At 49.4% G+C, this 71,076-nt stretch overlaps 1 protein-coding gene across 4 annotated transcripts; it reads right to left on the minus strand.

The window, feature by feature from the left end:
- Nucleotides 1–21,738: 21,738 nt before the first annotated feature.
- On the minus strand, nt 21,739–41,452 carry BMF (Bcl2 modifying factor). 4 transcript variants are annotated; one of them, XM_027083859.1, is made up of 5 exons: nt 41,327–41,452; nt 40,817–40,944; nt 38,360–38,656; nt 36,665–36,825; nt 21,739–24,350 (listed from the first exon to the last, which is right to left on the minus strand). In XM_027083859.1, the coding sequence occupies exons 3-5, from the start codon at nt 38,649–38,651 to the stop codon at nt 24,249–24,251; spliced, it is 555 nt and encodes a 184-aa protein (XP_026939660.1). In that variant the 5' UTR covers nt 38,652–38,656; nt 40,817–40,944; nt 41,327–41,452; the 3' UTR covers nt 21,739–24,248. The 4 variants fall into 4 exon arrangements, 3 of the variants coding, with proteins under 3 accessions (XP_026939660.1, XP_026939661.1, XP_026939662.1); XM_027083860.1 differs by having other exon boundaries at nt 39,124–40,944; XR_003428176.1 differs by adding an exon at nt 34,046–34,268 and having other exon boundaries at nt 24,260–24,350; nt 38,360–40,944.
- Between the last annotated feature and the right edge of the window lie 29,624 nt (nt 41,453–71,076).

The following is a 71,076-nucleotide window of genomic DNA, read 5'->3' on the forward strand; positions in this document are numbered from 1 at the left end:
CAGAACACAGACTCAAGCTGGAGAAAGAGGTAAGTGGGTGAATAACGGACAGATGGACAGTGAAAGAGGGTGAGTTCAGCGGAATGGAAGTCCCAGAGGGGACAAAGAATACAATGGAGGTGACAGAGTAAATGAGCTAAAAACACAGGAAGTGGTGATCAGAGACTGGGGGGATCAAAATTCTTGAGTTCAGGCTATGGCCATGGGAGTGTATGGCAGAGGTGGGAAGAAGACTGGTGCGGGGAGGAGGTCAAAGACCACCAGTGGTAGGTGTTGGGTAGATGTAGACAACATCATCTGTGTAGATGTCTTTCCCCGCCCACTGTGTCTGAGATAGCTCCTCATCCCCTGCCACTAATCCTTCACCTGCCTTTTTCCCTTTCATAGCATCTCTGCCTAATATTTTATGCAGTACTTATTTATATGTTAATTACCCTTGCTCCCTTGAGAATGTAAGAACCTTGAGGACTGGGACATTTTCTCTCTAGTTTACTTCTATATCCTTGATTCTAAGAATAGTACCTGGCGCATAATAAACGTTCAAAAATATTTGTTGGGGCTTCCCTGGTGGCGCAGTGGTTGAGAGTCTGCCTGACGATGCAGGGGACACGGGTTCGTGCCCCGGTCCAGGAAGATCCCACATGCCGCGGAGTGGCTGGGCCCGTGAGCCATGGCCACTGAGCCTGCGCGTCCGGAGCCTGTGCTCCGCAATGGGAGAGGCCACAACAGTGAGAGGCCCGCGTACTGCAAAAAAAAAAAAAAAATGTGTTGAATGAAAGAATGATTGTTAAGGTCTCAAAAATAATCAAGGAGTGGTGGTGGAGAGGGATATAGTGAGCCAGGCACTAGCATATTCTGGGATTGAGTGGAATGGCCTAGAGTGTGGTAAATTTCTACAGCTCGGAAGGGCGGTGGCTGATTTGGTCTGATGGCAATATCTAGCCCTCCTGAAACTCACCTAGATGAGATAGATTCTTCTGATGCCTTCAAAGGAGATGAAGTTTAAGGGTGAGGAGAAAGGAGAGAAACCATAGCAATCGCCATCAGGAGCAAGGAGGACAACTCCCCACCTCCAGACTCACTGGTATGAGGGATGTGGAAGAAATAGTGACCACGGGAGGTGGCTACAAGGGAGTTAGGTTTTGGGGATTGAGGGGCTTTCCATCAAGAGCAGGAAGGTGAAGGAATGGTCAAAGAGAAGGTTGAGTATAGGGGGAGATTTTGCTGATGATAAACCATGAGTTCCAGAGAGCAAAGTGAAAGGATTTGGGGAATGGATCAGATTAGAGGAATTACAGAGCTTTACAGGAGTAAAAATCTAAGGGATGAGGATGACCATGATTCTCAGACTTCAGGTGGTGACTGAGGACACCAGGGTGCAAGGCATGATGGGATTATCCTGATGGTCTTTCAAGGGAAGATGGGTGCCTCCCCCTCCAGCCTGGGCCCTCGGGTGGTATGCGGCGCTGGGGCAGTGATGTTGGGGTTGGGGGAGGGGAAGTCTTGCCCGACACCAACTGTTCAGAGTGGAAAATGTGGGCAGCATTGGGTACGGGAAGGAAAACTGGGTGTGCAGTCAAGAGGCTAGAAGTTTGTCCCAACCTTTCCTATAAGCAGTTATGTAACTTTGGGCAAAATGGGCATCATTTTCCTTACCTATAAAAGTGGAGCGGAGAGGAGGTGCCTCCCGGCTCTGTAACTCTTGGTCTCTCTCCTTCTCCTTTCCCTGACCTCCTGTCTCCTCAGCCTCCCCACCACCTAGCCCAGGCTTTATATTCTCCTTGGGGCCCTGCTTTGTGTTAACCACACTCCTGCTGTCAGGAGAGCTGGGAGGCAGAAGCTCCCCAGGCCCTCTGGAAGGGAGCGAAGCCGGCAGCCCTGGCTCAGGGCTGGGCTCTTTACTATCCGGCAACTCTGGGAGCCTGGCGTTTGGCCCAGGGAAATGACCAGAACGAGGTTTTGGCTGGGGGCTTGATCTGAAGCCCTGGACTAGGATGTGGGGGAGGCATATTCTCATCCAGGGTCCCCCAACAGCAAGCGGGATCCTGCCTGACCCCCTGGGCAGGGACAGTAATAACCACCTTGCTGACCTCACTTGTGGGAAAGGTCAAGCAATAAATGCCCACATTCACGAAGCGCTCACCATGCGCCAGGCATTAAGTACTCGTCACGAGTATCCTCGAAGCTGGCCTCCACTACGATTCCCCCCTTTAGGGATGAGGGGACAGAGACTCAGAACATCTAGGTAACTCACCTGAAGACCCGCAGCCAGTAAGCGACAGAGTGAAGATCTTGACCTCTAAACCACAGGGTTTAGTTTCCTCGGCAACCTGTGAAGCAGATATCATGGTCCATTTTACAAAGATGGAAATGAGCTCAGAGGGGCTGAGTGATTTGCCCAGGGCCACTGGGCTCTCCGGTAGCAGAACCAGCATTTGAACCCAGGCCCGACTCCAGAGCCCATCCTCTTCTCACAGGGCCACACAGCACCCCCCCAGCATCAGCACAGGGTGGGGGTCTTCAGGCTGCCCTGCCCAAGGCCTCAGCTGTGAAAACAAAGAAGCTGCGGTCTCCCCCAGGCAGCTTCTGCAGGGTTGAGGAGGCCGCTAGCCAGACGCTGGCAGGACGTGTTTCGCTGAGATACACCTCCATCACTCCAGAACTCAGACACTCACCTGGAAGAGGAAGATTTTCTGATGCATGGGAAAAGCCAGACCAGCCCACGTCTCGATCTGCTCTGAGAACTCTGGCTGGTAAGTGGCTATTTACATTCCCAGCTTCTTTAGAGACTCTCTGGAGCCTTTGAAATCATTGTCAGCTGGTAAGGGTTAACCTCACCATTTTTCAGATTGGATAATTGAGGCATGGAAGGGCAGACTCCTTCAGCGAGTGCTTTTCTGGTGTCTTTTATGTGTAACCTGAGGCAGGAGGTGGACACAAGATGTGTCAGGCCGCTACTGCTCTCCAGAAGTTGCAAGTTAGGAGCGGAGTGGGGGATTATTGGGCTGCACCCCACAGGGCTGTAAGCCTTGTAGTTGCTAGCTGCCCAGCTTTGAGACCGAAGAAAGATTCCGGAGACAGTGACAGAGACATCAGTGGATTATTGGAGAGGGGGGATCTTACACAAAGCTTCCTGGAGTGAGACACCCCCCATCGTGTACAGCAGATAGCGGGCAGGACATGGCAGCAGGCTTCGCTACTAGAGGAGAAGAGGTTACCATTTAAGGGGGGGAATTCACATCAGGTGGGCCCATCAGTTACCAGGGACTAATGAAACCCTACAATTAAGAGGATTGTGTAGTCACGTGGGTGAAACAGGGACTGGTCAGCCAGGGGGATGTACAGAGAGCATGGGAACAGCCATCTTGAGCGGCCTGACCATACGGGGTGATGTGCAGGGTCCTACAGCATCCGTTGCCTGATGAATGTGCACTGATGACGGTGAAGCCACCACGGCTGGCCACGTGGTTCTGGGACCTTAAACCACTCACACTGAAAGTCTGTGGCTTCATCTTGTGGCCACAGTACCAGACTCTACCGTCCATGCCCACCTATAACACATACAATATGTGCTCAGTAAATGCTAATTAGCCTCATACAAGGCTCAGGAAAGGCTGTGGGGAGAAAGGAGGTGGTGTTTCACCTGGGCCTTGAAGGGAATTGAGTTGGTGCAGAGATGAGGGGAGAGGACCTAGGCTGACAAAACAGCATGAGCAAGGCCACGTGGTCCGTTGACGGGAGAGTATAATGTGCGATGAGATTAGTCCATAACTCAGAGTTCCCGAGTGGGAACCTGGTTACCACACGGTGGTTTACATTTCTTGTTCTTGAGACTTGGACTTCTCTTAGGCCCAGAACCACATTCTGCTCCACAGGCCTTATCCGTGGCAGGGAGCTACACCTGCCTAGACAGAAAATCCTTTACAAATTGCCCCCGAGGCACTGGCTAGGCTGACGAGGACACTACTTGATGATCTGGCTTCTCCCATTCACTGCGGTGACCACACTCGGTGCTTTCAAGCTGTCTGCAGTGATGGGAACGTTCTCTCTCTGTGCTTCCAATACGGTGGCCCCAGCCACCTGTTGGCTATCAAGCACTTGAAATGTGGCTAGTGATACTGGAGTCTGCATTTTACATTTTATTGAATTTTAATTAATTTAAACAGCCATGCGTGGCTAGTAGTTACTGTATCGGGCAGTGCAGGTATACATTCCTTCCTGGCCATGGACCGTCAGCTCCATAAGAGACTAACTGTGCCTGGTTTTACTTACAGGCTTCTCCCCAGCACCTACCCAGGGCCTGGAACATGATTGGCACCTCCTTAATGAAAAGTTGCCAGATAAACAAATGAGCAAATTCTCTGTTTCCCTCACTACTCTATAATCTCTTTAGATACTGTCTTTTTTGTGTATGGAAAAAAACCACATAACATAAAATTTTCCATGTTAACCATTTTTAAGTGTACAGTGCAGTAGTGTTAATTATACTCACACTGTTGTACAACAAAAGAGCCTGTCACTTTGCGTTCTCAGACCCCAGCACAGCACCTGGCACGTACTCTTAGTAAACATTGGTTGAAGCACTGAAGAGCCTCATGCCTTTGAGAAGCCAGAGCAAAGATTCCAGTGCCACCTCCTACCCCAGCCCCACACATTCCCTGGGGCTTTGAGGATAGCCTGGAGCAAAAGCTCTAGAGCGCTGGGTTACAAAGAAGTCGACAATCCACTGGGGGTAGGGAATAAATAAACTTTGTTTTTAATTTTAAAATAAAATTTAACCCACATAATGTAGGGATTGACAGCAGTACATGTATATAATTTATAAATATATGAAAATCTGGGGATACTGCCCCTCAATTTTTTGCCGATTGGCTGGAAACCGCTTCTCTAGGTCCCTGATATAGACTGATGTTTCTCATTGATGAACAGGGTCTCTCTCAGCCTCCAGCTACTTTCTTCCCTCAGTTCAGGGGACCCTCAATAAGTAGTATTAATAAATAGCAGATTGCAGGCGGCATCCTGAGGAAGGCTGGACTAAAGGGAGATTAGCTCTGCTAAGGGCAGTCTGAGGGCTGTGAATGTAATAGGGAAGAACCTTTGTATTCTACTACTAGTTAATCACTACAGGGATGTTGCCTATAAGCTTAAATTATACCTACTGGCACATCTCTGGGAACCCTGCCTCCCGGGTAATGAGTGTTAAGCTAAAATACCTTTGTTTAGCTCACAGGAAACATCCCAACCAGACCCACCTGTGAATGGCTGCAGGAAGGAAGAAATTAACACATCCCCTACAGAATCTGGGGAATCCTCACTTTACCTCCTCCCCTTTTAGTATAAAAGAAGCCTGAATTCTAACTCAGGGAAGATGGTTCTTTAGGACATTAGTCTACCATCTTCTCAGTCTACTGGCTTTCCAAATAAAGTTCCTATTCCTTACCCCAACACCTCGTCTCTCCATTGATTGGCCTGTTGTGAGGCAAGCAGTAGGAGCTTGGACTCGGTAACATGAACTGGAGCATTGGCCACAAGCATCTGTGTGTTTAAATTATATCTATTTTTGAGCTCACTCCTAGCAGAAGAGTCAAAATTTACATTCTGACCCCCAAGTAAATTTTCAGTCTTAGTCATGACATTGGGGCATCGTACCCCAGGAGTGCTCAAAAGGAGTTGTGAATCAAGTGTAAGAGAATCCATTTTCTGATCCTCAGTTTTCTATGCTCTCTTTCCTAAAAGCAATCTTCCTAAAAATGCACCTAAGACAAGCCATCCCCTTTCTCACAAAGAGGGCTTTAGTGCTTCCCTGGTGGCACAGTGGTTGAGAGTCCACCTGCCGATGCAGGGGACACGGGTTCGTGCCCCGGTCCGGGAAGATCCCACATGCCACAGAGCGGCTGGGCCCGTGAGCCACGGCCACTGAGCCTGCGCATCCGGAGCCTGTGCTCCGCAACGGGAGAGGCCACAACAGTGAGAGGCCCGCGTACCGCAAAAAAAAAAAAAAAAGAGAGAGAGACAGCTACACCGCTCACCCATTTTGACCCACACCGTGGGCACTGCATTGTGGAGTAGGTATGAGAACTCTCAGGATGGGGTAACAAGTCTTTTTGTAAGTCAGGTGGTTTACAATTCTTTGCTGCCAACAAAATTGAAGGAGATGCTAATCAAACTGTCAGCAGATCATTAAAAACAATATGATAATAATGATATTAGGCATATAACTTGGAAGAAGTTCAAAGAATTGAATGACATTCCTATGTCAAAACTCATTGGTTTCCATATATTTACTTATGTGAACAATGTTTCTCAATGTTTAAATCTATAAAAATAAAACGTGGGAATGAAATAGATGCTGAACCTTCAGTCTAGCAGTAAGTCAAAGTCGTTCGTATATAGATGCACTAATTGGGAAGAAAATGCCCCTGCCACCTGATGAAAAGATATATTTCCGATAAAATTTACTGTTTACGTTTAACAGTTGTTTATCAAACTTTATAATTATTTACATGGCTCTGATCAATCAAGTATTAATCATTGTGACAACAACTAAAACCATAACAAAAATTGTTAGCTAAGGAAGTTTTAACTTAAAATTTTTTATTGATGTATTACTCAATAGAAGATTTTCAATCATAAAAAATACATTATATTAGGATAAAATCTATAACAGGAGTAGAATGGAAATACAAGCTCATGGAGGCAAAGAAACAATGTAAACTTCCAGCTGTTGAAAAATTAGAATCTGTTTCCCTATTTTTTAAATGGATAATGGAGGATATCAAATTGCTATGATATTTAGATTCCACTGGACATTTAAAAGAGATTTTAAATTTTTTGTTTTGAAGTGTCAATATCCATTTTTCTTTGAATTTTCATGGCTCTAATATAAAATCAAATGAAGCCACATGGAAAGTGAAAAAACATCAATGCTCATAAAATGCTAGAAAGGATATCCTTTGGAACTATTTAAACTCGCAATGAAAAAATTTAAATGCCAACTTAAAAAATACTGGAGGGGGCTTCCCTGGTGGCGCAGTGGTTGAGGGTCCGCCTGCCGATGCAGGGGACACGGGTTCGTGCCCCGGTCCGGGAAGATCCCACATGCTGCGGAGCGGCTGGGCCTGTCAGCCATGGCCGCTGAGCCTGCGCTCCGCAACGGGAGAGGCCACAACAGTGAGAGGCCCGCGTACAGCAGAAAAAAAAAAAAAAATACAAGAGGGTATGTAATGTAAACAATTTCTTTAGAGGACTTGAAAGCCACTGTCTGGGAGTTAAGGGTCCAGTGTCTACAGCGCCTGCTCCCACCCCTAAGGTCCCGGTCGGCCTCTGGAAGTGCATCTGTCCTGCTCTGCCTTTACAGGGAATCTTTGGTGTGCCCCCCCCCCAAACCAAAAAAAACTTAGAAAACAAACAAAAACCCCTCCCCAGCAGGCCCTGCCCTGGGGCTCTAGATGCCGCCATCCTGTCCACCCGGCCCACTGGGCTCAGCCAGCCCTCCGCCCCTCCCTCCCCCTCCGCCCTGCCTGCCGTCCAGGTCACCTCCTCCCAGCCCCCGCTGTCCAGCCCCGGAGTAAATAAACCACCGGGCAGGGACCCAGACAATGGGCCTTGGCGAGGAGTTAATGGGCTGGGCCTCTGGCGTTAGCCGAGTGTGACCGGAGCTGGCAGGGGGCCTGGCCCGGCGCCAGCATCGATTACGACTAGACGGAGCCAAGGCAGACTTGGCACGGGCGGGCCCCACAGCTGGCAGATTCAGTCACCCTGGCCACGAGGGCATGAGGCGGGCCCCGGGGGGCCGCTGCCACCAGCTGGCCGGGCTCCAGCAAGCTGCGTCACTGCCAGCGGGGAAGGGCCGCCCGTTGAGCCTCCAGACCCTCGGCCCTGACCTTTGGTCCTGCCCACGGGACTGTCCCTGATAGAGCCTCTTCTTCCAGCCCCAGGCTGCCTCGGAGGCTGCTCTGTGGCCCCAGAGACCGTGGGTGGGGGGTGGAGGTGGAGTGAGGGCTAGGGGGTGGGACAGCAGCGAGGATGAGGACTAAAGGAGGCTGCTCAGCTTGGCTGGTGTCTGTCAGCGGGAAGAGCAGGTGAAGCAGCCCCTGCTTCTGCTCTCCAGATGGAGGCTTTCTTTTCCTGTCCCTCGAAAACCCTGCGGGGCCACTTGGCTCTGCTCCACGTCAGAAACCCCACCCTGAAGTGGGTTGGGAGGGGTGGCAGGGGAGCCAACCTGAGGGCTCTGTCTCAAGCTTTGTTGCTACGAAGCTGTTCACGCTGCAGTTTACAATCCCCGCTTAGCTGGGGGAAGGGAAATTCTTTGCTTTTTTAAGTTGACTTCTAGCTCCCAGACTCCCTTTGGATGCTCTCCCCCGGGGCAGTGAAGTATATAGTATAACCCTTCATCCCTGTACGTGTCTCCATCTCAGGTTGGCTCCTGAGCCTATTCCGAGGCGATCTGTTGGTCTCACTTGCTGATTTGGCCTGATATCAGGGAGGAGATCATTCCACTGGACAGAATCCCCAAATTTTAGGGGATGGTTAGTCCATCTCTCCCCTGAGGGTTCCAGAAAAAAAGCCCAGAGAGAGAAAACACCTGGCTATGTGCCCAGAGTGACAGTCCCTGCTTCCTGAGGCCCCAGGTGGAGAGCAAGGAGGTCAGGTCCTGCAACGGCCTCATGGTCCCACATCCTCAGAGCTGCAGGTGCACAGGTGCATCCCAGCCCAGGAGGCAATGATAATCCTGCCCCACCCGTTACCCAGAGAGGGAGGTTGAAATGGGGAGTGAGAGAGGCATTTGAAACAGACCTCCAAGAGCAGAGGAAGAGCAGCGAGCTCTCATGCCACCTCTAGTTCTCCCTCTAACCCTCAGTTTCCCTCGTTTCCCTCCTCAAGCTCTGGGACCAGATCCGCTACTTTTCCGTGAGCTGTTCTCAGACGGAGTCTGACAGTGTAATGACTGACTAGCTGAGAGTGGGTGGGTTGGGATGGGGTGGGGGGATGGGGGGATGGGAGGAGGATGTGTGATCCACCTAATGACGCCAGCTCTCATAACACTGGGGACGTGCAGCCTCTGAACTGTGAAAGACAGATGCACTGACAAGTAAGAAACAAACTGGTCTGGGACTTCCCTCGTGGCACAGTGGTTAAGAATCCGCCTGCCAGTGCAGGGGACACGCGTTCGAGCCCTGGTCCGGGAAGATCCCACATGCCGCGGAGCAACTTAAGCCCACGCACCGCCAACTACTGAAGGCTTCGTGCCCTAGAGCCCATGCTCTGCAACAAGAGAAGCCACCGCAATGAGAAGCCCGTGCACCTCAATGAAGAGTAGCCCCCGCTCACGGCAACTAGAGAAAGCCCTCGCGCAGCAACGAAGACCCAGCGCAGCCAAAAACTAAAATAAAATAAAAATTCAAAAGAAAAAAAGGAAACACACTAGTCTGGACTCGGGATGAGAAACGTCCAGACATTTTGGACCAAGGGAGGAAGAGAGGAATGGTGGGAGAGATGACTTTTCTATAAAAGAAATATGGACATTTGATGGAGAAATAGAAACACATACAATTCTTTTTTTCCCTCACTACACTTACTTTTTTAGTGTCCTTTGAGGACCTACAAAAATCACTTAGGTCATTTAGGAACATAAAATGTGCTATACATAACTTGGCTCATAAAATTGTCACCTTGTTATATGGTTTTAGAAATGAGAAGGCCTGTTAAAAAGTTAAAACTGTGTTGTTAACGGAGAGCACTTACTTTTCCCTAACATTTTTTAAAACCAAAAGACTCCTCAGGAAGTTTGATTTTTTTCACCCTGCCCTTCACCTCTACAGCCTGGACTCATCCTTTTGGCGTCTGTTTACACAGGAGATGGCAGACCTTTCCCTCTGGACAACCTCACACCCAGGGCTGGCTTGGCTTCATGGGTGTGTGACCCAGACAGTCACACAGGGCCCGAGACATGTTTAGAAGGGCCCTGCACTTGGTTTAATAGTCTGTTGTCACCATCTTAAATTTTTTCATCATGTTTTAACAAGGGGCCCGCATTTTCATTTTGCACTGGGTCCCACAAATTACGTAGCCGGTTCTTCTCACAACCCACCAGTCCCCCTGCCTGAGGCCGACGCTGACCTTCCGCATCCAGGTCCCTCACTGCTGGGCCTCATCAGCACAGCATCTCCCCAGGACCCCGGATGGCCTTACCCTCGCTTAACTCTCCTTCTATGCCGGCCCCTGCATTCCTCCCTGGATCCTCCGCTGTCCCCAGACAGCTTATCGGCATCTATGTCTTACATCCCCCCTTTCCTCTGGCTCTGGTGATGCCAGGAACCCGACGGCACTGAGAGCCTGTTTCCAGCCTGGGGTCAGTTTGAGCAGCCAGGCTTGCTCACCACACCAGCTGGGGTTCCCCTCCAGAAGCATGCCTCACGCAGAGCGGGCAGCCTTCAAAGGAGCCATGCCTTCCTGGTTGCTGCCTTCGCATCCTGATGCAGTCTGATGGTGTTTTTGCAGTTTTCCTGTCAGCTTGGGGGGAGAAGTTCAAAGAGACTCTGTCTTCCTTTCTGGCTTCCTTTCCAGACGGAGCAGCTTTCTCTCGGCGTCTCCCCTGCCCCACCTCTCTCGAGGAAATTGGTGTCTTTCCCGCTCCCTTCCTCCCCCAAAAAGGTTCAGGTATGGGGGGGGAGGGGAGAATCCGAAGCACAGGGCAGGTCAGAGGTCAGCCAACACCCTGGCTTGGGGGTCTCTTTGCCAACGCTCTCCTGTGGAGTTAGACACTCGGAGGGTTGGAGAGGAAGAAGGAGGGAAAGTGAGCTCCTGGGGCTAGAAGAACATTAGCACCTCTCTTAAGAGCACCTGCATCACCAGTTCTGAAAGAAGGTGATGAATTGTTCATAACTTGCTTCTGGACATACTTCCTAGGGGCCAGTGACCAACGGGGGTTTGCCCGACCTGCTGCCTTCCTGCTGGTGAAGCTTTCCAGGGAAGCTATTCACTAGGAAGAACCTTGGATCCCAGGGGTCTTGGAAGGGGCCTCTGAGCCCAGAATGTGTGGCAGGCACACTGGGAGTTTGCTGGTTCTCCGGAGGCATACGTGTCGCTCAGCACTGAACCAATCTAACTCCTCCAGAAGACCTAGTATAGTGCTCAGGGAAGTGTGCATGCACAATTAATGTCACGCCTCCATCACTTCTCTCCCTCTTTCCTCCTCTAACTATTAAGATGGGTCAACAGGACCTGGGGGTAGAAACGCCTGCTTGCCGTTCCCATGCCAGCCATCACCACTCACTGCAGGAGAGCCTGCCAGGCCCAAGAACAAGCCCAGGGCTCCGAGTCTACCCTTCCAGATCAGCACTGAAGCCAGCTAGATGCAACCTGTGCACTGTCCCCGAAGCTGGGGACAGGAATATGTAAGTAGGCCTGTGAGCAGGCCGGGAGACAAGGTGCACAGTAGGCCCAGCATCAGCGGAAGCATTCTGAAAATCTAAATCCCGAAAGGGTCAAGGGAACTGGTTTCCAGAGAGGCTCCAAAGAATAAGCCTTGTGGAGAAGATTCCAATGGCGGAGGAATAGCTACTGGGGCTCTGGAGAAAGAAGGGAGGCACCGTGGGGCAGGAGAAGGACAGAGGAGCACATGAGGGCACTCAGCAAAAGTTACTTCTCGCCCCCCAAAAGGGAAGAGGAGTGAGGGTGGAAATTTCCTCTAAGCAAGACTGTCAGGCTGCTGAGTAAAAGCGGAAGGGGAAAGAGGTACACAGGGAAGGAAAATCACACCATCAGAATCAAAGTGATTCACTTTGAGCCTGGTGAGGAGGGGAATGGAGTACGGGGTGAAATTTTAGCCACCTTAGTCAATCGTGTGACCCAGTAGTGCTGGGGACTTTCCTCACAGAGTTAATGCAAATGGACATGGAATACCCTTTGTGGCCAGAAATGGTTAGCTGTGCACAAATTATGTGCCCTTCCATAGCATGCAGGTGATGCTGGGAAGTGCCCACCCAGCCGGGGACTCTATCTCCGAGTTCCCCTTGCATAAGCGAGGTACTGGGTGACTCGGGCTCACTAATGGAAATGAATGGAGCCGGTGTGTGTCATTTCCAAGTTGATGTTAAGAAGCAGATGTGCCTTCTTCACCCTCTCTTTCCCCATCTGTAGTGGCTTTTGAAGGTACATGCTGAAGTTGGCTGAGTGACAAGCTAGAAGGAGCCTGGATCCCTGGATCACCCATCAAACACCCACATTAGGCAGCTGTGTGAGCAAGAAATAAACTTTTTTGTGTTAAGCCTTTGAGATTTGGCCAGGGCCGGGGGGCGGGGGGGGGGGTTGTGTGCTATATAATAGAGCAGTTAGCATTCCTGATATGTCTGACCCAGATGTTGCACTTATAGAAATCATCAGAGATGCAAAGATTTAGAGAGCCTAAGAAGAATGAGCAAAACCTCAAATGGTTATAATCTCAGTGAACACTGCACCGAGCTCTGAAATTATGGGAATGGGAAGTGGGCAGCAGAGGAGAAAAAGATAGATTGGGCAATTGCAATGTAGTACGAGTACTAATAGTTGTGATAGGAATAAGGAAGAACAGCAGTTGAGAAGAAAATGAGAAAACGGATCAACAAGGCTGGTGGTTAACAAGTGCGTAAACTGAACCCTCTGTGCAAGCATTTTGAGAGAGGTTGGTGAACAGATCCTGCTACGGAAATACTTTGTTAATTGCAGTCAGGGGTACTCAGCATTTTTTCCTAAGAAATCCTTTGACATATGATTAAATTACCAAGGTCTCTTTTACCTTTTATATCTAGATTTCTCCAGCCCAAGTATCCCAACATTCGTGTTTTCGTGAATCTGAAGACTTTTGTTCTCTTGCTCATAAGTGATACTTCTCACCATCCTCTCTGGCCCCAGGCAGTGATGGTAGTATTTCTAGAGTAAGTACTGGAAGTTATGTCTGAAATATACTATATTTGTATATTGTTTTCAAATTACTTTCACATACAGTTTCAATATTTTGCAGAATTGCAATCCCTACTTCCAACAGAATCTTCCAGACTGGCAACACTCATATACACCAGAGTTGATTTTCAAAGCTCTATCATTTCATTTTTTTGAAATAGGGATCTCAAATATGGGCAGAAAGTGAAAAAAAGAAAAGAAAAATTTTTCCCCCTTGGTAACTATGTTAGTCAGGATAGGCTAGGGTATGCTGCAGTAATAAAGTAACTCTGAACACAGTGGACACAAAAAGGCTTCTTTCTTTCTTATGCTATGCGTTCATTCCAGGTTGGCCAGGGGCTCTGCTCCACATAGCCCTCAGGGATCCAGGGTGACCAAGGTTACACCATGCTGTAGCTGCACTATCTGAGGTTACACCATGCTGCAGCTGCACTACCTGGAACAAGAGTCCTCCTCAATCACTGGAACAAGGGAAGAGAATAAAAAATGGCTCACGCATATTTTCTACCCCCGCCTGGAGGTGACACAGCATTTCTGCTCTATTTCACTGCTCAGAAATTGTCACATGGCCCCCCTAATACGCAGGACTAAATACAGTTTTTAGTGAGCACCACTGTCTTTGCCATAATTACTATGTCTTCTCCCATGCTGTCTGCCATTTCCTCTCTGGGACTGCCTGTTTTCTATTCATCTTTACGTACATACAATAATCTAACTTTCTGAGACTGCACTAAGACAGGGACAGCAAACATGTACTGTCGTTTCCTCAGCCCATGCCCAGTAGACAGTGCTGATTGCTCGTAGCACTCTTTTCTGCTACGTCCAGATGTAGCATCAGAATCCTTCCCAACACAGGTGGCTGCCACTTTCTCAGTATCATCACTAGAGATGAAACTTATCCGCCACTCCCGGTCTATGGAATTTCACTGACCCCTAGGACATAGAACTTGGTTTCCTTGGCTCCACCTCCATTACTTTCTTTGGGGATGGACATGAGACCAACAGACACTTGATCATTTCTGTTATCTATACTGTTTACAAATACCTAATCTGGGGCCTCCAGTGTTACCAGCAATTTCAGGCTCTGGTATTTTCCCTTCAACTTCTACCACTTTGATCAGGGTAAGAACAATCAAAGGAAACTTGACTTCCTTCACAGCTAACATGGGCTAACACAAAGACTGAACGAAAAGAAATCTTTAGGGAAAAGCAGAAATGCAAGTCCTTCTGACCCAGAACTTTGAAATGGATCAGTCCAGACCTCCCCTCCAGAAGCCTCTAAAACTTCACAAGTCACTCCCCTCAACCAAGGAAGGGAATCTTTCTTTCCTATCGTCAGTGACATGGAGCAAAGAGAACGTCTTTCATTAAAAAATTACAAATTAAAAAAGAAAGATAATATCCCTTTCCTTAAGAGTTTAAAAAAGTAGGATCACAATAAGAAAATCCAGAATGTCCTTTCTCTCAGCTGTTAAAACTCTGCTCACCATTTTCTGTTTCTTGCAAGCTTTATCCCGAGCCCCTGGGGTCTCTGGTAAGAGACACTTTAGAAAATAGAGAAGTTGGGGCAGGCTGCTGGCTTGCTTGTGTTTTGGGGTTTTTTTTTTGTTTGTTTCCCTCTAAGTCATTTCCCAAAACTTCTTAAAGTCCTCACGTTATACAAAGTGAAGATTTGTTCTCTTACACCATTAGTGGAGAAGTCTCTCCGGACAGAAGTTTCACTACTGTTGCTGTTTGGAATTGGCTCAGCAGACGTAAACAGGGTCATCCGGGGCCAAAGAGGGTGGGTGTTTAGTTTTAAAGCTCTGGGGTTAAGAGTGAAAGCATGTGACTCTAGCCTGGCCAGAAACAGAGAAGCCTTTGTGTGCAAGGAGCAAGCGACTGGCAGTCCTGAGGCTAAACACAGGGGGAGCGGGGAGAGAGAGCGCTGACACAGGTTTCAAGGGTCTAATAGGATGCCACTGGAGGGAGGTTAACTCTTTGTGTCAGGCTTCTAGGCTTCCGTGGGGAGAGCTTCTGTTTGTGGCTCACGGTAGAGCAAAGAACTTCAAAAAAATAAACAGAGCTTCCTTGGCTTGCAGAGGGACACAGTACTCTTGTAGCCAGTGTGGAGAAGAGGCAGGCTGAAGCAACTGGAAGCAAGAGCAATGTCCACGGGGAGAGTTTTTGATAGATCATACGATAGAACTTCCTTGGAGTCCCAACATCTAAACACTGCAGGCTGTTCCTGTGCCAATGCTCCCCCCAACTCCTCCCCCTTCTCATCCTGGATGGCTGGGATGAACCAGAGAAGACAACAGGACAGCCTGGACCACATCTCCCCCTCATTGCCCCTCCTCCAGAGGAGGAGGGTTGGCACTGCGGAAGGAAGGCTGGCAGGCTGCTGACTCAGCCCACCCTGGCTGCACCCTCAGGCACCAGCAGCCCACGGCAGCATCATTCACCAAGGTGCTGGGGACCCACGGATATTTGGTGAGCTTGGGCTCTGCTCACGGCCAACACTGAGGCTTGCCCACCATCCTATACTGCTCATAGCCCGCCTGCCCAGGGCCAGTGTGCCCTTTCCCCGACCCCACCTCTGCCCAGAAATCGCTGCATTCAATCTTACTGAAGTGAGCAAGTCAAGTTTCCTGAAAGTCTGCAAAAATCTGACTTCCAGACTTTGGCAGGGGAGGAAAAGGAAACAAGATTCATTTTTCCACTTAAGGCCTGGACCCACGGGACTCAGGAGGAGTTCAGAAATAAATATGGCAGAGGATGGCGTATCTCACTGGACATCATCACATCAGTTCCCATTCCATTTCTCCCATTGTTATTCGTCACTCCTTCCTTCCACAAAGATTTCTGAGCATCGCACAAGTCTCAGGTTCTTTGCTAGATAGTGGGGATATAGTGGTGAATGAGACAGACCAGTTCCAGCCACCAAGAGTCTTTCCAGACTGGCACAGAGCCATTCACATGCTAATCAAGAAAATGCTGATCTACGTACTGGGTAAATGGTGGCTGCCGGCGGTGAGAGGTGGTCCTGATGGAATGACGTCCATTCTTACAGGTGAATTTCAGTTTCCCCAGTCGATGAAATGTCACCAGCTCTTCTCTACATTTCAGGAGGGGGATCACTTAGGTATATGGCAACAGCAGCAGTATATTGAGGCAGTACCGAGCCTTAGTGCTCTGGCCAAAGGCTCACTGACCCCAGGTTTGATCTACCAGACTCGGAGCTGATCTACCGGACTGTGGTCACTGTTTAAAACGGTACTCAGCCCACTTGAGTGTGTGTTTGTGTGTGTGTACAGTCCCTGTAAAATTTGTACCTGGTGCTCAAGGGCACTGGGCAAATGTAATGATGTGTTAGAAATGAGGTTGCTACCGGGCACTGAACCCTCTCCACTTCAAAGACAGAATCACTGAGCAGAACCCTGGGCTCACTCAGGTGAAAAGCAAGAAGTTTTAACAGGGGTGCCCAGAGTTCCCAGCTCTTTGACCTTGACGGCCCCTGGGTATCCCAGGGCCACGGGCCATGGTCTCCTTCACTTTCAGCATCCAATTGCTTCCACCAGCTCCTTCAGCACGATCCCGAGACACCTTCATCAGAAGCCCCTTTCCTCCCTGAGTTTACAGGAAGGCACCCAGGCTCTTTGCCCGCCTTCAAGCTAGATGAGGTAGAAGGGCCACAAAGACAACCCCTACCCAGGCGGGGGCCTCCAAAAGCAACACCTTCAGCCCTCCTGTGTGCTGCTTAGAAATGGGCGTCTCTGGACTCAAGAACGTAGTAGAGTAAATGCAGTGCTTCCAGGGCCTATGCCGCCCTCCTTCATGCTGGACATAAGGGTGAGGAGTCTGGCAGGGAGTCACCTCTGGTGGGATGAGCAAAGGCAGGAGCAGAATGAGGAAAGAGTTTGCTTTGGTTTCTGAGTTTTTGCAGTCCTCGTTCTTTTGCTTTTTTCCTCAGAGTCCTTAAACCTGGAGACCAAGTGACGGATAAAGAGACCCAATAAACTGCCTGAAATCTTAGAGAAAAATTCTTGAGTCTGTGTATTCTGTGCCGTCTCCTGAGGAGGGGATCCGTATACAGTCTCAGCAGAGTCTCTTTTAAAAGCGTTCAAGACCCCATAAAGAAATGATGGAAGAAAATGCTGAGCAGGTCACAGATACGCAGGCTGGTCCCATCCCAATGTACAGATGAGGACATCAAGAACCAGAGAGGTGAAGTCACTTCCCTGCCCCAAGTCAATCAGCCAGTTAGTGACAGAGTCAGCTTAAAAATCCAGTCTCCTTAACCCCAGTCAGGTGGGCTTCCCACTGCTTCACAGCAACTGGCTTTCTTTTAGGACCTAACGCTGAGGGCAGGGATCATGTGTTTCTTCCAAATCTGTGCGTGGACTTACGGTGGCGTCCTGGTGAGGGGCTCAGCCGAGGCCGTCAGCTCGTTCAGCGGACCTCGTTTGTCTTCTCTCACAGGCAGGGTTCGGCATTAGTTCAAACACTAGTGATGGATCTGCCTGCAGAGTACCACGGAGTCTTTAAATGGTAGCAAAGCTGCAGCCAGACAGGATACCGCTTACATCACTTACTCTCACCCTCCCTTCAGGGCAATTCCAATTCTAATTCCATGCGGAGCCTTCCCACATAGGAGGGCAAAAACTTCTCTAGGGAAGCAGGGGATTAAGGGCAGAATGGCTGGTTTCAGGGTCCAGTGGAGACTCATTTTCTGCAGGGGCTTGTTCTAAGACCTCCTGTAAGGCCAAAATCACAGGAAGTGAAAATTGCCCTTGAAAGTCCTGTCAGACACCCATGAAGTACAAGATCACTTCTCAGGGAAACCCCAGACAGCCAGCTTTCCTTCAGGTTGGAAGAGAGTTCTCTTGCCTCAGTTGAACGGCCGAGGAAACCACTGACATTTAGGGCCAGACTGAACTAGAAAAACATATCTTTGAGGGATAAGATGCTGGTGTGATAAGAGGTCAAGAAAGGGCTGTCATGCATATTCCCATGTCCCACTCACACCAGGTACCACATGTTCACTGAGAGCAGGGCCAGAGACGGGTCTGCTGCACTACATCATACGTACATTTCTCTCTCTCTCTCCCCTCCCCCCCCTGCATCCCCCCCCCCCCCCCCCCCCACCCCCCCCCCACCCCCCCCCCCCCCCCCACCCCCCCCCCCCCGCCCCGCACCAGTCTCACTGAGCTTATATAGTGTAAATTGATTGGGTGCTCCAGGAATCTCCACCTTAATACTAGCCTTTCAGCATGCTGCCACCTTGGGCTGCCACTTCTGAATTCCTGACCCACAGAAACTGTGAGATAATAAATGTCGGTGGTTTTAAGCAGCTACATTTTGGGATAATTTGTTATGCAGAATACAAATAAGGATACATGTTATGCAGAATACAAATATAATGATACACATACAGAATATTCAGACAAGGGGGTAGCTGGAGAGGAAGGCTACGGGATGTGGAATGGATCCAGTAGGGCAAGTTTTCCAGTGGGAAGGGATGGGAGGGAGTCTGTCTTTTAGAAAGGTCCCCTGGCAGCAGAGAAGGCACTGTAGGTAGGACAAGGCTGGCAAAGAGACCAGGTAGGGGCTCTGCAGTTGTCCAGGGAAAGAAACAATGTGGCAGAGATAGACAGAAGATAGGTGCAAGGCATATTTCTGGATAAGAATGGTCAGAGCTGGGACTTCCCTGGCAGTCCAGTGGTTAGGACCCTGCGCTTCCATTGCAAGGGGCACGGGTTCGATCCCTGGTCAGGGAACTAAGATCCTGCAAGCCACGTGGCACAGCCAAAAAAAAAAAAAAGAGAGAGAAAGAATGGCCAGAGCTTATTGATCAGCTGCCTCCAAATAATAATAATAAAAGTAATATTATTAATAACATTAAGAGCTAACATTTAGTTAAATACTAACATGTAACAAACACTATGCTAAGCCCCTTACACATATTCACACATTTAATGCTTAAAACAACCTTATGAGGTGAGTACTAGCACCATCTCATTTTACACATGAGGAAACCGAGGCACAGAGAGACTGTGTGACCCGCCCTGTGCCGCTCAGCTGGCAAACAGCAGTGCCTGGGTTCAACCTTGGGCAGCTGTGCCTTTAACTCCTCACTGGACCTCCTCTGGAGGGATATGAGAGAGAGAGAGAGAGAGAGAGAGGAGGGAGGGGGTGAGGTCTCAGGTTTCTAGCTGGGCAACTGAGTGCAGCCTCACCCAAAGTAGGCACAGATGACTTGAAAGAAAGTCGTTACTATCACAATCACCTAATTCCCTGCGAACCTCAGAGGAGCTGCTTCACAGGCTCAGCTACAGCCCTGCATGTGAAATGTAGAATAACATCCAGACGTGGCACCAGGCCCCACTTCTACCACACTCCAGTAAAAATAAACCTCTCTGTCCAAATATAGAGTGCTTAGAAGTGCCATGTTTTACAGGAGAAGAGGCAGTTATTTGGCATTAAAAACAGACAAGTTTTGGCTTCCCCGCAGATCTCGGCAAGAGCACTGCAATTTCCAAATGGAAACCAAGATGGATGGGGTAAGCCCCCCTCTGACTGACTCAGCTATTTAAAAAGCCCAAAGAGAAAACTGCATCCCTTTCCTGGGCCTCAGTTTTCTCATCCATAAAATGAAGAGGTCAGACAAGACAATTGACATCACTTCAAGCTCCCACTCTCTACAAGGCTAGGAACCAGAGTGGAAGGCTGGTCCTCAGAGAGCCGACAGCTTCCTAAGTATGGGGGCCCAGCATTGGCACAGCGAGCTGGCCCTCCAGTTCACAGCTTACCGCCGATAGGACCAGGAGTGGTTTTCCCCAAGGATTTTTAGAACTCTGTCAAGCACTTTAAATGACCCCTTTGAATCAGACAACATTGCTAGTCCGCAAAGAAAGACAAGCCAGGAAGTCCCCCTACAACTTGCCTACCTCATGAGATGCTACCTCGACAAAAGGAAAGCGAAGCCCAGCTTGACAGGGGTGGGGGGCTGTGCAGAGGGGCTGCCAGTTGCTCAGGGCTGGCCCTGGGCAGGTCCTTTGTACACACTCGCTTTAATCCTGCAAGGCAGGCACAGCTGTAATTTACACATGGAAGAACTGAAGGCTCAGAGAGGTTAAACAACTTGCCTATGATCATTCAGCTGGTGGAGGCTGGAACCGGATCCAAATCCAGGTCTGGTTCCAAAGCCCATGTTTTTCCACTTCATGGGGCCTCTGCTGTGCCGCTTACCGTGTGGTCAGAATGGCTCTTCACAACCCCAAGAGGGGAAAGGAAGTCCTGACAAAAGCCGGGGGTCCCGGACGGTAACTCAGGAGGGCAGCTGAGAAGCAAGTTGGGAGTCCCTAATCCACCAACAGATCCCCTTGTATTTTTACTACACCTTGAAAAAGACAAGCTTTGCTTTAAATGGTTTTATTAAAAACTGTACCAATTGATGGGGGAAAAGATACACACACATATATGCATGTGACAAACACAAAGCCAAACATTCTGTACAGGTTTAAAAACAATGAGTCCCCAACCCCTCTCTCTCTCCCCTTGTTTCTCTCCCAGAGGCAGAGTGCCTAGAACCCAGGACAGCTAACCTGGGAGGGACAAAATGCTACATTCTCACTGGGTCTCCCCCGACAGGCCCTGTGGACCCAGGGATGGGGCAGCCCACCGGGCAACGCTCACAGAGCAGGGAGAGGCACCGGCCTCCTGTGCACGGAGAGGGGCAGCGCGAACCGGAAGCCTGCAGGGCTCCGAGCACCTTCCGCCCAAGAGGCTGGCGCATCTATGAAAGAGCGCGGCTTTCTCTGCGGTTCCCTCAAGGCTCGAAGTCCCCACCAGCCTTGAGGAGCCCACTGGCCCACACTGTCCCCAGGAGGCCTCACAGCCTGATGGGTTAAGGAGTCTGGCCGGGGTGGTCTGTCACCAAGGAGTCCCCACCTACACACAGAGGGACCCCGCAGGTTCCTCCGGCCTGGGCTGCAGCACTGATGTGCAGAAGCCTGCAGAGCTGAGGGGTCTGCTTCTGCGGGCTCTCACCTGCCCTAACCCCACTGCATCAGGTCCCTCAAATGAGACAAGCCAGCAAGCTCTCCACGTGCTCCTTGCTGACCAGGACAGTCACAGTGGCTCCCCAGCCCCTAGTGGAGGCCCTGGCTTGATCATCCCAAATCACCCCCTCCCTGCCATGCCCAGGCCGGACCCATCCTTGGATGGGGCTGGGCCACTGGGGACAGAGAGACAAGTCAGCTGGGCCCCTCTGAGCGCTCGGAACGTGCCTGCCACATAGCTCCCGACACAGACCCCCTCCCCTAGGGGCTCGTGGAGGGCACTGGGAGGTGGTCTTTTCCTGCCTCGGACTGAGGAAGAAAAGGCCACGGGGGCAGCTCTCCAGCAGCCCAGACTTTGAAGTGGGCAGAGAGGCCCGGCTGAGTCCTCCAACTCTCTGGGGGAGTCAGACGGGGGGCCTGAGGGGGTTCCCTCCCCAGTTCTGTCTACCGGCTTCCAGAATCCCCTACTCTGGGCTTCTGAACCAGAAGGGCTGTTTTGACCCTGAATATCAGGCTTCCCCTCCTCCAGGGCATCCCTACCGGGGAGGGAGGTTTCCAGTCCCTCTCCCACCCCCACCCTCAGCAAACCACAAAAGCTCCACAAGTCTTCTGTTGGTTACAGGTCAGGAGCCAGGTCAGACTGTCCCTCCCTCTGAATCTGATTCTCCACTCCCTAACTAGAGACAGCCAAGCTCCTGGGGGACGGGGAGAGGGAGCCCAGGGGGAGGGACATGTGTCCTGAGGTTGGACTTGAGGAATGTTCAGACCAACTCACCAGGCAGAGGGGGAAGGGGCCAGTCTAGACCACTAGGCCAATTAAAAACAGCCAGCCAGGAGGAACCTCTCTTCCTCTTGGGGCTAATTCTACCTCCTGGGTTCTGGGGGGAGGGGAAGGAGAGGCGTTGTACATCTTGCCCTGGCTTGCTTAGGATAGTGAGTTAGTTCCTGGCTTCACAGAAGATGGAGACAGTGCAGTCAGATGACCCTCCACCCGGCCCCAGGCGCGACGTTCAGCTGAGCTTCTCAAACTCTGGGCTCAGTTCTCAGGACAGGCCACAGGACATCCCCCCCAGGCCCGGCAAGGTCTCTGAAGCTGATGGCTTTGCCTCGGCACCAAGGCCTGGACCATTTATCTGCTCTCTCACTCAGCTCACGTGGAAAGTCTGCGGAGAGTAGATGAAAGTGGCTGGTAGAAATAATCCTGGTTTTCTTGTGTGTGCCACTCAGAGATACACCAGCAGCCTGCCCATCACAGCCTTGGTCCAGGAGAGGGAAAAACAACACATGTCCTATGCGCGTCAAAAAATGGTGTGGAGACACACAGGGAAGGCTGGATTTCACAATGGTCAGCGTGTCCCAGCGCCAGTCTTCATGCCTGTTCCCTGGGTTCCTTCTTGTAAGCAGGAAACTATCTTCTTAGCAGACAAACCATGGTACACGCCCTGAGAATACAATTCTGTCCAAGAATAGGTAATACCTCCAGAACATGCAAGCAGAACAAAACCAAGGCTTATGCAGTTTGAAGTCCCTCTCCGAGCCACTGTGAGCCCATAGGGCACCTTTGTGCAAATTAGGAAAGGCACCCCTTCCTGTAAGCAGACACAGCCCTACACTAGGGCATACAGCTTAGTGAGCAGAGCACGGGCTGGATTCTAGCTTCCATTACCTTCCTCTGCAGGTGGCCTTGTGCAGTGAACAACCTGCCTGACCGTACGTCAGGAAGATCAATGTGTCCTTCGACGGTAACAAAGATCTCCTCGCTGCAGAATTAGAGGAGCTTGGGCTCGTTCAGATTTGAGAGTCTACTCAGGACTCCTCCAATTTCCTTGGGTAGCCCCAGGGTCTTCTCTGCCCAGGGAAGCCATCTTTTCCTTGGGCCTTGCTTCACCGTTAGCACCAATGTTAACTTTTCTCACATATGCAAAAATGATAGTTTAATTTCTAGGTTAACAGATTCCCTGTGTCTTTTCAGATTCCCTGTGTCTGCTCTCAGAGCTGCCAGACTGGCTGCTTTAAATTCTCTCCATTAGTGCCACAGCAGGGAGAGAAGGGAAGAAGTTCAGAGGCATCTGTGATCCTGCTGAGTTCCAGAGCAGGCCTTTCTGGCCTGGCTGGAAGCTGAAGGAAGACAGGAAGTGTGTACCCAGCTTTGACAGTTCTGCACTCTAATCACTGTCTGTTACTCTAAAAGACACATTTCAGCTGACAAAGCCGCTGTGCTGGCTTCTTCCTGTATCCCACTAGGTGTGAGAAAGGAATGGGGATAAAAGGGAGGAGGTATGTGGTTTCCAAGGAAACCAAGGGGTCTGGGTTCCTCAAGGCTGACTCTTAGAGGTGGGATGGCCGCCTCGTTTCCCAGAGCCACCGCAATGCAATCCTGTCCCTTCCGGTGCTAGAGCGCTGCTATGGGGGGTGGGACGCCGTCTGTTGGCCGGGTCTTTCAAAACAAGAGCTGACTAAGGCACAAGCTGCTGGCTACAGCACACTGACTGGCTACTTGGCTCATCCATGGTTGACACCCAGACAGTCCCAGGCAGCCAGAGGGGGCAGTGGTTCTGCACCTCAGGACCAATCCTGGGGCTTCCGAGTAGGACCAAGTCAGACATGAGGCCTACCCAGAAGTTTGGTTCATTTTCGCGGCACATTTGAGGGGTCCATGGAGAAACCCAACCCTCCCTGAGGTCTGCTGGAGATGACAGGGGCTGGGCGAGAATCCCTGAGCCCTTGGGGTGGGCAGTGGCTGGGCCCAAGGAGAACCCAGACGCGGAGCTGGCTGACCGACCAAGTGAAGTTGCCACACGCAGCTGGAAAGGCCCCGTCTGAGGCCCTGGTGGGTTAAAGCAGTGTGACCCGTCGGATCTGGGCCCCATCCACAGTGGAAGGCTGATGGGTTTGGTGGAACCAGGAGTCTAATCCAGTCTCCTATTTCTTAAATAAGTTCCTGTGGGAAAACTACAGTCCACTCGCCGGAGCACATCACTACCTGGTTGTCTTCAACCACTGACGACCGAAGGATCTACTTGTCCGAGCCCTTGGGAGGTCCCACATCACAGACACACCAGCCTCTACTTCAACAGTGTTTGACAAAGGGCCCCATTCCTGGTCGAGGCCCTGAACTGGGAAAGAGGTCCCGTTTGGGTATGTCTTATGTACACAGAGAGAAATTTTTAAAATAAAAACACAAAACAACAACAACTTCACAAGACACAGTGTCAGTCCTCGCCGATGTCCTTCCGTGGTGCCCCATGTGAAGAGGGCAGCCCAGCCTCACCTGGGACCCGCCCCATTCCTGTTCTCGTCTCCATTCAAAGCGAGGTTGTGCAGAAAGAGGAGGATCTGCCACCACACGCGATTTCGGTTCTGCTGGTGCTGAAACGAAAACAAAACAAAACAGCGTAACTCCTAAACGCAGCCTTAGATGACTCCTTATCATTTCCAGTCAAAGTTCAGATCCACACGTCTTGGGGCGGCACTTTAATGCCATCAGGACAGCAAACTGGGGGAGTTGGGGGAGGGACGAGAGAAGTGGCGATGAGGGGGAGATAGTTGAGTTCTCCAAATACAATTGCAGTGTGAACATTAAAAAGAAAAGACCAGGCTCTTTATGCACGGTGCACAAGAGGATTAAACTTTTTCCCCTGCTTGCAGGATTTTCCAAAGTTTAGCCAAGTGCTGCTTTTAATCAGATTGGCTCCTGAGCCCCGCAAACCTCAGCTGCATGAACAACAAACTTTCTTCAGAAAGAAAGAGAAGAAGTGCCCCCCTCTCTCCCCCAGCTCCAAAGTAACACAGAAAACAAGGGGGAAAAGCGGGCGAGCCTCCATCTGCAAGTGATTTGACACTGTGAAGGTCAAAGGGTTAATCTTCCATTTAAACCACACTGCTGAGGCAGCAAAAATCTGATTTCATCCAGTGCAAACACGCACACACACAGACACACACACAGACACACACACACACTTGTGCGCCCGCCCTCTCTCCCTTCCCAGCATCTCCAGCTCCGTGCTGCCCTTTTTATAGCTGCTCTTGACAGTAAGCCATAAATAATCCCTCTTGGAGCGCTTTCCTACTGACTGGAGCCAATTAAACGTTAAGCAAGAACATACTTGAAAACAAAACAAAAACAAAGAATGCACACTACTCTCTGGAGGTTATCCCAGGTCCTACTGTCAGGCAGAGAAGCTGGGGGCAAAGGTCAGCGGTCAGTGGCTCACAGGATTGTGGCTGGTGCCCCGCCCACACAGGTACCATTTCCCAGGGGCCAGCAGAGGTCCGAAGGGCACTGAGGGGTGCTGGAAGAGGCGGTCTTTGTTCTCTCTTTATCTGCCAGGGCAGGAGGACTAGGCTGGGGCCCTCTCCACAGGGTTCTCAGTGGACAGGGGAATAAGAACCTAGTGTGCAAAAAAGGAACCAGCACAGAGGCTGGACTTGGATTGCCGCAGTGGCCCAGGCAGCAAGCACGCTTATGTGAAGTGTGTGTGTGTGTGTGTGTGTGTGTGTGTGTGTGCGCGCGCGTGTGTGTAGGGGATCTGGAGCCCCTGCTGCCTTTAACTACAGCCCAGGCCCCCACCAGGCAGCTCCTAGTCAGAGAAGAAGAGGCTAGAGCAAGTCAGTGGCAGAGCTGGAAATTGAGCCCAGGGCTCCTGGATTCCCAGAGCTTTGCAGGGACATCTCGCCCTGGCCTCCCTGACCTGTCCCCAGGCAACTGTGCAGGAACCTCGCCGCCAGGTTCCCTGTCACCCTGCCTGAGGCCACAAAGAGAGGAGAGATGTCAACTGAGGGTGACCTCAGGGCCCTGTCAGGTATTCCCCCCATCCCATACCTGTAGCAATAGCATTCCTCTTTCCCCTGCAGAAGGGGAGACTGGAAAACAACCCAGAAAGTGGGAGGCACGGCTCCTGCTTGGAGGGGAAGGGAAATCGGGGTATGCCACAGCGGAGGCCTGGCAGACTGCGACTGGGGAGACGGATGGCTTCCTCATGTTTTGTAAACAAAGACAAGTAAAAAGAGGACACACACCCGGCTTAACAAAATCTGGTTAGGGTAAAGCAGCATGAAAATGGACTCAGCTGCAAACCTGAAGACTCAGGCCTGCCTGCAGCAGCTGGGCACAGCACCCCCTCCTTCTGCTTCCCCTCCCCAGCTGCTACCCAGGACAGGTGCAAAGGTCATAGGGTGGAATACGAGGAAAATCCAGGAAAAGACTGGTCTCTGGGGAGGCCGGTCTGCTGGAATTCCGAGGCTCCTCGGGTGCCTGTTTGAAAAGGCCAAGTAACAATAATAACCATGATCCTAACAGTAACTGTAAATTGAGCATGTCAGGTTCTGTGTTTTACATCCTTGCTTCTCAAAATGTGGTCCACGGACCAGCAGCTTCAGCATCAGCTGGGAGCTTATTAGAAATGTAGACCTACTGAATCAGAATGCACATTTTAAACAAGATGCCCAGGTGACTTTAAGACACATTAGAGTATGAGAAGGACTGGTCTATACACCTTAAACCCCTTTGGTCCTCTCAACAACCCTATGACGCAGGTATGTATTATCATGTCCATTTTACAGATGGGATCATTCAAAGAGTTAGGTAACTTGGCCACATAGCTAGTAAGTGGCAGGGACTGGGCTAAATCCAGACCACCTGGCCCTAGGGCAATGTCCTTACCCATTACTACTATGCTCCAAGCGCCACCATACACCTTTCTTTACACCCAAGCAGACCCTCCAACCTCCCCTTCTCTAAATCGTCTCAAAACAGCTCAAGGGCCAAGGAAGGGAGATCACAACTCGATCATTTGGGGCCTGGACCAATCCCATCCCTGTATGCTTCAGTTTCTCCCCACATTCCCCTCATGGAGGCCACCTGCTGCCTGGGTAACTTCCTGGGCCCTGAGGTCTCTGGGGATGAGGCAAGGAAGCATCCTTACTCCAATCATTGTGGGTGCTGGGGAACCTAGACGCAGTTGTGGGCCAGACACTGCTGTCAGACTGGAAGGCTGAGGTCTTGCTGGGAGACACAGGCAGGCCTAGGTGCACACAGGTCCAGCCTCAGGAAGGACCTAGGTTCTGTGCCTCTGCCTGGGATAGGCCTCTGGGCTCCTGAATCATCCAGGAAGGCACTCTGGGCAGTGGGTGGCTCCCCGGGCCAGGAATCAGAGGACCTGGTAGGCTGGGGTCTCCCACCAGCCTGACTCTCCTTATAGGTGAAGTGCAGGTGTGGTGTTAGACCAGTGGTTCCCACACCCGACTGCATCACAGAACCTACTGAGGTGCTATGGTAAATACAGAGTCCCCAGGTCCCACCCGGACCAACTGGGGCAGAATCTTCAGGGAAGGGGCCCAGGAGTTTGTGTATTGAACGTGCTCCCTGAGTGACAGTTTTTAAAAATCAGAAGTAGCATGTATTGTCTATTTTAGTCATAAAAGTAATGTAGAAAAATTGGAAAATACAAGAAATTAGAGAGGAGAAAATAAAATCACTCATGATCCTATAGCCTAGAAGAAAACATTTCAGGATTTGGTATTTTCTTTAGTCTCTTTCCCTCCCTCCCACCAAAGTAATGACTTGGCCAACCCGGAGCTAAATCCTGCCCAGGTGCTTCTGAGGCAGCCAGGCCACAGACAGGCATTTGGAAACCACTGAGGTGCTTTCCAACCCTAAGGTTTGGTGATTCGGAGTTTGTCATCCACAGTTACCTTGAGGACTATAACTCAGAGCTCCAACAACTGAATCCGGTCATCCTGGCGGAGGGTCTGGGTGGGCCTGGAGAACAGGCTGCCTAGTACAGGGTCAAGCTGGCTGCCTTGGCAGCCGTGCGACCAGCAAGAACAGGGCCTGGGAAACCACCTCTGCCCCAGCGACCCTTTCTGTGAGCACAAGCAATGCCACACATACCCCAGTCAGCCTTCTCCTGCCACAGGGCAGCCCCCAGAAGGCCCTTTTTTGAAAGGAAACCAAATTGCCACATAGCAAGAGAATCAAAGAATGCCTTGATTTTTGAGGATCAACAATAAATATTTTTTAAAAAATTAAACAGAAGTGCCTGACTGGAAAGGAAAGAAAAAGGTCTTGAAGGGAGGCCAGGGAGAGAAACAGTTAAGAAGAAAGGAAATCAACATTCACCGAACAGGACGAGGTACACAAAGACACCGAAACACCAGAGCACATGGATCCTTCCAGGAGAGGGTGTGGGGGAGAAGGGGAGAAGGAAGGGGGAGCCAGGAACAGGTACGCTTGGCCTCTGACTCTCAGGCACCTGGCACAGTACCCAGTGCATAGACTGAGATCAGTGGGTACAAACCCCTGGCGCAAGGCTCAGCTCTCCAGGCTGGCTTGGGACCCCTCAAAGTTTGGGAACCTGCAAAGAATGGGGGCTCCCAGAATGCATAGCCAGGGTAACCTCAGGGGTAGGAGACTGGGGTTCAGGAGATAGGAAGCTGATGGGAATTTAAGCTTACACCAGAGCTCTCAAATTCAGAGCCGAGACGGTAGGACCAAGACGTGGAAGGAAAGCAGAGAGGTGAACGCCCCAAGGGAAGGGGCCCTAACGTGGGGGATAAAAAATATTCTCTTCAGTTAGGAGAGCACGACCAGGCATGAGAGATCTAGGGTTCTTCCTTCAGTCCCACTTTCCTTCTGTGGTCAGGGGATGAAGGCAGTCAGTTGACAAGTGTCTGAGTCACTCCCCCTGTGCACAAGGCACTGTAACTGAATACCCGGATCATTCGTCCTGGATAACAGGGAACACGTAGGGCACATAGTAGGTATTCAACAAGCACGCTGGACTGACTATAGAAAAGTCAGCCTTGCAAGATAACCCACTTGTCTGAAGCCAGGAACAACTGATGTCTGGCCAGGTCTAAAGTTGTACTTGATGTGATAGGATCAGCCTCTTGCCTAGAGAGGCCCAACTAGTAAAAGGCTTTTTTTTTTTTTTTTTAAAGAGCTGGCTGTGGTGTCTGACAAGGTTGGATTACACAAATCAAACTCTGTTTCATCCCACATGGCCTCTGCCCTAAGCACAAAGAGTGTTCCCTGCCCTCCCCAGATAAGAATCTCCCTCTGTCTCTCCCCCTTCGGACCCAATTCACACCCTCTGGGGACTCTGTGTGTCACCAGTGTACCAGATGCTCCAGCAAGAGCTAATTCACCCCCAAAGAATTCGAGGAAGGAGCAAAGGTACGCTGTAGCCCTGATTTAAAAGAAACTAACACACAAAATGCAAATTTACCAAACAGATAGCAATTTATATCGTCGCATACTTAAAATGCTTTCCTGTTGTCTCTTTTGCTCCTCGAAAAGGTCTGGGACATAGGAAGGGCAAGTATTATTTTCAATCCCATTTTACAGATGGGGAAGCAAAGGTTCAGAAAAGTTACCCCAAGCAAGTTAGTTGGGAGAGGGTGATTCAAACCCCTGACTTCTGACTCCAGAGCTATGTTCTTTCACTAAAATATTACAGTGTGTTTATTCACATTATGAAAATGGTATTAACTGTTCAAAGAGAATCCCCACCTAACTGCTCCCCTAGTATGTTTAAAGAAATTGTTTCCAGGGCTTCCCTGGTGGTGCAGTGGTTGAGAGTCCACCTGCCGACGCAAGGGACACGGGTTCGTGCCCCGGTCCGGGAAAATCCCACATGCCGTGGAGCGGCTGGGCCCGTGAGCCATGGCCGCTGTGCCTGCGCATCCGGAGCCCGTGCTCCGCAACGGGAGAGGCCACAACAGTGAGAGGCCCGCGTACCGCAAAAAAAAAGAAAAAAAAAAGAAAGAAATTGTTTCCAGATCATTATTTAGTAAGGATACTGTGGACCAGAAAAAAAATAAACCTTTCAGAGGCAGAGCTAACTGAAGATCAAACAGAAATGAAGCTACAACTGGCCTGAAATGATAACTTCAGATCATTTTCTGAAACCATGCTCAGTTTCCTTAAAATGCAGAGTTGTATCTACCCTGCTTTACAGGGAGTTACACTCTCTGTAAAGTGCCGTTTTCCTACCTCACCTCTTCCCTTTCCCCCATCAACTCTAAACCCGCCACAGCGAGGCTGAAGGACAAAGCCTTGCTGTTGAGAACAGGAACACAGAGCTAAGGAAGACTTCAGCAAAACTCCACATAAAAGAAGTTGGGAAGATGTTTGTTTGATTCAGCAAACTTTTATCAGGTACCCAACTGAGCTAAGAGTTATGAGGCACAAAAACGAGCAAGCTGTAAGGCTTGTCCTCGATTATTTTACAGTCTGAAGGGGGGAAAAGCAAGAATGCAGATCTCAGTTTTACAGGAGGCCGAGCCAGCGTCGGGCAGCCAGTGGGAGCTCCATCAGATTCTCACCTTCCGGGCTGCGTTTGCTGAGGAGCAGGGGTGCGTAATGGGGAGACCATTGTTTTAGGATCAATCAGATGTGCATGGCTCCCAGCTCAGCCACTTACCGTGTAACATGGGCATGTTATCCCACTTCTCTGAGCCCCAGCTTCCAATAAAATGGGGATAATGGGGTCTCGAAGTACAAGGTTGCTGTGATGATTAAATGAGAAAAGTATATGTAAAGCATCGAGGCGGTGGCTGCCCTAGGCAGCTCCCCACTCCCTGGTGAGGACAAGGGAAACCTGGGCCCGACTGCACTTTGCTGAGCAGTTCCCTCAACACCCTCAGCTCAAAGCACCCGCCCCAGGAGCACTATCTTCTAGGCAGGCTCATGAAGTCCTGAGGAAATCCCTGACTTTGCACTGTGAGATGGGCCATGGCAGCCAGAGGCAGCCGGGCTCAGAATTCCAGGCTGCCAAGCTGGGCAAGGGATTCTGAGACCCACGGGGCAGTCCCTTGGGCCCCGTTGGCCCACTGTCCCAGACCGCTTTTGACCTAGACACCTGAGGAATGAGCAACGTGGCAACACAGAAAAGGAAAAATAATCCTCCTTGACAAGAGCTTCCTCAGCCCAGCCAGCAGCGCTAACAAAAGGTTGAAGCCACCAGCTGCCACCACAGAAACACCAATCACTTCTCCCAGGAAGAAAGGGCAGCCTGGGGCTGGCTGAGGCGAAGACAGGAGGGCTTCCTCTAACATAGGTGGAAGCCACCGGCTTCAGTCACTGGGGGTGCGGGGATAGGGTTGTGTTTGCCACCCATATCCCCAGAGCCATGGGCTGCACCTCCATGGCCTGGAGGTGGGAAGGACTGAGGCCCTTACCCAGCTTCCCCCAGGTGGGTCTGTCTCCCCAGTCTGAGAACAGTCCCATCAAACTAATGGGCAACTTCTTAAGAACTCAGGGGGGAAGAGGGGTATGTGTGCTCTGGTCAAAAGTGAGGAAGAGGGCTTCCCTGGTGGCGCAGTGGTTGAGGGTCCGCCTGCCGATGCAGGGGACACGGGTTCGAGCCCCGGTCCGGGAGGATCCCACATGCCGCGGAGTGGCTGGGCCCATGAGCCATGGCCGCTGAGCCTGCGCGACCGGAGCCCGTGCTCCGCAATGGGAGAGGCCACAACAGTGAGAGGCCCGTGTACCGCAAAAAAAAAAAAAAAGTGAGGGAGAGAGGGGACTGAGGAGGGGGCTGGTCTGCTGTGGGTCTACAGGACGTTGGAGAAGGATCCCCCCACGGCTCCAACTCCCAACTTGGGGCCTTTGCAGCTGGCTGTTCTCGTCCCACCCAGGACCAGTCCCTGGACAGGACAAGCAAGCTGAGCACAGAAGGCCGGACCCTCCTCCTCACCGCGCACACCGGCTCTTCTTGCACTGGTCATGGAACATGCCCTCTTGGTTGCCAGACTTGGATTAAAAGGCAAACAAGATGTTTTTCTTTATCCCTCTTTTCTAGAACCTCTCCCAAAGTCCTCCCTCCCATCACCACCCCCTCCAAGAAAAAAAAACAAAGCCAACCCCATCCCCATGGCTTGCCTTGGTGGGGAGGGAATGAACTGTCCGGAACTACAAGGCCCTTCTCCTGGAAGAGAGAGCAGTCAGGTGCAGGGTTGTGTGGAGAACTCAGCTCTACTCAGCCACGCTGATGACTCAGAAGCTAAATATAGTGAGCGATATAAACAGAGCCAGCCACAGAGCAAACACAGGGCCCCCAAGCCCTGGCCCTGGCTCTCACGCACAGCGCTCTCCACAGCCCCTCCCCAAGCCTCACTCTTCCCCAGGCAATGTCCCAGGGGGACCTTCCACTCCGGGGACAGAGGCTGGCTCCATAGGGACCCTTCTCACTCTAGGGAGAATCTCTGGGGCTCCCGCCCAGGGCTGTCCCATCTAGAGCCTGAACAACTTTATTAGCTATAGTCTGAGCTCCAGAAAACCACTCACCAACAAGGAGAGCATCCCAAAGGGTCAGGAAGTAGTTAGGAGCTCCCTGAACAAAGGATCCATGTAAACACCACTTTGGGTACAACTTCCAAAAGAACTCCCAAAGAACAAAATCCTAAGATCATCTTTTAACCCATTTTCAAGTGTTAAACTGTCCACGCATTAATAGTTATACATATTACAATTTCCAAAGGGCTTTCACATCAACTCTACAAGATGAGCATGAGAAATCGAGGCTCGGAGAAGTTAAATGACTTGCCTGTGAACACAGAACTCATAAGTGACAGAGCTGGGATTTGAACTCGAATTTGTCTCTAAGTCCAGGATCCTTTCTGTGATCTTGCAACTAAAGATGGTTTCAACTGAGTGGCTGAAATTTTTCTCAGATGTCATTTTCCAGAAAGTCTAATTACTATTCAGGGAATTTCCAAATCTGATTGTTCTGAATGGAGCCACTCCTGGTCCAAGTGAAAAAGCCACTTCCAACACGAAGAATTCCAATAATCCTGTAGCTTTACTCACACAACTGTCTACAGTAGCCACTTTTTCCTTTTTTCTTTTTTTTTTTTTGGATTCTTGGCTTCTTAACATTGCCTGGAAACATCCCACAACTTTCAAGATGGCGCCATTGGGACAGGAGACTCTCCTAAGGGGATGGGACACCAGCTTCTGTCCCCTCTTCGGCTCATGGTGGAGGAGACCACGGCAGGTGGAATGGAGAGAAGCTGGGACTCACCTTCTGGCCAGAGCATCCCTTGAGCTCAGGGAGGAAGCAAACCTGTACTGCCATCTTCCCTGTAGAAGCTGGGCAAACAAGAAACACCAGGGTCCTCTCACAGAGCCAAGGTCAAGGTAGGCCACCGTCCGCAGACCACCAGAGGTCACCTGCTACGGCTGGGCAGCTCACAGAAGATCAAGGAGGAGAATCTTTCACTCCTGACCCAGGCAGAGGAAGTTGGGGGTGTGTGACCAGGTTTGGAAAGGCTTTTACCTCCATTCACTCTGCTTCAAAGTCTCTTGCTGCTTTGGAGACCCAAAGCGCTGACAGCAAGCACCTCACTGGCACTGATCTTCTGCTTCCAATTCCTTGCCCAGAGAAACCACCCTAAACAGGTGGCTGACCTGAACTTGGGTAGCCAGGCTAGAGCTCCATCCAGCAAGCTCCTTGAGAAACATGCTGGGAGGGCTAATGGCCCACAAAAACCAGCACCATGTTGCATCTAGAGTCATGCTGATGCACTCACTTTGCCATAAAGCCATCCTACAACACACTGCCATTATCACACCCTTCCCTGTGCTCCACATCTCCCAGGGAGAAGGCTTCCTCTCATACAGAAAAAGAGTAACTGAGGTCCCTAACCAGGGACAAAAGGCAGGAGTTTACATTCCCTACAGGAGTTGGGAACCCATGGCCATGGTCTGGCCCTGGGACACCAATCCCAGACCTGAGGAGAGAGGAGATGGCCAGGCTCCTTCAACCTTCTTACTGCCTTTTGGGTTGTCTTTCTTGGTTATTTAAACTCAGCCCACAGTGATGGAGACTGACCACTATTCTCCTAGGAGAAATGTACAAGGCCAAGACCCACAAGTGAACAGCTTTGACGCTGATTTCTCTGGACAGGGTAGGTAGAAGGGAGCTCACGGGAGGCAGCTCTGCTCAGGGACCAGCTGGACAGGTGGGGTGGGAAATGCACTGTGAACTGACAAGAACAAATGTGGGGGACAATCAGGATTATAGAGAGAAAGAAGAAAACAAGCATTAAAGAATACCTACTGTGTGCCTGGAACTCTCGTAGGTATTTTCTCACTGAATCTTCACGATCAGATTCTCTGGCATTAGGTCTAATTTACAGAAGAGGAAACAGGCTCTGCCAGAGACTTCCCGGTGACTAGTAGGTAGCAGAGCTGGCATTCAAACCTGGGCCTTCTGACTTTGTATCTGAAGCCTAGAGACTTAACCCTAAATTACTTCCATCCCAGTGCCTCAGTCTCCTTGTCTGCAAAGATGAGGGGAAGGAATAGGGAAAGAAGATGAAGGATAAGAATGTAAGAGTGACAACAGTATTGTGCAGATACGAAATATTTAGACATTAGTTTATATCATAATCAAGTTCAGAAATGACTCATTTCTTAAAACTAGCTGCTAAAAGGTCCTACACGTGCCAGCTCTCCATCTGCCCATAGCCATTACCCCAGCCCTTCCCACAGGATGAGCTCCTAGGGAAGTGAGCAGGGACAGCGGGGAGGAGGGGGCTAAAAGCAAGAAGACTCCAGTGGACAAAAACCCTGGCTCTTTGCAATGGAAAGTTTGGGGAAACCAGCTCTTGGCTAGAAAGGCCTCGTTGACCAGCCTCCTGCCACTGCACGGTAGGCGTAGGTAGCTGGCAGGATGGTGAGGGGCCCAGGGAAGTCAGGAACCAGTAGGAGGTGAGGTGCAGAGCAGGGGAGACTCTCCTCCAGTTCTCCACTGCCTCTGCCCCTCCTCCTCCCCAGCTGGAAGGCTCTGGCTAAGAGGACAGCACCTTGTATGGAGTTGAACCAGGCCTTCAAAGAGACAGCCCTGGACGGGGGTCAATGATGGCAAGCAGCAAAGAACACGGTCAGACCTGGGATCAGGGCCAGTTTCTCCTGTGCGGAACTGAGTCAGGAAGAAAGGGCCCTGGGCTGAGTTCTGGTCCTGTGCCAGGGCTCAGCTGGGCAAGGGAGGCCTCCCAGCCTGCTCCCAAGCCCACAGGGGCTCACCCGTGGATGGCTGAACATTCTGGAAAAGAACTGTTGAGAGAGATCAGGGCTATTGGGAATGCAGAAAACTGCCTCCCAGATAGTTCTCCAGATGAGCCTGGGAGACCCACAGTCACCGTGTCCTCTATCAGCTGCAGCCCCGGGACCGGAAGCTGCGAGCTCAGGCCAACCACAGGCCTACACAACCAGGGCAGAGTGAATGGACAGGAAGAAGGCCAAGAGGCAGAAATCAAGAATCAAGAGTGCATCCACACATGGACTGAAGGGGAAACTCTAAGGCAAGTCTCCACAGAAAAATCAAAGGAGCGAATAGGGGCTAGAGCTTGGAGCCAGAGGAGGTGGCCAGGCTGCCTTATTATCTAAGCATAGGACCACCCTCCCTTCCTGAGGGCCTGGGAGAGCCACCAGGACCAGGTACAGCCCCAAGTTTCCCTAAGAACCCCTTGGCAGGGGCACTCACCATATCTAACCCCAGATGGCCTGTTCTCAGGAAATCCAAACTCAATTTCTCTTCCCCCTGGTGCTGGCCAAGTCAAACCTTCTATTACCTGGTCACCTGAAGTTCCCCATCTAACCTCAGGGTCTGCCCAATCATGGTGGATTATTCATTCTCTTGATTTCCTGATATACAGTCAGATATAGACTTACACATGCGCGCGCGCGCGCACACACACACACACACACACACACACACATACGCACACACAGCTGACTGGGCCACGGACACTGTCCCACAGGTAGCGAATGTGTTCACTTCCAGGTGGTGTGGCTTCGCTTCAGCAGTGGTTGCACTAGCAGGGATCCAGCCTCAGGCTCCTCTCCCCACCTTGGCAGCCATCCAGAAAGTCAGCCCAGAGAGGAAGGGTTAAGTGCCCGGGGGCAGCCCAGACAGCGGCTGCAGAGCAGGGCAGCCTCCAGCCCATGGCACGTAGGGCTCCTCCAGCACGAGCCCGCCAGCCGCCGCCTTTGTTGATGGGCTCTGCCGCATGCTCCACTGACACGCGATGCTCCGCCCTGGCGGGGCTGGTACCAGGCTGCCGGCCAAGCGCCCGGCCCGGCCGAGCGCCCGGCCGCTGGTCTGGAGAGACTCTGAGGTACACACTCCAGAGTCCCAGGCCCCGGTTCCCAGGCAGAGACAATGAGAAGCGGCCTCCCCAGCTGGAAAGTGTCAGGTTACAACCGGTTCCACCACTTTCCCCAACTCAGGCCCATCCCCAGCCTTGGTTACCCACTTTACACTGCACCGCAGCCAGGCACCCCCCGACTGTCCAGTCTTCCTCAGCACCCTGAAAATCTTCCCCTTAGGTCTGTAAGGAACCATCTCCCACCCCTGGCCTCAAGAAGAGAGAGTCTGTCAATCAAGGCTGCAGAAAGCTATCCCATCCCCTGGGAGGGATCGTAGCATCTCCCTGGAGCCTGAGCTGAGAGTGGGCAGATAAACAACTTGTATCTCAGAGGTGAGGGCAAGAGTGCTCATCCAGTCAGGCCCATCCAGTCCACGAGAATAGCACAATAGCATGAGGCCAAAACTCTGGGACCTTATCCTTGGGGCCTGGCAGAGACAGAGCTGCTGAGGCAGGCCCCAGCCCCCCAGCCCCAGCAGACGCACCCCCTCCCCACCCCCCCACCGCCAAAAGTCACCCATGCCTACTTGCTGCATATGAAGCCGATGGAACTGGTCTGCAATGCGCTGAAGTTTTCGGGCAATCTGTACCTCTGCTCGATGTTGCCACTGCCCTTCAGCGGGCTGCTCACCAAGGGGCAAGCCTGCAGGGAAACCGGCAGGGAGGGGGAGCCGGTAGCCGGCATTGCCTGCAAAGACAGAGGGCCCACATCTCAGCATGCTTCACAGCTGCTTCATCCTCCCCATGCCTGCCACTCCTGGCCGAGACCTGGGGCCAAGGGTAGACCCTAGTGTGGGAAAGGAGAGGAACTTAGTCTGCCTTTAGCAGGGCACTCTGCCAAACGTGGACAGCCTGACTTGTTTGCCGCCCAAGAGTGTGAAAGCTGCTGTTGGAGAAGAGAAGGGAATGGTCCCAGCCTTGCCTTCAGTCCTCCATTCACCGGCAGTGCCATGGCAAAGGTAATAGGTGTGGGTGAGCTTGCCAACCTTCTGTCCTTATTTACCCAGCTACGCTTGACCACAGTTTATTATTTATTACCCTCATATAGTAGTAGCAGGCTGAAGCTCTTCTCTGGAAAAGCACTGGAGGCAGCTCTCCAGAGTTCCTGGGTTGAGCAAAGCACGGGGACAGAGAACGAGAAAGGCAAAAAAGTATCTTCGCTTTTTAGTGCAGCAGAGGAAGGCTGGTCTCAGGCCCTGAAGCTCTGGGCAGTGGCACAAAAAAATACGGAGAGAGGACTCCTCTGAGCCACAGATTAGCCAAGTTCCTTTCTGGAGGCAGCCCCAGGCCAGACCTCTAGACCTGCGCTCCTCACTTACCAAGAGCTGCCACTAGGGGCGCCCGCTGGCCTGCTCCCGTCTTTCCCTCTTCCCCGCCTGCCTTATCTATCTTCTCAGACTCCTGCCAGGACTACTTTGCCAGAATTGTCCTATAGGGCAGCTCCCCCTGGGAATAACTGCAGCGTCTCCTCAATCTGCTCCGTCAGACACAGCAAGATAGCCTCCAAACCTCGGCCCTCTCTCCAGAAGCTTTGTGCTAAATGAAGAAAACAGACTGAGTGTCTAACCCTGCCCTTTTGCCAGAGGAAGGCAGATTGCTCATAAAACCAACCACTGAAGCCCACAAATGAAGGGGTCTTGTCTGATTGAGCCTTGGAAACAGCCCCTTCGCTGGCATTGAGCCCAGGCAGGCCCAACCTCTTTCTCCAGTTCCCCTTCCAAGCACAGAAAGTCCCAAGTGACAGCTGGGGGCCACCTTCTGCCTTCAGGAACCTACCCTCCCAGAACAGGCTGGGTTTTTCCCTTCAGTGTTAACAGCGAGTCACAGATCCCCCAGCCTTCCCCACGCAGCGTTAGCCACTTTACAGAAGGTACATCACTATCACTACACAAAGGGCTGGGCCACACAACAGGCCACAGGATGTAAAGGCCGAGACCCAGGTACCCTTCTTCCAACCCAAGGAGACACCATGGACCCAAAGATCCTTCCAGAAAGGGACAAAAGAGCAGAAAGAATGGCAAGGCAGTCTGCCCTGCTTGGGGCCTGAGGAGCACAGGTGAGGAGCAGTAACAAGCAGAGAAGCAGCAGGTGAGAGTTGAAGAATCGACAGCCCTTGCTGCTCAATTTGGGGAAGGAAATAGCAAAGCGCAGGTTTGGGGAGGGAAAGTCCCCTCTTTTCCCCCAGTCTCTAAGGGAGGAGTCCTGAGGCTAAGAGCACTCACCATAAAAGAGTCGCTGGGGTTCCTCAGTCACCCCACAAGGCAGCATGACACCCTGGCTTGGGGAGGCTGGACTGAGAGTCTGGGTAGCCTTGTCTTCCTGGCTGGTGGGTCGAAGCCCAGGGCCACAGCAGTGCGTGAGAGGGAAGAGCTGCAGACGGCTGAGGGGGCAGTCCAGCTGGCTCTGGGCAAACAGGTCAGCAGAGAGCAAGCTCCCAGGCTGGGTCCCCGGCTCCCCATCCTCTGGCTGGAACACATCATCCTCCAGCTCCTCCACACACTGGGGTGGCTCCATCTCCCCTGTTAGGGTGCAATGCAGGCATCCGGGAGGCTGCCCCCACCCAGGCTATACCTGGAAGGACTCCCCTCCCCTTCCTTCTCTCCTGCTCCCCCTTCTTACGTGGAGAAGCGGGGTCAGGTACTGACGACAGACAACCCTAGAGCTAAAGCACTGCCAAGGGTGACACTGCCCCTCATGTGGGCTGCCTCCCAGTTCTGAGACTCTCCACGCTTCTTCCCTGGGCCCACTCAGAACCACCTTCCCTCCCCTCGGCCTCTTCTTCTAACCCAGGCTGGTCACGGTCATGCAGTTTGACTGCTATCGACTCTGAGCCATAGAGGGGTATGATCAGCTGCTACAAGCACGCAGGGTACCTGGAGAAATGTCAACAAGACTAGCCTCTATGAGTAGCTGTGGGAAGGCAGAGGGCGCTGTGACTGGCTGTACACACAGTGCTCACAACACACACACACGCACACTCACTCACCGGCCTGAGGAGTAACCACCAAACTCTCATCTCACTCTGAGCTGAGCTCCGGGCTCAGCAGCAAAAAACAAAAGCCAGCAGTCCTAGGGTGGCCAGGTTCCCTCCAAACCTGCTAAGCCCTACCCAAGACCCTAGTCTCCACCCCCTGCTTGCTCAACAAAACAAACAGGCTGAACGATGTGGTAAGAGTGTGTCCTGGGAGAGAGAGCGGAGAAAAACCCAGGTTAGTCATTGCAGCTGCCTTCTCAGCAGAGTACAGCTGTCTGCCCACCACAGCTTAGCCTAGAGGGGAGGTCCAGCATCCAGCAAAGCGGCCAGCCTACCCCAGCTCAGTCTACTCACTAGTCTCCACAACTTCAAATCTTCCCCCACAGCCTACCACTCCTGCCAGCGCTGAACCTGAGATTCGTACAACCTGCCTCACAAAAGGAAGTGAAATTTAGCCCTCTGTCTGTGACCTCACTCGCCGCCTAAACTCCTCAGGTTGTTGACATGAGTTTCTTGCTGATAAAGAAGTTCCACTTGCTCCACCCGATGGCTCTTGGAAGTCTGAGCGTGGAGCCACGCAGCATCTTGAGCTCCCAAGTCAACCCCTTATACACACACCAGGAACCCCTTAGGGTCCCTGAGGCAGCCAGAAAAGCAACCACCTGAATGGTTAAGGATACAGAGACAGTGTTTGTCATTGCCAGAGTCAATTAGAGGTCCCCTGGGAATTCTGTCTCCCAGTCTCTCGACTTTGAAGAACAAGCCAAATGGTCTGTGGGTTGGTAAAGTATTTAAGGAAGCTCAGTTAAATTCAGAAATCTTGGCTTTCTCAAATGCGAGCTCTCTCTGAAGTGCTTGCTTCAACCCTCCCTCCATCCCATCCTGTCCTTGAGCTATCTATGGTCCCTATCCTGCCCTCTTCCCTGGACAGCGAGGAGATGCCCGCTTGGATGGCAAAACAGGCACATGGTATTCTTTGGACAGTGTTTCCCAAAGGGGAGTGAGAGAACTACACTTTATCAGTACCAGGAAACAAGGTTTCCCGCTGAAAGGGCCAAGTGCTGTCCTGCCAGTCACCTGGCAGGGGCTCCCCTCCTGCCCTTCCACCTCCTCTCTGCAAATTGGCAATCCCAACCTAAGATGGGGCCCTCCAAAGCCAATCACAGTCAGGAGTCATTGTCTTGGGTTTTCCTTTGAAGCCTATCACCTCCCCCACCTGCTCCCAGCAAAGCCCCAAATTCCACCCTTGCCTGGACTGGACAGTGGGGGAGGTGCAGCCAGAGGGTGTGGCTCTGCAAGCCTGAGGGGGACCCTTCCCACTATCCACAGGAACTGCAGGTGGCTCTTCTGCAGGTGGGAGCCTCTGGACAGGTGCTGGACAAGGTCAAGTGTAAACTGAGATACAGTAAAGAGACCTTCTTCTCCCCTTCCCCTGAGCTGAAGAGGTGGTGTGCAAACCGACAGGAGAAGGGCACTTCCTAAGTGCACTACCAGGGAAGTCTTTATTCCTAGCAAGGGGATCTAAAGCCTGCTGGAGCCGTCCCAGCCCTTAAGGACTCTAACAGGGATGCTGAACTCAGACTCCTTCTCCTAGGAGAAGCAGTAGCTAGACATTCTGAACCTCGACGAGGGCTAAAATCTGGGAACGCACACATACATATACACACACACACACACTCACGCACTCACACAACACACAGCAGACCTGGGTGACTCCAGGAGAGAATCTCGGCCTCCGAGTCGTGATGCCAGGGCTCCGCGCCAGGGTCCAGCGTGATGAGCACTCGGGGGCTTGGCGCCCAAACTCAGTTGGGAAGGAGGGGAAAAGCCCGGCTGTTAAGGAGAGGAGCCTTCAGACTCCGCAGGGATGCAGGACGTCCCACAACTCCCTGCCCTACCCCAAAGTCAGATCCAGAGGCCGGGCCATTCTCGAGCGCCCAGGTCTGCTCAGCAGTGCACCGCAGGTTCCCCTGCCCACCTGGACCCAACTCCTTGGAGTCTCAAATGCTACTACCCCCACGTTCCTTCGTGGAGCAGCGCACTTAGATGTGGGTTTTGTACCCCGTTCCCATACCCCAGCGCCCCAGTCCATGGTCACTCTAGACGCCCGCAGCCCAACCCTTCCCGGGCCCCCACGCGCAGCGCGATCCTCTCCCCACTTCCCCAAGGAGGTGCGATCCAACACCGCCCGGCCCCCTGCCGCCCGGGCGCTCACCGGGCTGCGGCGGAAGGCGGGAGGCGGGAGGCGCAGGCAGGGGCGGCGGCGGCGGCAGGCGGGCTGGCGCGGGTGGAGGCCACTCTGCACCGCGCGGTATTGTTTCCAAAATACGCCCGCTCGGGGCATCCCGCAAACAGCTGATGAGGCCCCGCCTCTGGCGCGTCACACCGACGGCTGGCCAATGGCGAGTGGAACCCCAAGTCCCGGGCTGGGCGGCTGCCAGGGACGGTCACGAATGTACGAACCTTCCCTTGGAAACACTGCAAGGGGCCGAGCCAAATTCCGACCTCCTGCAGAAACGCAATTGGAGCGCCGTCGCCCACGCAGGTTCGGTTCCTAAAGCCGGCTCGGGAAGCACTCGCGAGCCCTTCAGTCCTCCCTATTAGGAGGGAGACAGGGGGCGCCAAAGTGACTTTTGTCTTCTCTTTCAAGGGGCCGAATAATTTTGGCGCGTCCAGAAAGGGAGTGGAAGAGGAGGAAGCGGGGAGTGGCAAAGCATCCTCCTGGCTGCTGGGCAGGTCAGGAGAAAGCTTCAGCCCCAAAGCTGTAGGAAGGTTGAGAACACGTGTGTCTGACATTGTTATCGAGTAACATTCAGATCAAACACATCCAAAGGGACCCTCATGTCCTCTTCTTGACTGGGTGTGGATAGTCAACATTAACATCTGGCCGAGGAGAGGAGAGAGCAAGAATGCAGGGGCTGCTTGGGCAGTTGACACGCGTCCTGTTCATGGCAGCACCCAGAGATGGTTCTGGGGCTGCAAGGAAAGCAACGTGTCCTGCAGACCGCAAACTATCGGCAAGGGAGTCTCTGGGCTATTTCATAAACATTTATTGAGCACCTACATTGTGCCAGCTACTGGGCTAGGTGCCAAAAACCTGGTGCCTGCCCTCAGGGAGCATATAACCTACCTAGAGAAGTAGACCGGAAAATAATGGAAAGCAACATGAAATGTGTTAACGCCAGGGATAACGGCTGCTGGGAATGCAGAAAAATTCAGAATGCAGACTGGGGAAGGTTTCAGGGAGGTGGCTTTTGACTTGGACCTCGAAGGATGGGGCAAATTTTTAATCAGGAAAGCCAGATAAAATAGCCAAGACCTAGCTTGAGCAGGATAAAGAGCTGAACTGGAAAACTTGTCCAGGGAGCAAGGGCAGGCTGGAGGACAGGATCATTGGGTACACACCCGGATTGAGGAAGGGTGGGCATGGGCAGGGAGGTTCAGATCAGATTACAGAAGTGTCCCTGGAATGGCAGGCTGGGGAGTCTGCATTTTATTCCGGAGGCAAAGGGGAGACAGCAAAGATTTTATAGAAGATGACTCACTTGACCAAGCCTGGACTTGAGGAAAGATAAATGAAGAGACCAGAAATCAGTGAGAGGGAGCAGTCCCTGCAACAGATTAGGTGATCAATGATGGGACCTGACCCAGGGGACAGTGGGGACTGGCAGTGCTCTGACCACCAAGATGCTCTTTCTGGGTAGTAAACTCAGACAGATTTAAGCTAAGTGGAGCTGGAACTCTTAGCTCAGTGGAGTCTGAAGTCTCCTTGTACCTTTTTCCTACCAATTCTTTCCCTAGCTCCCTCGAAGGGTACCTGAAAGAGAGTGGACAAGGCATGAGGGCTGTGGTTGCTAGAATAGGAAAAACTGTCCCCAAAAGGATGGAGAAGAGGGAAAAGGGAAAAGGGGGAAAGTCAAGCTTGGCCATCAGCCCAGTCCCCACAGAAGTTGACAGATGTCCAGAAAGAGGTGCCGGAGCAGCTTCCCTGGTGGCGCAGTGGTTGGGAGTCTGCCTGCCAATGCAGGGGACACAGGTTCATGCCCCGGTCCGGGAGGATCCCACATGCCACGGAGCAGCTGGGTCGGTGGGCTGTGGCCGCTGGGCCTGTGCGTCCGGAGCCTGTGCTCCGCAGCGGGAGGGGCCGCAGCAGTGAGAGGCCCGAGTACCGCAAAAAAAAAAAAAAAAAAAAAAAAAAGGTGCCGGAGCCAAAAGGAGGTATGTTATTTTACCAGGAGGCTTGGCCAAGAAGGAGTGTCAGAGCTGGTCAGGGTGACCTAGCGCTCATGCCATATGTGGGCAGATGAGAAGACCAAGCCCAGCCTCCATGCAGGGCACTGGGGAGCCCTCACCATGTTTGCCACACACACACCTCCTTCCGTGCATCCTACTCTTCTTAGTGGCTCTCCTCCTGGGCCAGTATCTCAGGCAGGCCAGTTGGGCCTCTGGGCATTACTTAGGGTCAGGAATAGAACTGAAGGACAAACCAGCTCTGAGTCTGTCCTCTGGGGCGGCACAGGCCCCACGGGGCACGGGTCATCTTGATTCTCCCGACCCACCTGCGCTGCAAATGCTCTGTCTGCTTCACCATAGCCCTGCAAGGTGGAATTGGGTTCACGAGGCAAGGAAGCTGATAGAGAAACGTTTTAACCTGGGATCCACGTATTTGCCAGACTCACCAGGGTCTCCTCAGCTTTAGGGTCTGTGAACCCCTGAAACTGGCTAAATGGTGTTTGTGGGTTCACACAGATATTTTTGTGTGTGGGGGTGGCTCTGTGGCTTACAAAAGTTTCCCAAAGGGGTCTGTGACTCTATAAAAGGTTTAAATACACCACTGTAGGGGAATGAGGCTGGGGAGCAGAGGGGATCATCTTAGTGGGTCTGGGCAGGTTGCAAGATAGAAGGGTCACACCCTCTAGTGACATTTCTTCTCCGTCCTCTCTCCCAGGCCTTCCCAGCCTGCTCCCTCGGGTTCCTTCTGAAGAGATCAAGAATGGCTCGGCCTCCTGTGCTCTCAGCCTCTAAGGTCAAGCAGCAGGGGCCCAGCCTTCTGAGCTGGAGGGACCAGAAAACACTGTCAGGGATAAAGGGGTCAGGGAGGTCAGAAGCCTCACTCCCCACTTCTCATCACTGTCAAAGCAGACCCCTCCCTCTGTGCCCTTTCTCCCCTTCCAGCACAGGGCAGACTCCGCAACGTCAGGACCTGCTGGGCTGGAGATCTGGGCTCGGAGCCCCCTACCAAGAGCAGCACCCTAGGAACAGAAGAACCCTGGACTTGTGACTGGGCTCAGAGCAAATATACCTTGCAGCCACAGCAGCAGTTGTTTTGAAGAATCTCTTCTCTCTCTCTCTCTACCCACTCCTTGCCCCAGCTTGTTTTTCTTCTCTGCTAACTGATGCTGGCTCTAGGAGGCAAAACTTTGCCCAGAGAAAAGCAAAGTTACTCCGAAAGGCATCGGCTGGAGGCCTGAGAGGGAGGCACACCACTCCCGACAATCGGGGAGGGAATGCAAAGAGTTAAGGGGAGGCTGCTTTCAGCAGAAGAGAAAACCCAGCTCCCTGTAGAAAGCAGGCAGGAGCCCCCTCCATTGTTTCACCTGGCTATAGGGTTTCTCTCTGAGACAAGGAATGGGCTCTAAAACTCTGGTAACGGGATCACTGGGAAGGGAGGTTTTTAAAAAAACAGCTGACAGCTGAATAATAGGAATTACCAGGCAGGCCGCCCTGGGGTTACTGAGGTTTGTAACTCAACCCCAAGGGAGGGGTTAGATTGGAAACTGATTTATGGGTAAGGTGGGCGTCTTGGTGGAGGAACCCAGAGTGCTCGACCCTCTTGCCTCTTAACTCCCTCTGGGAGGGATCATGTGTGTAAGAAAGGCCAGGAACCTGGAAGGCTTGGTGTCCTCCCTTGCTGGACTTGCTCTAACAGAGTGAATTTATCTCTCTGTGCATCATTCCATCTGTCTGCAAAGGAATAGACCCTCTCTTCTGAGTTGCAGAGGTGTGTGTGTGTGTGTGTGTGTGTGTGTGTGTGTGTGTGCATGCGCGCATGTGTGGCGCAGGGGGGAGCGGGGGTGGGGGTGGGGTGGAACCTACCAGAACAGACAGATTGGCTTCTGCTAATTGAGTAAGTGGAGAGACTTGATTTCCTAGTCAGTGAACTCACTCCTTACCAATCACTGGAGAGTGGGATTCAAATCAAAAAAGCAGGCGCGAAAGAGAAAATATTTGGGAATTCAGAGACCTGGATGTAAAGGGAAATGCAGAGACTGAGGCTACCATGCGAAAGCCCAGTGGAACATAAGCGATTAGGTGAAGTCCGGGAACACGTGCTTATGACAGGCAGCACATAGTTTTGTTTGGGGGAATACTCAAAAAATATTTGCTGAATGAGTGAATGAATGTACATCTCCACATTTAGAAAATATAAATAATTTTGTGTTTGGGGAGTGGGGAAAAAGCTGCAGTGGAAGATTTTCCATAAATGTCCTATCTACATTGTCTTGGCCTCTTAGCATGGCTGGCCTTACCTGAGTTTCTTCTCACCAGCAGAAGCTCCTCTCAGGAGGCAAAGGTGATGCCATCAACATCTTGGTACCCTCGGACCACCCTTTTCCAGGCTTGGCATGTGACGGAATTTACTAAGTCTGTGGAGACAAATTTACAGAAGAACTACAAGCATGGCCCTCGGGAAGTGTCCTCAACTCTTGCCCAGTCCAGGACTCAGCCTGCCCAGCCCATGGAAAAGAAGTTGGCTTTATCCTGCCAAGGAATGAAGAAATCCAATCAAAATACTCTTCCTTTTACTCTACATCCCCCAGGATGCAGCCTCTTTCCTGGGCAAAGTTACATTAGTATGTTAGTACATACTTCTCCTTGGGACTGGCAAGGACATCTCAGAAATTTCCAGCTGAGGCCAGAGAACAATCAATTGCTATCAAGGAAACCTGTCACCAGAAGAGCTGGGGACCCGTTCTTTCTGGGCTTAGAGCCTCTCAGGTTTTGAATCTGGTGTTCAAGAGGCTCTGGGCTGAGAAGTGAGTTGGATCAGCTGTTTCCCAGCCAAGCCCTCTGCCCCTGCTGTCCTGGAATGGGAGAGGGCCACTATCTGACAATGAGCGAGGGGCTCACTCACCCAGATGTGAGTTCACCAAACATTTACCAAGCACCTGTCATGTGCTAGGCTCCACACCAAGGGCTAAAGGTGCAGATACAATCCCTGGGGGCGATCCTTGAGCATATCTGCACCCTTTCTTCCCACACATGAACCTTCATCAACACACCTACACACAAGCTCAAAGAGAAACTGGGGTCAGGAGGAAGGTATGGCAGGAAGAGCTGCAACCGCACGAGCTAAGGGAAACCCGCTTCCCGGGGAGGCTGAGCATCCCTGGAAGTGGCCTTGCCTTTCTCTGCACAGAGCATCCTGGAAATGCCTGATGCCCCACTTCCCTGTTCCTAAAGCCCACCTATCATCAGGTTGAGTAGAAAGAGCTCTAGACTAGATGTTCAGTTCCCAGCTCTGCCATCAACAAGTGACCCTCCAGCACTCACATTTCCATCCTTGCCCCTACAGATTCAGAGGTGGCATAACTTGGGTAAACACGCTGGCTCAGGAGGGGCAACACCAGCCTCTTAAACCAATCCTGCCTTAGGTCCCTGGGCTATAATCAAAACAACTCTCACCTGTTGAGCATCTACTGAATGCCAGACACATGGCAAAAGACAGTTCATTTAATCCTAAACAATGCCAAGAGGGATCTATCACCATCAGTGCCATTTTACATTCAAGGAAGCTAAGGTCCCTTCTCCAAAGACAGGCAACAGAACCCTCAGATGTGATTTAAGGTCACATCTGTCTGGCATGGAAGCCAGCGCTCACACCCCCTTATCTACGGCCTTAAAGACACACCCAACCCCTCCCCACAGGCAGGATTCACTCCCCTTCCCCCTCAATAACACACTGTCCCCAGTGCCCCCAGAACAGGAAGGCCAAGCCCGAGGCAGCCTAGCGAGGTGAATTCCAGCCTCTCTTAATTGCAAACACTCCCACCACTGCCACCACCTGCGGCAGAAGCGATTGCATCACCCGCAGGAAGCGGTCCAGCAGCCCAGCCTCTGCTCTGGGGCACATTTTCAGTTCCTGCTTCTCTCCTTGCATACGTTGAGCACACTACCTTATCTTCTAGTCCTGCGCTGGCTCCGTGGGTTCAAACTAACGTGCATGTCTGGACAAAGGACTGTGGTTTGTTGCTTGGATGGGATTTGTACGGGACCGACAGGGGCCTCTCATCCTTTTTCTGAACGCTGCTGGATGGGGGAGGGGAGGTCAGGCTGAAGGGGCTTTCCCAGCCAAGGACCAATCAGAGATCCCGTGGGCTCAAAGAAAAAGTCCTCTTGGATGCAGGAGACAAGTCCCAGAAGCCACCATTACCTCGCATCTGCCTTTCAAGGATGAGTGCCCACGTCTGGGCCACGTGGGCTGTCAGGTGGGCCAGCTAGAGGAAGGGGCTGAAGAGCCCGCCAACACAGCCAGGATGTCTCTGGTGTGGTGTCTCAGGCCCATTAGACAGGCAGACACACTGCACTGGGCTGTGCTGCCCTCCCTACATTGTCATGGAATCTTCTGGAACTGAGGATAGATCCTTGCCCCTGCAGTTCCTCTTCTGCCCATCCTGGACTTCCTTTCCCTCTCTGCCAACTTCCTTCTCCCTCTCCCCCGTGCAGCGTCTGTCTCCTTAATCTCTCTTCCTACCCTGCTTTCCTCCTGCATTTGTCACCTCTCTCTGGCCTCGCCTTGGGCCACAGCAACAGCAGTCAGCCCTTCATGGGCTCATAAAATGCTCAACATTTTAGTGGAAATCATCCCGTGTGGAGGTTGTGTGCTGCTTTTTAAAATTTTATTTTTATTTTACTTTACGTTGTTTTACTTTTAGTCATGTATTATTTAATTACGTTCATAACTGGTCATTAAAGACAAGCAGAAAATACAGCAATGTTGAAATACAAATTAATGAAAATGAATCTGTTTATTCACTTCAAGATACTCTTCACCATATATCTAAGCTGTATCCATCCAAAGTCCTCATGTAGACCACTGAGATGTCTCCAGTTCGAAGATGCTGGTGCCTCTCAGAGAGGGAATGGAAAAATCGCGAGGCTGCTTCTTTTAACGTTATCATCCCCATTTGAAAGTGGTTTGCCTGAGTCTGAGTGACATTTTAAACAGCTCTACGAGTGGGGTTATTACTGTCTCTTCACCCAGAGAGATAGCTATGCTAAACCAGTGACCCTATATGGATCTCTCCCAGCTCTCAGATGCTCTTTGTACCACAAACCTGACTTACTCCTTGGCAGGGGTTAGGACACCAAAATCAGTGATTTGAATAAATATCAAGTTGTTCTTTTAGGACCAGCCCAGCCTTAAATTACCAATACTGGTTTACTTTGTTTAAAGAAATGTCAAACTGCAACATGAAATTGGGTAACGATAGCACCATTTCAGACTCTCTCCTAAGGATTCAGAGTCATTAAACCTGTTCTTGATGTGATAACCTCTATGGAATGAAGGGGGAACCCAAGGACTCTCAACTCTTCCCCCAGATCAGACCAGGTTATGGAGCCTATTCCAGGTTTCATATAAACGCCTAAGCATCATCTGAGACTATGTAACTTGTAATGAAGAAACTAAGTATCGGGATCAATCCTGGTTTTCACAACTGGAGAAAAATTCCCAGATGCTTCAGAGTAGAATCATTTTTTCAATCCTGATCCCTCTCACAATAAAATAAACAAAACTGACCTCTATATAAAGCCCCTGGCATAAATTCTTACTGACTTTAGGGAGAAACTACTTCCCAGCTTACTTCAGCTCCAAGACAGGGTCACAGACTATGACCTTCACTGTGACTTTGGACTAGGTAAGCTCTCAAAGGGGAGGAGAACAAAACAATCTTGGGTTTAGAATGTAGTCCCTACGAAAGCATTCCTGGAGTTTACCAGTTTCCTTGTCTGCAGGAAGGAAGTTTTTGCTTAAATGTTTATTGTTCAAATTTTCCCTGTAGGCAGAGAGCTTCTGTATTCCGTTTCTTTGTACTTGAAACAAAGTTTGTGTCATTATCTTTGAAATGTGATTTTTAAAAAAAATTAGTCTTATGTTTTGGGGACCTTGTTTTATTTGATCTTTTTTGATTCTTTGGCAATGGGGCCTGCGGGGGGAGGGTCTCTTCCTATTTCTACACATCCCCAATAGGTTTAACTGGAATCACTATTGCTTCTTCTCTGCAAAGAAACTATCTCCTTTACATTGAGTATTTATTGAGCACGTACTATGTGCCTCAGACTACCTGAGGAGTGTAGAGAGGCCATGAGGTATAAGACACATTTCCTGCCTGCCTTCTCATTGCCTGCCCTTATAGTCTTTATTGAGATATAATCGAGTTATAATCCACCTACCCTAAAACTCATCCATTTAAAGTGTACAATCTAATGGTTTTTAAAATATTCACAATTTTAGAACATTTTCTTCACCCCAAAAAGAAATCCCATATGCATTAGCAGTCACTACCCAGCCCAAATAACCAAGTAATCACTAATCCACTTTCTGTCTCTATAGATTTGCCTATTCTGGACATTTCATATAAATGGAATCATATACCGTGTTGCCTTTTTTTTTTTTTTTTTGCGGTACGCGGGCCTCTCACTGCTGTGGCCTCTCCCACCGCGGAGCACAGGCTCCGGACGCGCAGGCCCAGCGGCCATGGCTCATGGGCCCATCCGCTCCGCGGCATGTAGGATCTTCCCGGACTGGAGCACGAACCCGTGTCCCCTGCATCGGCAAGCAGACTCCCAACCACTGCGCCGCCAGGGGAGCCCCCGTGTTGTCTTTTGTAACTGGCTTCTTTCAGTTAACATAATCTTTTCAAGATTCATCCATGTTGTAGCATGTATCAGTACTTCATTCCTTTTGATGGCTGAATAATATTCCCTTGCATGGATATATCACATTTTGTTCATTTGTTCATCAGTTAATGGACATTTGAGTTGTTTCCACCTTTTGATATTATGAACATTCATGTACAAGTTTTTGTTTGAATACATGTTTTCCATTCTTTTGAGTACACATCTGGAGTGCAATTGCTGGGTTGAGTGGTAACTTTATGTTTAATCTTTTGGAGGATCGCTGTGCGTTTGATTTGCATTTAAGTAATGACTAATGCTGTTAAGGAAGTTTTCATATGTTTATTGGCCATTTGTATATCTTCCTTAAAGTAATGTCTATTCAAATCTTTTGCCCATTTTTAATTTAGGTTATGTGTCTTTTTTTTTTTTGCTGAGTTGTAAGAATTCTTTATATATTTTGGATACAAGTCGCTTATCAGATATAAGATTTGCATGTGTTTTCTCCTGTTCTATTAGTTATCTTTTTACTTCTTGCCTTGATGATGTCATTTACAGAACAAACATTTAAAATTTTTTTTTTTTTCATTTTAAATTTTGATGTAGTTCAATTTATCTGTTCTTTCTTATGTCACTTATGCTTTTGGTGTCATATCTAAGAAACCATTACCTAATCCAAGGCCACAATGATTTACTCATATGTTTTCTTCTAGGAATTTTATAGTTTTAGCTCTTACATTTAGGCCTATGCTCCATTTTAGCTAATTTTTTTTTTCATTTTAGCTAATTTTTGTATAGACTATTAAAAAGGGGGTTTACAAAGTTCAGTTTTTTATGTGTGGATATCCAGGGGTCCCAACACTATTTGCTGAAAAGACTATTCTTCCCCCTGTTGAATGGTCTTGGCAGCTGTGTTGAAAATCAATGTCCAGGGTTTATTTCTAGACTATCAATTCTATTCCTTTCTTTTATTTATTTAATTTTATTTTATTTTTAAATTTTTGGTTGCGTTGGGTCTTCATTCCTGCACGTGGGCTTTCTCTAGTTGTGGTGAGCTGGGGCTACTCTTTGCTGTGGTGAGCGCACTTCTCATTGCTGTGGCGAGCGCACTTCTCATTGCTGTGGCGAGCGCACTTCTCATTGCTGTGGCTTCTCTTGTTGCGGAGCATGGGCTGTAGGCACACGGGCTTCAGTAGTTGTGGCACGCAGCCTCAGTAGTTGTGGCACATGGGCTTAGTTGCTCCACAGCATGTGGGATCTTCCCATACCAGGGCTCGAACCCATGTTCCCTGCCTTGGCAGGCAGATTCTTAACCACTGTGCCACCAGGGAAGCCCTATTCCTTTCATCTACATGTCTATCCTTTATTCCAGTACCACACTATCTTGATTACTGTTGCTGTATAGTAACTTTTGAAATTGGGAAGTGTGAGTCCTCCAACTTTGTTCCTGTTTTTCAAGATCTTTTGGATATTCTTGGTCCCTTGCATTTCCATGTGAATTTCAGGATACGCTTGTCAATTTCTACAAAAGAGCCATCTGGAATTTTGATTAGGGATTGCATTGATCTGTAAATTAATTAGGAAATATTGCCACTTTAACAATATTAATTATTCCAATTCATGAACATGGGGTATCTTTCCATTCATTTAGATCTTAATTTCTTTCAACAATGCCTTATAGTTTTCAGTGTATACATTTTACACATTAAAAAAACTTATTCCTAAGTATAATATTTTAATTTTTGGTGCTTCTATAAATACAATTATTTTCTTAATTTTATTTTCATATTGTTCATTGCTAGAGCATTGAAATACAATTAATTTTTGTATATTGATCTTGTATTCTACAATCTCACTGAATTCATTTATTAGTACAATAGTTTTTGTTTGTTTTTTTCTTTTTTGAGGACTCCTTGAGCTTTTCTATGTACAAGATCAGATCATACATGGATAGAGATAGTTTTACTTTTTCCTTTCCAATCTGTATGTCTATTATTTCTTTTTCTTGCCTAACTACCCTGGCTAGAACCTCCAGTAAAATGTTGCACAGAAGTGACAAGAATAAACATCCTTATCTTGTTCCTGATCTTAGGGCAAAAGCTCTTAGTCTCTCACTATTATGTGTGATGTTAGCTGTGGGGTTTTTGTAGATACCCTTTATCAGGTTAAGTAAGTTCCCTTTTATTACTAGTTTATTGAGGGTCTTTATCATGAAAATATGGTGGATTTTTGTCAAATGCTTTTTTTGTTTCTATTGGGATGCTCATGTGATTTTGTCCTTTATTTTATTGATATTGAGCACTATATTGATTGATTTTATATATTAAACCAACCTTGCAACCTTACAGATTCCACTTCATGTATAATCATTTCTATGTTGCTAATAACAGTTTGCTAGTCTTTTTTTAATATAAATTTATTTATTTTTAATTTATTCTTAGCTGTGTTGGGTCTTCATTGCTGCGCTTGGGCTTTTTCTAGTTGCGGTGAGCGGGAGCTACTCTTTGTTGCTGTGTGCAGGCTTCTCATTGTGGTGGCTTCTCTTGTTGCGGAGCATGGGCTCTAGGTGTGCGGGCTTCAGGAGATGTGGCACATGGGCTCAGTAGTTGTGGTTCGCGGGCTCTAGAGCACAAGCTTGGTAGTTGTGGTGCACGGGCTTAGTTGCTCCGCGGCATGTGGGATCTTCCCGGACCAGGGCTCGAACCCGTGTCCCCTGCATTGGCAGGCAGATGCTTAACCACTGCACCACCAGGGAAGTCCCAGTTTGCTAGTCTTTTGCTGTTATATTCTTTTGAGGAGATACAATTTACACAAAAGAAGGGATAGAAGACATTAACACAAAACAGTATGTAACCAAGTACTATAATATAAGGTAGAGAGCATCAGCGCTATTCTAGTAAATATATATTTATTGTGTACCAACTATGTGCCAGGTATCATGGTTTGAGGCCATAAAAGGTGCAGGGGGGCTTCCCTGGTGGCTCAGTGGTTGGGGGTCCGCCTGCCGATGCAGGGGACACGGGTTCGTGCCCCGGTCCAGGAGGATCCCACATGCCGCGGAGCGGCAGGGCCCGTGGGCCATGGCCGCTGAGCCTGCGTGTCCGGAGCCTGTGCTCCGCAACGGGAGAGGCCACAACAGTGAGAGGCCCGCATACCGCAAAAAAAAAAAAAAAAAAAAAAGGTGCAGGGGCCAAGGAGCTTTTGGTTAGCTCCCTCCCTGCCATTCTAGCCAGCATCCCAGAAGTCATCAAGACCCCACCCCTACCACTTCTCCACTCCTGTCATGCCCAGGGACCACTGAAAAGGGAGCTAGGACTCCTTGGGGATTTAATTAGGTGGCCAGAGATAATGCTGTGACTCAGTTAAGAAACCAAAAGGTAAGAAGAAAACTTTGGAGTCAGACAGATAGGCATTCAAATTCCAGCAAAGGCACCTACTGGTGATTTGGGACAAGTAAATTAACCTCTCTGAACTTAGTTACATCACCTGTCAGATGGAGATAATTATAGCTCCTCCTCAGGTGGTTGTTGGGAAGTAGAAATTGTAATAAATTTTACAAAACACCTAGCAGAGTGCTTTGGTACATAATAGATGCTCAACAAATCAGCTATTACTATGTGTTCAGCACTGTGTGACAACCATAGGCTAGGGAAAGAAAATCCAGAAGAAGAATGGAAAAACCCTTGACCCTGTTTTCAGAAGGTGCATGTTCCAGTTAGGGAGTCAAACCTAGCACATACAGAATAACTGAAGCATTATAAAAACAGCATATAAGATACCTAAAAAATTATTATATAGAGTGTGACTACTATAGGAATAAATGAGGCTATAATATGTAAAATGCTTAACACCAAAGTCTTAAGTGACATATAGTAAGTACTCAATCAGTGGTAGTAGTTATTATTATTAACAGTTGCCTTCACCTTAAGAGTCTGTCTAAAACAGTGGTTTTCAAAGTGTGGTCTCTGGTCCAGCAGCAACAGCAGCACCTGGAACTTGTTAGAAATGCTAATAATTCTTGATCTCCTTCCCAGACGTACTGACTCAGAAACTCAGAGGGTGAGACCCAGCAATCTGTGGTTTGATAAACCCTCGAGGTGATTTGGATGCAGTGGTTTTCAACATTAGTATTACCTGTGGAGCTTAAAGAAAATCCCAGTGCCCATTGCTGCCCTTAAGACCAATTAGAATCTCTAGGGATGGGATCCAGGCCTTAGAATTTTGTAAAGTTCCCCAGATTATTCAAATGTACATCTGGAGTTTAGGACTATACATCTAAATAGAGCCTTGCATTAAAAAGGAGAAGAGACGAAGATTCAACCTTTAAAATTAATACTTACTAATGCAGGTTGTGGAAGAGGCCCTAAAATACCCCTTTTCCGTCTTATGCCCCCTTCTCCCAAATCTGCCTTACAAGAAGAGAAAAACAAGAGAAAACAGAGCCTCTTCCCTAACCTGAGCTTGAGCTAGGGGGTGTGGAATAATGCATCCAGTCTGTTCCCCTCCCCTTAGGTGGACTGCCATCCCGGGGAGCAGACACTGAAAGCTCAAGCCTGATGTTCATTTTTTAAAAAAATATATTTATTTATTTATTTTTGGCTGCGTTGGGTCTTTGTCGCTATGTGCGGGCTTTCTCTAGTTGCGGCGAGCGGGCTTCTCATGGTGGTGGCTTCTCTTGTTGCGAAGCACGGGCTCTAGGCGTGCAGGCTTCAGTAGTTGTGGCACACGGGCTCAGTAGTTGTGGCGCACGGGCTTAGTTGCTCCACGGCATGTGGGACCTTCCCGCGTCCCCTGCATTGGCGGCAGGTTCTTAACCACTGCACCACGAGGGAAGTCCCCTGATGTTCGTTTTTAATCACTCGTGTTAAATTCCCTCTGGAGGACTAGGTCTGCCTTGAACACAGAGGGTCTCATGTCACCCAAATCCTTAACTTATTCATGAAACAAGAAAGATCCTTCATCAGCCCCAATCGTGCACCAGAGGAGCCTGATCCAGATTGTCCCAAGATGCAGCCTGTTCACCACATGTATGCTGGCCACACCCTGCCTGCCCTGGTGTACCTTTGGTGCCTTCAAAGTCCAAGACTCCTTCTCAGACAGAAAGAGAACCTGGTGTGGAGCTCAGCCGAGTGTGGAAGTGAAATGGAAGCCAGGGTAGCCTAGAGCCCATGTGTCATCCTATGTAAGTGGTTGTGCAAGATATGGCCTCTGGAAGCAGCAGATATTTGCCCTTAGCCTTGCCTGCAATTATCAAGAATAGCCACCAGTCTCCTGCCAGTAAAGCAGAAGCTTCCTCTGCCACAGGCCGTTTTAGGGAAGTAGCTAGTAGTGAAAAAGGGTGTGGAATCTCAGACACGAAGAAATCCTGCTGTGCCCCTTATAAGTTACTTAACTTTTTTGTGTCCTAGTTTCTTCATCTGTTTATAAGAACTGGGGATTAAAAATGAGATGACATACGTGCATGTCCTTAGCCTGGTGCCGATTACATGGATGCTCAGGAAATGTTAGTTTCCCTTCCCTTTCCCAGAAAAGGGAAGGAGCAGGAGGGGTATGATAGGTCAGCTGCCTGAATCTCCTCTGTGACCTCCCAGAGCCACCAGTGTCTCTGCAACTCAGTGTCAGTGTCTTTCAGAGATATTACTCGTTAGAAACAGGGTAAGAGGGGCTTCCCTGGTGGCGCAGTGGTTGAGAGTCCGCCTGCCGGTGCAGGGGACACCGGTTCGTGCCCCAGTCCGGGAAGATCCCACATGCCGCGGAGCGGCTGGGCCCGTGAGCCATGGCCGCTGAGCCTGCGCATCTGGAGCCGGTGCTCCGCAACGCGAGAGCCCACAGTAGTGAAAGGCCTGCGTACCGCAAAACAAACAAACAAACAAAACACAGGGTAAGATTTACGTGCTAAATACCGCTCTGGTAACTCTCCAGCCAGGGCTGCAGCAAACTTGTGGTTTAATCCACTTTCAGTGACAACCTGCATTCTCAGTACATAATTTAGAAACTCAAACTTCAGAACATAAATTTTATTTTAATTCCAAAATGATTATTGTAAAAAATAATATGACAATCTTGTGACCCTATTTCTTCACATGAGAGACAGTGCCTTACAAGCTGTACCTATTCCCATGAGGACTGGGGGCTTTTTTCTAGGCTTTCAATTTTGGGTTTGGGTTCACATTTCTCCATTCTCTCACAGAGTCTAGGGCTGAATTTCTAAAAGAAAGAAGAAAAGGAAGTACAGGGAAAATGGGCTTTTTTAAGAAGGAAATGGTCCCGTCTTTTAAATTCCCCCAGCCCACATGAACCCCACATGAACCCCACATTCCCAGCCAGGGAACCTGAACAAAAATAACACCAAGCCTCTTGGGATAGCCACAGATGTTGTGCTTATTTGCATACATTTGCATACACTTTTAAGCAAATGTGCACAGTGAATTAATTCGGGTGCCCAGTGGTGATTGCAATCAACCCTAATATTACAAGCTGGCCTGTGAAGCAGGTGGCATGACCACAGGGCAGAGCAGGACAGTGCTACAGCCCAGAAGTAGCTACTGCTCTGGGGTCTCCCTGAAGTGAGGCCAGAAGCCCAGTGCCATAGAGACCTAGTGTTCTCCCTTGACCTCGCTACCGTCTTAACTTCCCTCTTCTTCCCCCTTCAGATCCAGATCCATCTGCCCTCCCCTCTTCTCCTTCCAGATCCAGGGGAGGCTCCCCTGACAGCACTGAGTTAAGGCAGGCCTGAGCCCCACCGGATCCTCAGGCTGCAGGGAGCTCCCCAGTCTGGGAACAGGGGACCTGCCAGGCACATATCCCTTTGGCAGTGCCCACACACCCAAGAGAATATGCACAGCACCTACCGTGGGACAGACATGTAGGAGCATGCCAGCAACATGGAGCCTTGTAAGGAAATCTCCAGGAAGGCAAGCAGAGGAGCAAACCTAGGAGCCGGGGGTTTGGGGGGTGGGGTGGAGTTTGGCCCTGATCCATTACACCTGCCTTTAAAGTACACCATTAAAGTTTCACGCTGTTTTCTTCTGCAGAGCCCTTTGTTCTCTGGCCATTGCTGACCAGCCTGGCCCCAGACAAAGCCAGACAGATTGTTCTGAAGTTTGGATTTCCACTGGCTCTCTGCATCTAATGAGCTGTCACTCAGAACTCTGCCCTAGAAGTCTGGCAGTGCCTGGAGGAAGTGGGAGGGGACAGCATGTATGGCAGCGTCCACAGCTGGGCCTGAGCCTCTCAGGGTTAGGAGGAAGTCTGACCTCTGGCCTCATATTCCACTCTCAAGGAGCTCTGTGCCCTTAAGCCACTGAGTTACCTGGTCTCCTGAGGTCAGAACCCAACCATGAGTAAGGTCTCTAGATCCTGCATGACCCTTAGGCCAGAGCCACCCACATGGCATTGCTAAAGTTACCTTCTCTCTTCACAGGATTGTCCACACTTAGACCAAGATGGAAGTTGTCAATGTGGAATGATGTGAGAAGTGTCCCCAAAACTCTGGGTTCCCACAGCCTTCTCTGAGGCCTGCAGATACCACAATTGGAATCCTTCTTTTGGAGTATCCAGAAGGTCCTGTTAAGATGCAGTTGCAGTTAACATTATAATGTATTTCTCCCAGTCTTTTTCCTTGCATAAATATTTGTAGTCTATTTTAAAACATTGGAATATTTCTGCTTAATGTATTAAAAATATCTTTTCCTACCTTAAAAAAAGAAAAAAAAGATGCAGCAGTTGCTAGAAGAAAGTCTTAGAAAAAGGAGCCGTCACCTCCCCTATAGGAGGTGCTGTAGCTTCTCTGGGGTAAAATTCAGCCACAACTTCCTCCTGAGGACCAAGGGATTTTTCCTCCTTTGACCAAAGCCATGGGCCAAAACCTCCCTTTTTACCTTCCTCCACTCCCCTCTCCCACAGGGGCTTCACACCTCACGTGTTCAGTTGGTCATCATGGGACAAACTGCTTTAGTGCGGTGTGCCTCATAAGCGATTAAGCAGAATCAGCAAGTGGGGTATAAAACTTACTAAGGAGGATAGTTACAGCCACAGTGAGGAGAATGCCAGGTGCATGTCCACAATCCCTCATCCAAAATTCTGAAAGCCCAATGCTCCAAAATCTTAAACAAACAAAGAATCATTTGGCATCAAAGCCTATTAAAATGGTGTGAAACTATTCATAATTCCTATCCCATTTAGGGTGATTAATACTATATTTTTTCTGCCAAATTAGCAAAGCATTTACTAATGGAGTGCTGGCCCAGACCCTGCTGGAGGTGGTAACAAAACACATGGCATATTGTCTGGCCCCAAAGTGTTCAGATAAGGGATTGTAAACATGTATGAAAAGCTATTACAGGTGGAGAAGAAACTATACCAAGATGTATAATTACTAGGAGACTATATAGACTACGTTAAGAAAGTAGGCTGTGACTGAGACCTGCTGAATTCAAATCCTAATTTTACCATTCACTAGCTGTGTGACCTTGTAAACTTTGTGTGATCTCTCTATACCTCCTTTATGGATTGAATTGTTTCTACCCCAAAATTCATATGTTGAAGCTCTTACTCCCAGCGCCTCAGAATGGGACTATATTTGGAAGAAGGTAATTAAGTTAAAATAAGGTCATATGAGTGGACCCTAATCCAATCTGACTGGCATCCTTATAAAAAGAGGAGAGTAGGATACACAGAAGACCCTGGGGAAGCATGCCTATAGAGGAAAGGCCATGTGCAAACCAAGGAGAGAGACCTCAGTAGAAACCAAACTGGACTTACTTACTTAATCGTGGACTTACAGCCTCCAAAACTGGGAGAAAATAAACTTCTGTTGTTTAAGCCACTCAGTCTCTGGCATTTTGTTATGGCAGCCCTAGCAAACTAACATACCTCCCTTTCGTGGATACTAATAATAGAACCTAACTCTTAGGGTTGTTGTGAGGACTGAATAAGTTAACATTTGTAAGAACACAGTACAATGCCTGGCAGAGTAAACAATAAATGTTAGCTACTAATATGTTAAACCAGACTGATGGGATTTATTGCATTCACACACTCATTTATGAAAACAAAAAAAAGTGTACAAACCCAGTCCTTTTCTCTTCCCTGAACTGCGGATCAAGGGCCTCCTCAACATCTGTACTTAGATGGCTAAAGGGTACTTCCAACAAACTTGCTCTTCTTCAAACTTCCCCATGGCAACCAGCAACTTCATCCTTCTGGTCACTCAGGCTAACACTTTGGAGTCATCAGTTCCTTTTACTTCACATGTAATCTGTCAGTATACCCTGTTGGCTCTGCCTTCAAAATGTATTCAGATTTTAACGCTTCTCACCATCTTACCACTATTCCAAGCCACCATTATCCTTTGTGTGGACTGTTGCAATAACTAGCCTCCCTAGTGCTTCTCTTGCCCCTTATAGTCTATTCTCATCCCAGCATCCAGAGTGGATCCTGTTAAAACCCATACCAGATTGTGTCATGCTCTGCTCAAAACCATCCAGTTGCTTCCCATCTCACTCAGAGTAAAAGCCAGTCTTTCCAATGGCCTACAAAGTTGAGCACAGACTGACTCCTGGTTACCTCTCAGACTTCCTTTCCTCTTCCTCTACTCATTCATTCTGTTCCAGTCATGTTGATCTTCTTGCTGTTCCTCTAACATCTAGGAGAGTTCCACTTCCAGTTAAGATGTAGAAAGATATGGAAAGCTTTTGCTTACCACGGTCCCAACAAGAAAAAACAGACAAAATTAAAATCATACTTTTCTACTGAGCTAGTAAAGAGCAGTGGATGCATGGAAGCCTCGATGAATTGAACCCCAGGAAGAAACAAGTCTTTCCCAAATGTGCAGAAAGTCACAACAGCTTACTTACCTGGGGGTGTACCCAGTTTGTCTGGGTACAATCATGTGGAGGAGCAAACCATAGACAGAGACTCTGTAGGGATGAGAGGAAATCAGCTGAGCTGCATCGTGGGCTGGCATGACACATTGGAATCTGGAAGAGCCCCAATGTAAAAACAGATCATTTGGCCTAGTAATTCTCCACAAACACCCCCCCCACACACACACACCCCTCCTGAATTTTGCCACAAAAGTGGCAGCGGATGAGGCACTGGAGAGAATAGCATAGCCCTGCACATTTTCACGGTGCTTAGATTCCAGGGTCCTGCCAGAGTTGAGTCCAAAGATGATTCAAAAATATCTGAAACTGGGGCTTCCCTGGTGGCGCAGTGGTTGAGAGTCCGCCTGCCGATGCAGGGGACACGGGTTCGTGCCCTGGTCCGGGAAGATCCCACATGCCGTGGAGCGGCTGGGCCCGTGAGCCATGGCCGCTGGGCCTGCGCGTCCGGAGCCTGTGCTCCGCAACGGGAGAGGCCACAACAGTGAGAGGCCCGCGTACCGCAAAAAAAAAGACCCAAAACAAACAAACAAAAAAATATCTGAAACTGTAGCCTACCCACTCTCACCTCAACTACTAACACATAAAAATGAGGCAGAAGTTTGGGGGCTAGGCTAAATCAGAACTAATTAGAATGCAATATAATTAAAAAGCAGTTCAACTCCAGCTCAATTCTACCCTAGAAGAAATCTGAATGGTCTGCTTCTCAGCCCAAACACTAGACAGAAGAAAAGTATTGCACTTTCTGAGAAATACACACACACACACACACACACACACACACACACACACACACACACACACATATATATTAGCCTGTAGTGTTCTTTTATACAAAATTTCTGGAATACTATCTTTTAAAAAAACATGAAGTGATTAAAGAAGCAGAAACATGTGACACATAATCAAGAAAGGCAGATCCACAGATGATCCAGTTATTGGAGTTAGCAGATAAGAGCTTTAAAACAATTATTATAAATATGTGAAAGTGTTCACAGGAAAAGATGACTATAATGGGTGGATAGAAGGGTTATTTCAAGAGAAATGTAAACTCAAAAAAAAAAAAAAAAAACGGGGCTTCCCTGGTGGCGCAGTGGTTGGGGGTCCGCCTGCTGATGCGGGGGTCACGGGTTCGTGCCCCGGTCCGGGAGGATCCCACATGCCGCGGAGCGGCTGGGCCCGTGAGCCATGGCCGCTGAGCCTGTGCGTCCGGAGCCTGTGCTCCATGGCGGGAGAGGCCGCAGCAGTGAGAGGCCCGCGTACCGAAAAAAACAAAAAAACAAAAAAAAACAAAAAAACAAAAAACGGAAGTTCTAGAACTGAAAAATATGATATCAAAAATTCATTGGATTGGGGGCTTCCCTGGTGGCACAGTGGTTAAGAATCTGCCTGACAATGCAGGGGACACGAGTTCGATCCCTGGTCTGGGAAGATCCCACATGCCGCAGGGCAACTAAGCTCTGTGTGCTACAACTACTGAGCCTGAGCTCTAGAGCTCACGTGCCACAACTACTGAAGCCTGCACGCCTAGAGCCCGTGCTCCGCAACAAGAGAAGCCACTGCAATGAGAAGCCCGCACACCGCAACGAAGAGTAGCCCCCTCTCGCCACAGCCAGAGAAAGCCCACACACAGCAACAAAGACCCCATGCAGCCAAAAATAAAAATTAATTAATTAAAAAAAACATTCATTGGATTAGCTTAATAGCATATCGGACACTAGAGAACAAAATATCAACAAACCTGAAGATGAAATTATCAAAATTAATCTAAATTGAAACAAAGGGAGAAAAAATTAGTGAACAGAGTATCAATGACCTATAGGATAATATCTAGTAGTCTAACATCTGTAATTGGTATCCCAGAGAAGAGAGGAGGATAAATAGTTTCAACAATATTTCTGAAGAAATAATAGCCAGGGACTTCCCTGGTGGCACAGTGGTTAAGAATCTGCCTGCCAATGCAGGGGACATGGGTTCAAGCCCTGGTCCAGGAAGATCCCACATGCCGCAGAGCAACTAAGCCTGTGTGCCACAACTACTGAGCCTGCACTCTAGAGCCCACAAGCCACATCTACTGAGCCTACGTGCCACAACTACTGAAGCCCATGTGCCTAGAGCCTGTGTTCCTCAATAAGAGAAGCCACCACAATGAGAGAAGCCTGCACACTGCAACGAAGAGTAGCCCCCACTTGCTGCAACTAGAGAAAGCCCACACAGCAACAAAGACCGAACACAGCCAAAAATAAATAAATAACTTTATTTTTTTAAGAAAAGAAAAAGAAATAGTAGCCCCAAAATTACAAATTTGATGAAAAGCAGCAACCTACAGATTCAAAAATCTCATCAAATCCCAAGTAAGATAAAATACACATAGGAACGTCATAGTCAAATTGTTGAAAACCAAAGATAAAAACCAGCTAGAGAAAAAAAGGAATATTATAATGATAAGAATGATGACTAACTTCTCTTTAGAAATAATGCAAGCCAAGAGCCAGTGGAATGACATATAAGGAAAGAAACATAGAAAATCTAGAATTATTTCTTTTTCACTTTTAGAAGCACAAGAAAAATAGCTTTTAAAAGTGAAAAAGAAATAAAGACATTTTCAGGTAAGCAGCAGCTGAGAGAAATCCTTGCCAGCAGACCTGCACTCCAAGAAATACTAAAGGAAGTTCTTCAGGCTGAAAAGAAATGGTATGAGTGGGAAGCTTAGATCTACCAAAAGGAATGAAGAGGACTGGAAATGGTAAATATGTGGGTAAATATAAAAATTATTTTAATTTATTTTAAAAGACGATTGTTTAAACATGAATAGTAACCATGTATTATGGTATGTTTTTACATATACAGAAGTAAAATAAATGATGAAATAGCCAAAGGATGGGAAGAAGTAAATGCAAGCATAATGTTATAAATGTCTTACATTATTTGCAAGGCGGTATAATACAGATTCAGAAGAGACTACAACATGTTAAAGATGCATATCACAATCCCTAGAGCAATCACTGAAAACGAAACAGAGGTGTAGCTAAAAAGAGATCGAGGCAACAATATGGGATATTAAAAAACAATCAGTCCAGAAGAAAGGAGGAACAAAGAAACAATGAACACATGGAACCAATAGAAGTTAATAGCAAAATAGTAGACTTGAACCCAAACTATATCAATAATTAAATTAAATGTAAATAGACTAAACATGCCAAAGAAAAGGCAGAACTTGTCAAACTAGTTTAAAAAGTAAGATCTAACAATGATTGTTTACAAGAGATGTGCTTTATTTTTTTATTGACGTATAGCTGATTTACAATATTGTGTTAGTTTCTGGTATACAGCAAAATGATTCAGATATATATTCGTTTTCAGATTATTTTCCTTTATAGTTTATTAGAAGATATTGAATATAATTCCCTGTGCTATACAGTAGGACCTTATTGTTTATCTATTTTTTATATAGATAGTTATATATAGTTATATAGTTATATATAGATAGTTTATATAGTTATATATAGATAGTTTATATAGTTTGTATCTGCTAATCCCAAACTCCTAATTTATCCCTCCCCCTTTTCTCCTTTGGTAAGCATAAGTTTGTTTTCTGTATCTGTGAGTCTGTTTCTGTTTTGTAAATAAGTTCATGTGTATCATTTTTTAGATTTCACATGTAAGTGCTATCATATGATATGTCTTTCTCTGTCTGACTTATGTAGTATGATAATCACAAGAGATGTACTTTAAATAGTAAGACAAACTAAAGTGTAAAAGTAAAAGGATGGAAAAAGATACATCGCACAAACACTAATCATGAGTAAGCAAACATGATTGTATTAACATCAAACAAAGTAGACTTCAGGACAAGGAGTGTTGCCAAAGGTAGAAGGAATATTTTATAAAGATGAAAGGATCAATTCTTCAAAAGAAATAGCTATCCTAAATGTGTATGTAACCCAATAACAAAGCTTCAAAATACATAAAGCAAAAGTTGATAGAACTAAAGGGAAAAATAAATCAGTAATTGTAGTTGGAGATTTTATCACTCCTTTTTCAGTAATTGGTAGAACCAGTAGACAAAAACTCAGTAAGGATACTGAAAAAGGTATAGAAAATTTAATAATACTATCAACCCACCTAATCTAATTGATATTTATTAGTCACTATAAGAATAACGGTAGAAAGCATATTCTATACACATGGAACATTTATCAAGATAAACCATATGCTGGGCCTCTAATATCTGGACGTGCTCCTGCTTCAGAACCTTTGTACTTGCTGTTCCCTATCCCTGGAAAAATTTTCCCTCAGCTATCCACATGGCTTATTTCCTCACAACTTTTATATCTTTAGTCAAATGTCACCTTCTTAAGGGTCCCTTCCCTCACTATCTTATTTTAGTTTGTAGCTCCTCTCCAGAGCAACTCCCAATTTTTCTTTCTGTGGCCCCAGAGGAGTTGGCTATCCATGGAGTGCCAGATCTGGGATACGCTCATTCTTCCCTGGCTCGAGCCTAAGGCCTGAGACCTCTGAAAGGGCATTGCCCAAACCCTGCTGCTTGTCGTGAGCAGTAACAAAACCGAGCACCAGATGCCTTATAATAGCCCTTTCTATTACTAAAAATTCACAGCTGATGTAGAATGTGTAATAAGGGGCTCAAGATGTCCCTGAGGACTTGACCATGTAGCCAGGAGGGCTGGAAGGTGAAAGAGGAGAAGGCAGCTGATGGACAGGGGCTAGGAAGGGGAGGAGAAAGAGCTACCATTGCCATAAATTATTATCATAAACACTCTTTCTGTGCTGAGGTCCCCCTACCACTGGTGGCTGCTAACCCTCCATATCACCTGATCTCTCTCCTCCTCTGCTGGCATCTACTCATCAGAGGCAGAAGAGAAGGTGACTGGAAACAAAACAGGTTCCCAAGGCAACACACCAGGCTCTGTCCTTCCTGGGCAATGGCAATGGAATATGAGCTGGGGAGGAATGTGTGAAATCTACATAATCCCTACCCTGAAGAGCTTATAGTTTAATGGGGACAGTAAAACAGACCCACAAAGCATATCATTTCAAAAGTGCATTGCCTCTAACCATCCATACTGTATACCCACCTCCTCGCTCAAGCCAACATTTAAAGAGTGTTATGCTGAATGCCTAGGACAGTGTGCTCAAACCTTACTGAATCACCTGGAGATCTAATTACAATGTAAACCACACTTCGATTAGCAAGGCTGTAGAGGATCCAAACACCTTCCCTTTAAGGTAAGAAAACACCAGACTCAAACCCAGGCCCAGTGTTCTCTGGAAGAGCCCACAGTGCTTCCCTTTCCCTGGAGCTGAGATCGTGAACAAGGACAGCTCCACAGTCCTCATAGAATCATCCCTGTACCCACTCTGCAAGGTATGAGGGACAAAGAGAAGAGAGGCAAATCCTCTGCCTGGGGTGGAAGGTGAGGGGTGAGAAGGATTGGTTTATCAGTTTGGGGGCCATCCTCAGAGGCCAGTAGGCAGGACTGTGTGCCTGGTGACTCAATCTCAAGAAGCAGAACCACTTGGCTGCTGAGAATGGTAGAAGTCATCCTAGACTGCAATCCCCCAGCATGATGGAGGGCCAGCAGGAGTCGGGTCCAATGGGTACCACCCCAGCGTTAGGAAGACCTTGTGTCCGGGTTTGCCTAGGACAATCCCAACACATAATATACAACTGCTACCCAAGCATAATTATTAAAAGTGCCCCCTTTCGCTACACATCACTACTATTATTTTAGACAATCATTTCTCTGGTCACCATGGAGTAGCTCCAAGTTTCTATCCGGTGTCCAGGTCCCCCCTTTCGTGAGAGTTATGGAGAGAAACCCTAGACAAGGTCAGAAGTTTGCCCTGCCAAGTCTTCCTCAGAATTACTCTCTCCGAATATGATACTTCTGCTGAATCACTGACCCCACTGTATTGCAATTTTCTTTCCCCCTAGGCTGTCATCACCTGCTAGGCTCGGCGTGACTTGGGACAAGGATCGCATCTTATTTGTGACCCCATCGCGCAGTTGGTGCCTGGTATGTAGTAGCAAATGCTCAATAAGGATTTGCTGACTGAGTGACTGAGCGAGCGACTGAATAAAGGAATGCGAGTTGGGTTGTGCTCTCACTTTTGCCCCCATTATACTGTGTGACCTTCTAGCAAATAACTTCTCTGAACCTTGGTTCCCTCGTCCGTCGATTGAGAGAGTTGCACTAGAAGATCTCCAAGACTTCTTCTCATTCTGACACTCGGCGATTTTTAACTCCCATCACAGACCAAAGAACTCCCATTTCTGGAGTTGTTTCTTTGGATTGAGGTATTAGCTATGCAGATATCTCCTGTTAAAATGTGCATACAACCACATGGGGAGGTTATCATAATAAAAAAAATCCAACAGCATCACTGAGGAAAATTCTCTGGTGTTTATAAATAGCGGGCCCCAGAAACAGGTGTCTGGAGGAAGGGGGCAAAGGGGAGGTCAGTGTTGACGTGGATAGGAGAGAAAGTCTGAAGCAAGGTGAATTGTGTATTCTGGGACTAACTGAGATTCTGCAAGAAATAGAAAGGAAGCTAGGAGTCTGGATAACTGGAACACAGGGGACATAAAGACACTGGAGAATTGTGGGACACAGAAAGTTGCCAGAGAAAACACCATCAGCTGCCTATGTCTGTCTAGCAGAATAGCTGAGCATGACCAGCCAGGCTGTGGATCTCAGAGTCGGGTTGGGGCAGGGACGGATACCTTGCTCCTGGAGGGCAGATCAGGGCACCTGATGGAAGGCACCTCTGGGGAGCAGGTTGTCAGGATGTGGCCTGGAGGCATTGACCTTCCACTGTGATATCCCATGGGACAGTCCTTGCATGGCTAAAACTGAGCAGAAGAGGGAAGAGCCTGTCTCCCACGCCTTCCAGACCCACCTCCGCTCTGCCCGTGCAGGGAAAGAGTCAGACCCAAGGCAAGTGGCATCTTCCCAGGGTGCCTACTTTTGTCTTTTTGCTTAACCTGTCACATTCTCTTCCCCTCACAGATATTTTTGCCATGAATATAATGGTATCACTTTATTATTAGTCACTGACCCTGCAAGTTCACATTTTTTTTTTTAACCCCAGGTACATTGGATTAATCACAATCCTTTGTCTATAGCTCTCTTTCTTCACCGATCCAGGTGTGGCCCACCTTTGTGTTTATTTCTGTTTAATAAATTGTTTATTTCAAAATAATATAAAAAAAACCCATGAACACCCAGTGCTAGAACTAAAATATGGACCACAGCCACCTCTACATATGTGCTCCTTCATCCTATCCCTCTCCTCACCACCCATTACCCTCCACAGATTTTTTGTGTGTGTGTGTGTGTGTGTGTTACGCGGGCCTCTCACTGCTGTGGCCCATCCCGTCGCAGAGCACAGGCTCCGGACGCGCAGGCTCAGCGGCCATGGCTCACAGGCGCAGCCGCTCCGCAGCCTGTGGGATCTTCCCGGACCAGGGCACAAACCCGTGTCCCCTGCATCGGCAGGCGGACTCTCAACCACTGTGCCACCAGGGAAGCCCCCTCCATAGATTTTTTAAAAATTTGCTCTCCAGGGCTTCTCTGGTGGCTCAGTGGTTAAGAATCTGCCTGCCAGTGCAGGGAACACGGGTTTGAGCCCTGGTCCAGGAAGATCCCACATGCCGCAGAGCAACTAAGCCTGTGTGCCACAACTACTGAGCCCGCACTGTAGAGCCCGCACCACAACTACTGAGCTCGCGAGCCACAACTACTGAAGCCCACACGCCTAGAGCCCGTGCTCCGCAACAAGAGAAGCCACTGCAGTGAGAAGCGCACGCACCGCAATGAAGAGTAGCCCCCGCTCACCACAACCAGGGAAAGCCCGCATGTAGCAATGAAGACCCAACGCAGCCCAAAATAAAAATAAATAATAAAATAAATAAATTTATTTAAAAAAATAAAAATTGGCTCTCCAAGGTTGATGAATTATTACACCTACTACCAGAGTTTACTCACCAGGACCACAACCCAGTGCTTCTGATTTCCAACTGGCTGGATGTGCTTATGCTCAGAGGGGCCCCAGACTCAGTGGATGACACGTATTCACAGCATCATGGCTGGAGTCACCAACTTACTATGAAGTCAGATCACCCACAAATATATTTCCCATTGTTTTAACATTTTATCTAAGCCTGGGTTTCTCAGCCTTGGCAATACTGACATTTTGGGCTGGATCATTCTTTGTTGTGCAGAACTGTCCTGTCCATTGTTGGATGTTCAGCAGTATACCTGGCCTCCACCCACTAGATGCCAGTAGTACCTGTGCCCCTGCTCCTCTAGTTGTGACAGTCAAAAATGTCCCCTTGGGGCTTCCCTGGTGGCGCAGTGGTTGAGAGTCCACCTGACGATGCAGGGGACACGGGTTCGTGCCCCGGTCCGGGAAGATCCCACATGCCACGGAGCGGCTGGGCCCGTGAGCCATGGCCGCTGAGTGTGCGCGTCCGTAGCCTGTGCTCCACAACGGGAGAGGCCACAAAAGTGAGAGGCCCGCGTACCACAAAAAAAAAAAAGAAAATGTCCCCTCAGGGAGGAGGCAAAAATCACTCCCCATTGAAAACCACTAATCTAAGCAAACATTTGGCAATATCCAGTTCAACAAATTCTGCAGATAAAATGCCCCCCTTAAAAGAAAAGACATGCACATTTGTGCTGTAAAGCCTTGCTTTGAAAAGTGCGGTCTTGAACAAGCAGCGTGAAAAACACCTGGGAGCTCATGTGAAATACAGATTCTCAGGCCCCGACCCAGGCCTACTGAGTCAGGATCTGCATTGTAACAAGATCCGCAGGTGATTCATGTGCTATGAAGTGTGACGAGCCCTGCTGCAGGGATCACACAAACTGCACCCTGTGAATAAGGTGGGCCCCGATGCAGTGTCTCCCAACAAGGGAAGTTACTGCCTTTTGGGGGGGACAATCCATTGTTCTGTTGGGTTGTCCCCTGCTTTACAGGGTATCCCTGCCCCATCCCCATTAAATGCCCACACAGTGCTCCTTGGTCTCCAAGGCAATCAGAGCTACCCTCACCCTCCAGATGCTCTCTGAGGAGCAGAACCACCTCAGGGTACAGACCCCTGGAGGGGCGTGTTTCTTGCAGCATGGACAGTGTGCCCGACAGCGGGCTGCCTCAGTCTACAGATAGGTCCAGGAGGCAAGGAAAGATGCAGAAGTTAAAACATCGCAGTGCTCTTCACCACATCCCCGAGGGGTGGAGGGTACCAGCTGAGGAGCGCTGGCCCTGGAGGAGCCACCCCAGCCAATGGGAACATGGCAGAGCTGGGGTGGCGGAGCAGAGGAGGGGAGCAGGGGAGACACAGAAGCCCTGTGCAAGAGACAGAGCTGCGACTGCAGCCCAACCAGTCAGACCAGCTGGGGCAGTCCCCCCTGGTCCTGGCAGCCTCAGTGGCCTAGTCGAGATAAAGCAAATAAATGACAACAGGTGGGCATCCGAAAGGCCCGTCTGAGCTGTCTGAGGTGAGGAAGGGAAGGCATCCAGGTGGGCGAGGTGCCCATTCTGTGCCCTGCCCTGTCCCCTTCTCACCTGGGATGGGGGAGAGGGATCCTCAGGCCCTTCCCAGAGCCGGGAGGAATAGGTGGCTCAGTAGCTGGGAAACCTGAGAGCTCTGTGGAAGAGATCCAGCTTCCAGACTGCAGCTGGACGCCTGCCCTAGGCTGGAGCAGAAAGGGCTGGGTTTGCCCTCCAACCTTGCCATTTGCCAGGTGCAGTGATTGAGGGCATCCTCAGCCAGGTCCGCACACCCCTCCTAAGCTCCTCCCATTATGACTACCTGCAGGACCCTCAGACACCTGCACACTCTCTCTTTCTCAGGGAGGCACATTAGCTGTGCTGTTCCTTCTGCCTAGAAGCCACTTCCTCTCCTTCCAGTATCTCCTACTCATTTTCCAACACCCCTCTCGGGGAGTTCTTTCTGACCTCCCCATTCTCCCAGCCCCTCAGCAGAGGAAGGAACTATATCCTCTTTTGAGTTCCCCTAACTCTAGGCACATGCTGGGTTTTAGCTCATAAGCTGCCATGCTATAGATTGTTTTTTCAACCATAGGACTTGTGCTATTTTTCATATTTACATGAAAATGTGTCCATACCTGTCAGGTACAGCACCTGACATGAAATATTTATAAAGTGTTTGTTGAGTGAATGAAGGACATCCTGGAGTACTTGGTCTACCAAGGTCATGCCACAGAAGTAGAGAATGGACTTGAGGACGTGGGGAGGGGGAAGGATAAGCTGAGAGGAAGTGAGAGAGTGGCATGGACATATATACACCACCAAATGTAAAATAGATAGCTAGTGGGAAGCAGCCCCGTAGCACAGGGAGATCAGCTCGGTGCTTTGTGACCACCTAAAGGGGTGGGATAGGGAGGGTGAGAGGGAGACACAAGAGGGAGGAGATATGAGGATATATGTATATGTATAGCTGATTCACTCTGTTATACAGCAGAAACTAACACACCATTGTAAAGCAATTATACTCCAATAAAGATGTTAAAACAAACACACATACAAACAAAAAAAAGCTCTTCTCTTTTGTTTGCTTCTGTCAGTCAGTCAGTTAACCAGTGTTGATTGAGCACCTGCCTTGGGCCAGGTCCTGGGAATTCAATGAAGAGCCAGAACTGCCACACCCTGTCTCATGGCTCTTACACTCCGAGGGACACACGGAGGAACGCAGAACCTTTGGCTGCTCGGAGGAGCCAGCAGGTCCAATATCTGTTGGCAGTTGAGGAAGAAACTGCCACCCACAGATGGGAGGCCTGAGCCTCTCTCATACCTGACTGTGAGGCGGGGTCCTCCCCATGACAGCCACCATAGGTAATATATGCCCAGGGTCTGTCTGTTCCAGACACACGTCTTCCAATTGGCAGAAGCCGGCCTTTCAAATATCACAGGTCCCCTGGTGAAATCACAGCTGGCAAACGTCCCTGCCACTTTTCTTGGCATGCCCACTGCCTTCTCTAACTCCTTATAAAGGGGCTGGATAGAAAATCAGAAAGAGGATCAGATTGTCTTTAGCTGTCACATTTGTCTTTAGCTGTTAAGAGATGATGTTTTTCTAACTCTGCCTGTCCCTGGATTCTCTTCTCCCTCCTTCAGTTTGGGAGCCTGTGTTGCA

Source organism: Aethalodelphis obliquidens, unplaced genomic scaffold, assembly GCF_003676395.1.
Source record: "Aethalodelphis obliquidens isolate GAN/ISIS:26980383/991018 unplaced genomic scaffold, ASM367639v1 scaffold51, whole genome shotgun sequence".
Lineage (NCBI taxonomy): Eukaryota > Metazoa > Chordata > Mammalia > Artiodactyla > Delphinidae > Aethalodelphis > Aethalodelphis obliquidens.

Excerpts from the sequence above, each read along its gene's own strand:
- BMF (XM_027083859.1), bottom strand. The coding sequence starts at position 38,651 with ATGGAGCCACCCCAGTGTGTGGAGGAGCTGGAGGATGATGTGTTCCAG. Across the intron at positions 36,826-38,359 it reads ACCCCAGCGACTCTTTTATG|GCAATGCCGGCTACCGGCTC; the intron begins GTGAGTGCTCTT and ends CTGTCTTTGCAG. Across the intron at positions 24,351-36,664 it reads ATCGGCTTCATATGCAGCAA|CACCAGCAGAACCGAAATCG; the intron begins GTAGGCATGGGT and ends TTTTCGTTTCAG.